This window comes from Phyllostomus discolor, assembly GCF_004126475.2.
Source record: "Phyllostomus discolor isolate MPI-MPIP mPhyDis1 chromosome 15 unlocalized genomic scaffold, mPhyDis1.pri.v3 mPhyDis1_scaffold_43, whole genome shotgun sequence".
Taxonomy (NCBI): Eukaryota; Metazoa; Chordata; class Mammalia; order Chiroptera; family Phyllostomidae; genus Phyllostomus; species Phyllostomus discolor.
Window position 1 is genome coordinate 1 of NW_023397495.1, and position 68159 is coordinate 68159.

At 41.2% G+C, this 68159-nt stretch overlaps 3 long non-coding RNA genes across 3 annotated transcripts; all 3 read left to right on the top strand.

Moving 5' to 3' along the window:
- The first annotated feature begins 1498 nt into the window (after positions 1 to 1498).
- LOC118498639 lies at positions 1499 to 25262 on the top strand. Its single transcript, XR_004901118.1, has 3 exons — positions 1499 to 1511; positions 3794 to 3798; positions 25182 to 25262. It is a non-coding gene; the product is annotated as an uncharacterized LOC118498639 (long non-coding RNA).
- On the top strand, positions 11428 to 24351 carry LOC118498640. Its single transcript, XR_004901119.1, has 3 exons — positions 11428 to 11565; positions 13744 to 13746; positions 24340 to 24351. It is a non-coding gene; the product is annotated as an uncharacterized LOC118498640 (long non-coding RNA).
- Positions 20982 to 21505, top strand: LOC114489783. Its single transcript, XR_004901120.1, has 2 exons — positions 20982 to 21119; positions 21205 to 21505. It is a non-coding gene; the product is annotated as an uncharacterized LOC114489783 (long non-coding RNA).
- Positions 25263 to 68159: the final 42897 nt, after the last annotated feature.

The window sequence follows — 68159 nt, forward strand, 5'->3', positions numbered from 1 at the left end:
ACAGAAGATTCTAGTGTTTTACAAAACAGCAAAATTCAAACAAAGTTTCCCTAAACACAAGAAATCAAACAGCTCTGATTCCACTTATCTACTGCAAAATGGCTGCAAGAGAGGTGACCCAAGAAGAAATCTTTCCTTTATCGTAGACACACCGGTAGCATAACTAAAAACCTCTTGGTACTTCTTGTCCCTTACGTGGGATGAAAGGCACCAAATCCCATCTGTCTGGATGTGCCTGTCTGCAGCAATGGCTCGTAGCCTCTGTCCCTGTCCATCCAACAGATGTGGGAGGAACTCTGTCCAGCAGCATGCTCTTCCCATCTGCCGCAGATGGTAAATAAATTGTCCTGGACACAGTCTTGCCATTATGGTGGAAAAAGGGTTAGCAATTCCCTGTAGTGGAGAGCACCCTATGTTCTTCTCCCAAATGACTTTTATTGGGAATGGTATGTGTAGGTGTATACAGCATACATGTATTGCTCATCAATCAATGTCAAAAAGGCTATATCCATACAGAAATGGGTGTTATGTATAGATAACAATTGAAGGAACATAGAGATTTGTCATAGGTCAGGGTCTTTTAGTCATTCCGGTGCCAGAGGGTCTTTCAGGCATGTTTCATGAGATAAGGAGTTTACTCCTTTTGCCTGGAATTCAAACATCTGGGTTATATCACCAAGGCTATACAAAACAAAGCAGAACAAACTTCAAAGGATACAATGTACATTTGAGGCCTTATATCCATGGGAGCCCTCCTTGTTAGAGCCGGGCCATGTCTGCCACCTGTGTTACCTGGTTTTCCAGGGAGACTTATTAGCCCTTTTCAGAGCTTGCTCTCACAGGGATACAATCTTGGAAACTACACAGGGCTTCTTCAGGAGCAATGAACATGGAGGTTAAGGCCTGTTTTAATCTCAGAGAGCTTCCTCTCCATCTCACCTTCAGTGTGTAGATACATAAGAAACTGCTCATCCCAATGAGTCTGATGTGGTTGAATCTCCATCTAAATACATTAAGCAGGCACATATAATCAAGATCTAGGAAACTGTTCCCCTAATTATCTGCATTGTGTCTGCTAATTTTTCTGTTATTTTAAGCAGATAACAAGGTGTCAAACTTTTACCTGAAAGTCATTCTTGGGTCTGTCCATAGTGTGTTTACATGTGAACTTCACTTTGAGTTTTGGTGCAGTAAGCAGATTGTTCTCCTCAATGTGTGTGGGCACCTTCCACACCACTGAATGGCTGACTGGAACAAATAGTGAAGGAGGGAAAACTAAGCCCGTTTTACCCATGTACTGGATACTGGAGCTGGTGCAGGGGTCTTGTCCTGTCCTGAGCACCCTTGTCCTCAGCATTTAACTCAGGCTGAGTTATGACAGCAGCTCTCCTGTGTCTGCTGCCAGCCACCAGAGCTCATTGCAATTTAGGAGGTTACATTGTCGAGACAATGAGCATTGACTCCTTGTAAATGTAAATGTGCATTTCTGTTTGCTTCTCTGGAGGACCATGGTTCTTCTGTGCAAAGGAGAGCACATGCGAGTTTGTCCTTCATAGGGAATGATCCCATCAGAGAACACTCATGCTTTTATTGGAAACCGTACTGGGCACTCAGTGAACAAGAGGGAGGATCCCATTAATGTCAGGCTACCAATTGCAAAACAGTTTCCTAATATTCCCTGGGTGCTTTTCTTTGATCACCATTGAAAATTGAGGAGCCCTGTGATGACTCAGAGATCCCTGAGGGTGGAATGAGCAGTACTATGTGGCATCAGAGCTCACTGTGACAGTGTCAGCAGACTAAGCTGATTGCATGCTAAGGCTCCAAGTCCTCAGTGATTGGTCTTGCAAATGACTTTTTTCCTTATTGATCTCAGACAATATCCAAATGCAACCTGCTTTCATGTGGGAATATCAATGATGCACATACACTGAAACAAACAAACAAACAAAAGAAGATGTATTTGACTAATCAGATTATTGTGAGCATTTGCCAAGAAGTATGTTTGCTTGATACAGGTGCCAAGGGTAATAATACATGATAATGGCAAAATCGACATAGAAGGTAACTATGCAGTGTCTCCAATGACTTGGTGGCACACGGAACTGACACATGCTTAATAAATCCAGCACAAGTGCACAATCCTGTGGAAATGGGGACTTTATCTTACTCTTTTATGTAGAAACCACCTGCCACATTCTTCAGCCAGTGAAAACCAGAATAAATGTGTGTGCCTGACCCAGGAACTGAGAACTTTGTACCTGCCAGGCTGATGGATTTGAGGACATGGAGTCCTCATGGGAAACATCACACAGCTCCTCCATAACTGACCCCAGAGATGACCAGCTTAGAAAGGGAGCCTGAGTGACAACCAGCAGCACCTGAGTTCTCACATCTGATGCCTTGATCAGTGCAGGAGTGTCAACAATGGTTGAAACAGAAACCCAGATACAAGGGGAGATGGTGGTTCCAGCAGCCCCTGACAGGTGCAGCTGTGGGTCACTGAGCAGTGGCTCTGTTTCTGTGCAGGATGCTGGGATCTGAGGTCTTCAAGGCAGGTGGTGGAAGGGAAGACAAGCATCAGGATGGAGAATCAATAAAGGAAGAAAAGCCAGGATGTCCGTCACAGAGTTGACCTCACTCACCTAACAAGTCCCACTCCAGCCTAGAACTCATGTGGATGCCCATCCCATATGGTAGTTATTGGGAAGAAAGTAGCCTTCAACAGCATTGCCATGAAAATATCAGTGTGTGTGTGTGTGTGTGTGTGTGTGTGTGTGTGTCTGTGTGTGTGTGTAAATGATTGAGCAATAGAAATGTGGTGGGATTAGGGCCTCATGCAGGATCCTCAGATGGGACCTTCAAACAGAGGAATCTGAGGACACCAGAGGCTTTCAAAGGCCCCAAGAACTTCCATACTTAGAAGTGTTGGCAGTGACAGTGAATTGGGCAGCTCCAGGAAAGGGGTTCCCTGGTGGGTCATTCAGCCCTTGTTTGGAGGTTCTCTGCAGAGTCAGTAGGGTTTAATAAGATCAGATTTCTGTGTCTAGAGATGTCAAAGCAGCTTGTGTCATTCTGGAAGCATTCTGAAGTCAGGGTTCTGTCTTTAATTCTTAACTAGTGCCAAGGAGATGTTCATGCCCTCTGAACTAAGACAGGACTCTTACCTGCAGGACTCAGGCTGGGCAGTAGGGGATGTGCAAGACCCACAAGTTCAGTGCTGCTGCCCAGCATCAGGTGGAGATGGAGCTGGGGAGAGATTCCCTCTGAGGGGCTGCATCCTCTTCTTCCCATAAAAAAAAAATCTAAATTTGAGTTGGACATGAGGTGAGTGCAGATACCCAATTCCAGTAGAGCATTTATGAAAGTATAAAGCATGAAGACCACAACCAATAAGGATATTTCTATGGCGTCTTTATATCTGAATTGTAAGAAGCTTGACACAGGGATTGTTTTATTAACTCACCAGGTGGAGAATTTCGTAGACACACTGGCCCAGCAATAAGACATTCATGTACCAATGACAGACTGTCCCAGGTGTCTCTGTGTCACTCAAAGTTGGGGTCACTATGAAAGAGCATGTCGTGCAGGGCCTTGTTTCCCAGGGGAAGAGCTATTTCTTTACAGAACTTAGGGACGTGGAAGGGGACATATATCCTCACACAGGGATTAGGACTGGGTCTATCAGACTCCCACTGAATGTGGTCTCTGTGTCCTCCAACTTTTCTCAGGTGGGGTCAGGGCTTCAGCTATGAAACATTCTCCCTGATGAATATGCAGAGGAAAGAGGTAGACTTGGTTGAATATGAGTGTGTCTGGTCCCTGAGAGTATCATCCATGGCTACACCCTCCCCTACAGAAATCTTGACAGCATAACCCATCACAGTGGACTGGAGCAAAAAAGCCCTCTACCTGGTTGCAGTTGCTATAGGTAAGAGGCTCTCCAGTGTCTGTGTTGATGAGGATACCAAGAACAGCCGAGGGGTATTTCCGCACACTTCTGTCTACTCTCCACAGGTGAGTACTCCCGGGTGAAGCTGGTGCAGTCTGGGGCCGAGGTGAGAAAGCCTGGGGCTTCAGTGAAGGTCTCCTGCAAGGCTACTGGATACACCTTCACAGGCTATTGAATAAGCTGGGTGCAAAAGGCCCCAGGACAAGGGCTTGATTGGATGGGGAGAATCACCCCAATGATAGTGAAAGAAAGTACACACAGGAGTTCCAGGACAGAGTCACCATGACTGCAGACATGTCCACGAGTAGAACATCATGGGGCTAAACAGTCTCAAAGCTAAGGACTCGGCCATGTATTATTGCATGAGAGACACTGTGATGACCCACATGCTGAATGTGTCACAGACCATGAGGGGTGGGGAAGTTTGGCTGGGCAGATGGCATGGCAGGGAGATGGGCCTCCTGACTTCCTCACGCACAGGTGGGATCTGAGAGTAGGATGGATGCTGCCATGGGCATGTCAAAAACTCAGGGAATATTTCAGGAGACCAGGTATACTGTGGGGAAGAGGCAGGGAAGATGCTGCAGAAAGGGCTCCTATTATTTGTTGTCATTTTGCAGGGACCCATTTGGAGCCTCCTGGTTCTCTGAAAGATGTGTTTCATCAAGGCTTCCTCTGGGAAGCCTTGGTCAGGGTTACCTTGGGGATTTGGTCTAGGTGATGCCTAGCAAGTACTAGGACATTCACTTATTTGTGAAAACTGGACTTGTGATTGGGGAAAAGTAAGTCCATGAAAGTAAAGGGGGATTTCTATGTTCTTGTTTCTGCCAGCATCACACAGATGACATTCTGACAGCAAAGTCCACATTCCAGCACAATCTGTGACATCAGAACTTTCCTTCATCCCTCCCTCAGGGTGAGATCCTGTGGATTCTCCTCACCTGAGAAAAAAGCCCCATGAGTGTCCCTGTCTTTGAGCTAGTACTGATGTCATCACATAACAAGGGACATCGTAGGGGCACCCTTGACAGTGGAACATGTACTTTCAGCCTCTACTATCTTCATACGTCAGTGGAAACAATTAGTACATGCCTGGCTCTGCAATCTACACACGTTGTTCTTGTACATTCTGGAGGTCAGTGTGAATGTGTCAGTTCAAACCAGCTTCACTTACCATCAATGGAAATTCACCCCCATGCATGGAGTACCTTTTTTCCATTGAGCACATCGTTACTATGAGTACATCAGGCTCAAGTTCAGATGATGCCCATTATGTGTGGCCATGGTAACAAACTCCCACTGGTCACATGCAGGCATGAATAGAGACTGTGAGAGAGGAGATGGTTCCTATGAAATTTACTGTCAAAGAATCAGGGGGCTCCATTATACTCCCTCCCCTGGTTCCTGATAACAGCTGCATTGAACATACATGTAAACACAGATACTAATAGAGAGCATCAGGTTGAACCCACAATGATGACCAGTTTAACATAATATCAGATCCACCAGCTCCAGTAATGGGAGGTTATTTGAAAGATCTATTCATCCTGTAATCAGTGGATAAAGAATATAATGCTTTTCATATAAATTATTATTTTATTTATACCTGTTATTTTCTGTCAGTAGCTTGTACCAAGGTTCTCCATAATCTAATTTATAAAATTTCAACATACTTACTCCCCAATTTCTAGATAAATATTCACCTAAGCACTTCTACTTATGACCGAGTTTCTTCTGCATCCCAAATGTGTGAACCTACTTTTCCCAGAGTCTAGGAAATGAAAACAAAAGTGAGGCATTGAACATGCTGCATATTCAGCACCAAACAATCACTAAAGAAACATGTTCATGGTCACACTTCCCACTTCTGGGAAGGGTTCCCGCTTCTGTTTCCAAAAAGACAACACAGGCCCTCCATCTCCTCCAACACTGTGTCCACGAGCTCTGGGGTCACAGTCTCTCCTTAGTTCATAGTCTTACTACTTTGTAGAGGAAATAGGACAGATGCAACTTCTGATGACAAGAAGAGAAACCTCCTTGAATTTTAATGCTCCCTGTGATCATGAGCATTGAATTTCCTTGGTGTGCTCATTACTGCTGACTTTCAAAGGCATCTCTTATTTAAACATCTCTCATTTATGAAAATTCACTCTTCTGCATCATGCACAGATCTCATGGACCAGTATAGGCTCAAATGTGGGGAGTAACTGATGACAGACATGTGTCCTTAGATATGTCACACTCTGGGACCATGCCCTTAATGTCTATCCAGCAACAGAGCTCCTTATATAGCAGGAGGACATGCAAATAGGGCTCATCTGCTCATGAAAAGCAGCCCAGCCCTGACCGTGCAGCTCTGAGAGAGGAGCTCAGCCCTGGATTCCCAGGTGTTCCTGGACTCTTGTGAGGACAGAACACAGACCACTCACCATGGAGTTTGGTTTCATCTCAGTTTCCCTTGTTGCTGTTTTAACAGGAAATCTCTAGAGAATGGTAGGCACTGAGTGTGTGAGTGGATACATCTGAGAGATAAAATGGATGGGTAAGAGTTTCCTGACCTGATGTCTTTGTGTTTGCAGGTGTACAGTGTGAAGTGCAGGTGGTGGAGTCTCTTGGGGAGGCCTGGTGAAGCCTGGGGGGGTCTCTGAGACTTTCCTGTGCAGCCTCTGGATTCACCATCAGTAGTAGGTACTGGATGCACTGGGTCTACCAGGCTCCTGGGAAGGGGCTGGAATGGATCTCAGTAACTGTTGGTAGTAGCACATACTACACAAACTCTGTGAAAGGCCAATTCACCATCTCCATAGACAATGCGAAGAACAAGCTCTATGTGAAAATGAATAGCCTGAGACCTGAGGACACGGCCCTGTATTACTGTGGGAGTAATACAGTGAGGGGAAGTCATTGTGACCCCAGATACAAACCTCCCTGAAGGAGACAGGGGGGCTGGGCTGCAGGGGAATCTCCAAACACCAGGGGGCGCTCAGGGCACATTGAGTACCTGGTTCAGTTCTGAACAGCTGCAAATGCACTTTAACTGTTGGATTTCTGGAGGTGTGGGGTTAATTTTCTACACAGCCGTTTCTTTCAGGGATCCTGACTTTCTTCATCATTCTGTGCTGACATCTTATCTATGTAAACTTCAGAGGCTTGTTGTAATAAGAGGACGATATTTTCACACACACAGGAGGCAGAAAGTCACATTTGCTTAATGTTATCCTAATGAATCATAGTGGAATTATTAAATCTGCATGACCCATATCAGCTAAATGCAACCAGACGTCCTGCTGGATGCAACAGTGCACCAGAGCCCCACACAGCTCAGAGTCCAAGCCAGCCAACAGTAGACACATGCATGATGAACAGTGGGCAAAAACGCATATGAGCCCAATGCCAGAGGGAAAGTGCCCTGGGGGAGACAGTATTGACCTGACTCCATGTTCATGATGACCAATAGCAGTTGGCATCATGTAGGTGTAGAGTGACACCCACCCTAACTTGGTACAGGTGTCCAGGATGGCGGTGTCACACCCAAAGAGGGACTATGGCATAGTTTGTCACTTCATTGTGGAGTCTGTTGAGAGCAGGGCAGGTTTTTCAGCAAGCCAGCAATGGCTGCTTTAACTCAGGTAAGGAGTCTGGATCAGTACCTTCTGGTTCATTCGTGACAAGGTTGAAGAGGCTCCTGCTCATAGGATGGGTTTGTGTGGTTCTAATCTTCCACTTGCATGGAACTAGAAAGAATCACCACTTTCTCTATATACGTTCCACCTGTGCAATATAGAGGAGAGAGGGATGAATCTTAACATGTCAGCATCCAACATAAAAACAACAAGATCCTTACTTCTTATTCCATCAAACTCCTAGGACTCATGAGTGAGAACATGAAACAAACAACCATTATGGGTATACCACAAATTCAGCCCCTAGAAAATGAGAATGATTGTTATATGTAAGCAAGAAGAGGAAATAATAATAAATTGTATGGGCATCTTAGCTCAGAATTTAGTCTGAAACCTGTTCACTCTACAAGATGTTCAGCTTTCTCTGAAGGACTTGCTTCCCTTTTCTGCTTCAAAAGACAAGAAGTTTCCACAGGACTATAGGGATCCTCAGTTTGGGGAGATCTGATGGAGTAGCCTTACAACTGGACAGAAACACTATTTGATTCCTTTGGTGTTCCTAGGTGTGACTGTGTCACTCAAAAACTCACACATTAAAATTTGAGACTCATGTTATGGTGTTAGAATGCCTGGCCTCAGGTGAAGAGTTGGTCGCAGGGTGGAGCTCTGATGAATGGAGTCAGGGCCTTCATGAGAGAGGACTGAGGAAGCTGCCCTGCCCCATTTACCCTCTGAGATTAGAGGGAACAGCCATCTAAGAAGCAGATTCTCACCAGTCACCTAAACAATCTGCATCTAGTCTTGCATTTTTCACATCTATATCTGTGAGAAATAGATTTCTTTTGTTGGCCAATGCCCCAGACCACAGTCCTTTGTTACAGCAACCAGAATGATTTAGTACTGTAGTGTAACATGACTACACGGGTTGAATATTTAGAGTTCCACTGCTGTTTGTGTTGTAAAATGTACACCATGTGTTGTCTTCCAGTGATGTCCCAGGGTAGTTTTTCTCTGTTACTTTCTCCCACATATAAAATGTTCTGATCGGGCATTATGGGAAGCTCCTAAACAGATGTAGCAGGAAGGCAGCATTAGATATGAATTTAATCCATGAACCCTTTCAATACTTGACACATCAGCGTAGAATGAGGCCCAGGTTGCACTGAAGACGAAACTCATTATCCTCTCACTTCCCATGTTACAGGGACATGGCTGATGTGTGCTTGAGGACATGCACAGGAGCAACACGCAGGAGCAGCATTGACCAAGGATGTTAAAGGATTCACTTAGGTTTGAACATTTTAACTAAGCATGCCATGTTTTCGAATTTCCCAGATATTGTATATAATAATGACAGCGTGGCATCTGGATCATAGTATCCCCTTGTATATGAATGGTTTTTGGGTGGTGTGCATGTCAGTCACTTGAAGTGACAGTTGGTAAGTCATTTGGGGCAGAAAGGTAGGCCAAGAACAGAGAATGTCCAGGGCAGTTAAGATACTCTAAATGTGTTTGTTCCTTCTTCCCAATTCCTTTCTAAACACTGATGGACTCTCTGTGCACAGATGCACAATGGGCAAGGATTCTGTCTTGAAAGAACAAGAGAGCAGCCCTTGCAGTGACCAGTGACCTCACCTGGGAGACTGATGATGGGTATGAATGTCCCTCTGTGTGTCAACACATGGAAAAGGTTGCAAAGGACATTTATTTTGACGTGAATAGCATAGAACACTATGCACGTGGAATACCTCAGTGAAGTGAATTTTGTTAAACTGATCAGTGGTAGAAATCAACAACAACAATAACTCTATGGCACACAGACTAATCATCCTCTTATAAAATGCCCTCTTCCACAAAAAGGTTGCTTGTCCCTCTGAGTAATGTCTCTCACCCACAGACTTCACTTGTCTGTCCTTACTTAGAGGAGTAAATGCAAATGGGGTGCTCCATGTGCTGATAAACCCAGCCGCACTACTGCCCCTGCACCTGAGAGAGCAGCCCTAGCTCCTGAGTCTCTTCTGTTGGCATTCACTTCAGCATTTAATGCAGAGGAAGCACCATGAAATTTGAACTGAGTTGGGCACCTGTTCTGGTGTTTTTACATTTGACATTATGAATAAATTAGGAAGTGAGTGTGTGAATGTGTGTGTACTCCTAATGAGATACTCGTGTCTACAGTTGTCCAGTGTGAGGTGCAGCTGATGGAGTCTGAGGGGGACCTGAGACAGCTTTCAGGAGTCAGAAATTCCCATACAAGGGCTCTGGATTCAGTTTCAGTAACTATTCTATAACCTGGATTGGCCAGCCTCCAAGAAGGGGACTGGAGTGGACAAGTGTTATAAGAAACAGAGCTAACACACACACACAACAGAATGTGCTGGATCTGTGAATGTCAGTTTCGCCATCTCAAGTAATTATTTCAAAAGCAATGCTTATCTCCCCTAAAGAAAGGGACATAAAGTGGAAAAAATGAACAAATGGCACCTCATTAAATTAAAAAGCTTTGGCATGGCTAAATAAAACAACATTAAAATAAAAAGAGAACCAACCATATGGGAAAGCATGTTTGCTAATGATACCTAAGACAAGGGTTTGACCTACAAAATATATAAAGAATGCACACAACTCTACTCCAGGGAGACAAAAAAGCCCAATTACAAAATTGACAAAAGACTTGAACACACACTTCCTCAAGGAGGACATACACAAGGCCCAGAGACATAGGAAAGATGCTCAGCATTACTAGTAAATGTACCAAACACTGGTATATTTACACAATGTAATATTCCACAGCAGAAAGAAAGAAGGATCTCCTACTCTTTGTGACTGCATGTATGGAAAAAGGAGAGTGTTATACTAAGTGAAATAAGACAGGTAGTGAGAGAAAAATGCTATATGATGTCACCTTTAAATGGAACCTTATAAACAAAAGAAAAAAAAAACAAGCAAAATATAGCCAGAGACATTGAAATTAAGAACACTCTGACAGTAACCAGAGGGGAGGTGGGAAGGTAGAGTGAGGAAAGGATTTTCAGGAACTACAATAAAAGACACACATGGACAAAACCAAAACAAAGTGGAGGCAAGAGAGGGAGATTGGTTTGGTGGGGGCTGGGGGAGTGATGGGTAGAAAACACAGGCAACTGTAATTGAATAAGAATAAAATAATTTAAACTAAAGAAAGCATGCTTATCTACAAATGAACATCTAGAAATATGAGGACACAGCCATGCATGACTGTATGAGACACACAGAGAAGGAAAGTCTGTGTGAGGCAGGACTTACAACTTCCAGCAGGAGGGGCTGTGACCATTGATGGGCACTGAGCATCTCTCAACATGGACAATGGCAGGAGCAGTTACAGGCGGAGGGCTGGGCTGGTTTCCTGTGTGGTTTCTTTTTCCTGTAACAGTTTCCCTCAGGCAAGCTCTCTGGTTTCCTGATTTTGTACTTCCTTCTTAATTCTCTGAGTTAGAAGTGTGTATTGTAAAGACAGACAGCTTTGCTTTATGAACAAGTGGCTGAGTTGTTTGCAGACACTCTTGTGCCCAATTCCAATGAAGAGTCAAACCTTCTGACCCTGTAGTTGAATATAACCAGAGGCTGTGCTGGAGTCAACAGCGGGGCACATCCCCACAGAGCTCATTGTCCAAGCTGGCGAGCTGCAGGACACATGCTTGCTGGGCAGTGTTTGCCAGAGCATATGAACCCAACACCAAGGAACAAAGATGCCCATTGCTGATTGTCATTGACTCGGTTCACAGCCAAAACACCAGAGGTAATGTAGGTTACGCCACACAGAAGCAGATGGGCCCAAAAAGTTGTGTGGATGTCCAGGTTCATGAAAAACAAAAACCAAAGGGACATAGAACATTTATCACATACACAGTTGAAATCTCTGGGAAGAACAGGAAGAGTGCTTCAGCAAGGTAAACATGATTTGATGGAGCCAGGAAAAGAGACTGGTGAGGGTTTTTATTTTGTTGAGGTGTATGTGAGTGGAGTCTGCTTTAGGGGATTGTGTGGTTATGTCTCCCAATGACATATAAACAGGGGACCTAGACTCTTATCAGATTTTTTTTTGTTGGGGGGGCATATGAAGAAGAGGTAGGAATAAAATTTCATTTGACAAGTCATATAAAATAATATAAGTTGTGACTACCTATTTCACTTAACCATAAAAATGAACAAAACATGAGATAATTTCATTATGTGTGAACAATACTCACGAGTACAGAAAATGAAAGAAGAATGATTATAAGAAGGCAATTTGTGTTGATGATGGTGATGTTGATGATTATGATGATGATGGTGGCAATGATTTGATGGTTATATTGATGATGATGATGATGATGATGATGATGATGATGATGACAATGAAGGTAATGGTTATAGTGATGATGAGGATGAGGATGATGACAAACTTGGATTGAGTCAAGTGTCCTGATCCAATGAAAATATGTTTATCTTGACACACCATCACCATGGCTTCTCCAGTGAGGGGTGTCCTCCCTTCCCTGTCAGAGTTGAGATACTGTATAAATGGAGCCCCTGTGAATTATTCAGCTTGGATGATTCATGGTGTGACCAGAAAATCAATGACTTCAAAATTTTCTAAGTCTTCAACTCCCAGACCAGTGACCTCATAACCAAATGTAACAGAGACACTGTGAAAATGTGAGTGGGTAACAAGGAATCACCTTTCCATTTTGCACTTGACATTTTCCTTGTTCCTCTTGATCTTTACCTGCAGAATCAATATTTTTTTTATTTCTAACAAGCTCCTGTTTTCTAAAATGATATAAACTATCTGTATCATGCCTATTTCCTTTTGTATCCTCTCCTACAAAAGTCTTTAAACACATGTGTCTAGTAAACTGTGTTCATGAAAATAAGGCATAGTTCTGTTTGTGACTCTAAGTCAGCATCTTCTCCTTATTCATTTGTGTAGTGTCTGTTCTAGTCCCTAAGTCTGCCGTAACCAATAAACATGGGGAATGGAGGCTGAGCTTTATCTGGGGAGAGCTTCAGGGGGAAGAAAAAAAAAAAACACCTAACAAAAGACCCCTTTTAATACTGATAAAACAGAGTTTGCTAAAATTAAAGAAATATGCCCCAACAAAAATCCATTAAGCCAATAAATACAGAGGAGAAAATGAAGACTATGTTTCCAAATTGCATGTTTGATGGAAGAAAGCATTTATTATATATTAAGTACATTATATGCTGTGTGGAAGATCCCAGCACCCTCTGACCATAGAGATTACCCCAGAAACAAGTCTTAGAAAGGCTCAGAGTGAGGGTTTCCTGTGAAGGTAGAATTTCCCTTTGCAATGAGCCAGTCTTTACTTAGAAGTCTCTTCATTCCCTGTCCCTGAACCACAAAATCACTGACAACACTAGCCTGAAAAAACAAATCAGTTAAGTCACTGCCGTAATCTTTTCAACAAATGTAGATTTCTGAGTTGTAAACATACATAATCACATGATTTTTTCTTTTCTTGTCATTTATTCAGGTAAAAATGTGATTATTTCTGCTCTGATTATTTTGGAGTTTCTGCAATGTGAAAAGGGCTTGTTTAAGAAAAGAGTTTGCACAGGGGGCTTAGGCACCATCACAAAATTTCCAGTGTCTAGAATTCACACACATGCTGGTGTGGCTCAGTGTATTGAGTGCAGGGCTGTGAAATGGGGGATCACTGGTTCGGTTTCCTGTCAGGGCGCATGCCTTGTTTGTGGGCAGAGCCTGCAGTGGGAGGTGTGCAAGAGGCAGCCACACATTGATGTTTCTCTCCCTTTATTTCTCTCTCCCTTTCCCTCCCTCTAAAAATAAATGAAAATCTTAAAAAAAAGTGTTCACAATGCCATAACTGTTCTTGGGAAGAAATTACTGGAAACCAAATGACATCACATTTTAAGAAACAGTACATTGAGAATGACTGATTTATTCCTGATTTTTTCTTCCATGGTAGATATTTCTTGTGTGAAATTGTATTATTTTTTTATTATCCATGGATATACTAGAGTATTTTTTATTCAGAAACTATACACAAATGGTATCCTTTTTGAATCTGATTGAAAAGGAATTTAAAAGTGCCCCTGCCACACCTCATGAACAATTCCTTCTTATACTCAGAACAGTGAGGGTGTCTGTTGCTCTCATTCCAGTGTGTCTCAGAATCCAGGTGAACCTCTATACCTGAATCACAAGTTGAGTGATGTCAAGAGAAACATGTCTTCATAGAAGTTCCTGGAATGGCCCAGGCATTGGAACTCAGTTCTTTCCCACTCATGGGGAAAAGACCGCCCTGCATGCAAACGTCTATGCCAGTTTGAAGTTAAATCCTCCCCTGGGATGCCACAGCTCACAGCTCTCTCCTCACATGGGCTGAGCCTCTGGGGAAGGCAGAGCTGTGGTTTATTGTCCAGAAGATGACACTGCTGGATGTCCTCCAGTGCCTGGTAACAACCCCTCAGTGTGTGTGTCAGTTTCAGACACTAATGTGGGAGGCCCTGCCTGACCATTGAAGGCCTGCAGGGGACCAGTGTGACAATCATGCTTGATGGTCTTGGAACTACAGCATCCACATAAGAGCTTTGGTTCTGCCTCCACCACCCATGACACTCATGTTCCTTCTGTGACTGAGGCCTGGATACTTGGACCAGAACTAACCTGGACAATCCTCTGTGACTCTCATATTACACTTACTCTGGGATTTCCATGTGTCCCATGGATGCCCTGAGTCTCTCAGATGCACTGCAGGCCTTGCTGTGCCCTATGAAATAATGGTGCTTCAGTGGAGATTTCTGTTTATGGATGGTGTGAGGTTTGGTGAAGTAAATCAGGTTTTAAGCATTTACCAGACTGTTAAATTCCATTGTATGTTTCACTTCAGTGTAGTCATTTAATGCAAAGTACAACTACACTGTATATTGGCATCCCTCCATCTGTCACTTTGGCCAATCATGAGATCCCAGCCCCCTTCTCAGCACATCAGTCTCCAGATCCCCTGACCAGGGACTCAGGAGAATGCAGGGATGGCAGGTCCCAAACTGATCTCTATGACAGGAAAGCAGATCCTGTCATCCTCACACATCTCAGAACATCTTCTGACCCAGAGCCACTGCCTCTGTGTCACTGGGAGAGGGAGATTTCAGGATCCAGCACAGTCTATGACATCACATTCTTCTATCAGTCATACATCATGGTGAGATTCTAAGGAGTCTCCTCACCTGAGACCACAGCCTTGCAAGTGTCCCTGTCCCCGGGAATACTGGTCATCATACAGCAGGTAGTAGGGTGAGGAAACCCTTGTCAATGGGAAACCCACATACAGTCTGTTCTACTTCTCTACGACAACTCAATTTAATACCACACACCTGAGGATGCCATTTCTACACATTTATTTCTGTACAATCTGAAGGTTGCACCATGAAGTCCCTTCACTGGACTGAGGTCAAGGTGGTGGAAGGACCACTTTCATTCCAGAGACCCTAGGGCACGTCTGTGGTGGAATATAGGTATCCCCCAAGTTTATATGTTTAACTTCCCATCCCAAAGAGGACAGTATTAAAAATGTTTTTTTTGGGGGGTGCTTAAGTCATGAGAGTGCCCTACGAAAGGGGTTATACCATTTCTCAATGAGCACAGAGAGCTTGCTGATTTTTACACTGCATGAGGACCCAACTAGATATTGTCTGATGTGACCCAGGAAGGATCCCCTCTCTTGAAGACACAATAGTGATGCAATTAAAGGCAAGTCTGACTGCCCACCACTTCAAAGGCCAATACTTGAGATATAGGAGCTGATATGAAGGAGATTGGTTGTATTCAGGTGTCAGCAACCAGGATGATGAGAGACTGTCATCTCAAAGGCCATTAACATCTCAGTACAGGCAGTTTTTTTATAAGGAGGTAGAGTGACAAAATAAACAATGAGATCATGGGGTGAAGCTGTGGCCATGCAGACAGTGCCCATGCTGGTCCCAATAAGGATTGTACTGTCATAATTCTGGAACTGTTGGTGCCAATCAATGTTTCCAGCTGGGTCATCTGTGTCACCTGAAACTGTGGTCAGGGTTGTTTCTTGTATAAGCAGGACTGGTACTGGTTGCGCTTTAAATATGATTACCAAGTAACTGTCAGAATGTGAGTTATTTACAAATTAGCATCCCTTATTCTATTTCCTTGTCAGAGAAAGTAACAGAAGTGTGTGTGTGTGTGTGTGTGTGTGTGTGTGTGTGTGTGTGTGTATATATATATATATATATAGTGTGTGTGTGTGTGTGTGTGTGTGTGTGTTCCAATTCCCCCCTGTTAATTTTTCTTCCATATATATGGGGCTCTTGATGTCCTCTTAATCTTCTGCAGGAATGAAAAGTCTGAGCCTTTTGGAAAGCAAGACCTTGTGAGTTAAAAGGAGGCATATTTTTTTAAGGTGACTGTCTAGCAGATTCTCTTTTACTGTCATGGGAAAAGTAAGTCCTAAAATGCTTCAAAACAATAAAGACCAGCACTATAAAGCAAAAAAAAAAAAAAAATAAAATAAACCTAAAATAAAAATCCCTTCTCTATGGACCTGAGACCCATGGTGTCCATGAATATAGACGCATCTACCAATATCCAGTTCCTTCAAAGAGACAGGCATGATAGTCCAGTGTTTGTTGGCACCAGGTAGCTTGTTGCCTGATTTAGGTGATGCTTGTTTCCATCTGAACTGAGGTGTCAGTGTAAGAACAACAAGAGTTGATGGTCATGCAAACTCCTTGTTCTGTTAGTATGTAGTCTAAGGTAAGTTGATTATCTAAAACAGCTCTGGCTAAAGAGTCCAGAGATTTCTGAATATTACGAAGTGAAATGTCAATTTCATTGACTACAGTGATTTAAGTCTTGGACACATTCTGAAGTACTTACCAATGTGCAGCTGCTCCCCAGCAGGGTGATACAACACATCTAAAGAAATATCCATCATCTTGTATTCCCCTGGGAAGATCTTGAGCCATTTGTGTGCATGTTGATTGACCACTCTGTAGTCCCATCTGCCTGAAAAGTTTTAATGACTTGCTTGTGAATCTCAGGAAGGAGCACGTCTCCTGTCTGTCCCATGAATAAGCTAAAAAACCTTGGAGATGTGGTACATGCTCCCGTGGGACCTGAGAGGATGCTGTTTCCTTTTAGGAGAAAAAAAAGTGTATTGGATTGGCAATTTATAGAACAAGACCTCTTCCAGAAGAAGAATTGAGTATCCATACAAACAGAGAAAGCGGTGTGATAACTTTAATCTCTGATTTGACATTTAATGACTTGAGGTGGGCTTGTTGTTGCATTTGCCTCATTACCCCTTTCACCAGTACTGAATTTTCATAGTCAGTTTGATGCTTTAAACAGACTACATGTGTCCCAAGTATATCTTTGGCTCCTGTGGAGAAATAATGATGTTTTGGAAGGTATCTACAGGAGACTCTGGGCCCTCCCATGGAGGTGAGAACTTCCATTATCCTAGTCACCGTGCCAGTCTTCCATCTGCCTATATGCCCCCTTTTACTCATTTGTCTTCACATGCCTGCTGCCAGGCACCTGAGATTTCAGTCTTGTGGGCCATTGATCCCTGGCCTCTCATTCATGCTGTGATTTTGTCTAACTATCCACTCTCTTTCCAGCTCAAGAATGTGGACTCTGAATCCTTTTACGAAAAAAAAAAATGGTGCCAGATTATTTCTGCAACTGCTTCCTGCTGAAGAGAGATGCCATTTTTCTTCAGAGCCAAGAAATCCTTGCTCTCAGAGGGGTGGTGTGGCCTGGGCAAAGATGAATGTGCAGATGGTGCCTTGGAGTGGTGCTCCCTGAGTAGGAGTGGGGCTTTAATATGGAGGAGTCAAATTGTGTGACTAATCTCAATATTACTGAAGAAGCTAGAAAAAGTAGGATCTAGTTATGTTTATAAGTTAAAAAAAATGAAGGCAATTCACTTAACTAGAGTTTAATGTCCATAACTGTGTGGTACAGAGTCTATTGAAACATAAATTCTCTACATAGATTCACACTCATTTTTTCAAAAAGCCAAATAAAGGATAATTCATTTAAAGCATTGTTTCAATTCTGCCTAATTATTTGCCTAAACATAACAGGAATAGCAATTGACTCTCTTAAATATGTAGGCTCTCTTAAATGTGCTTTGCTGGACTCTTATAAGAAATTGCCAGGATGAGATTTAATTCACCCCATTAAAGGGGGAAGTCAAGCCGCATTGTTGCTATTAGGTTTTACCTGTTACACCTGTAACTTTCAGTGAGTTCCTTAAGTTCTTCAGGTCTTCCAAAATGTCCTGAGCTCTCCCCTGTGATCTCCCAGGAAATCAACCTTCACTCCTTGCCTGGAAATACTGCCATGGATGTTCAGAATAAGCAAGGTACCAGGCCCTTTCTCCAAGTTGCTTTTATTAGCTTCAAAGTCATTCTGCATTCCTTAAAGCTTTTGCTGGCATCCAGAGTCTAGGCAGGTCTCTCTTGGACATGACATTCCATTGAAACTCTTAGTAGATAAAATCACAACTGAGAAATGGCTTTATCTGTCCTATTATGAATAAATCAGTATCCTGCTTGATTAATTTGAACTAGTATATTGTCACAGGGAACAATAATATTCATTCATAAGTCTTTCCAAATTCCAGAAGGATCAAACAGGGGCAATATGTGAATTCCTATATATTTATCATTAAAGTATAATTTACCAAACTACTTTAAGAAAAATGGTAGGTGTCTTATGTCTGAAAAACAACATGATTAACAATTATCATTATGTTCAGCAACAGTTACAAAACTACAGTAGTCTTCAGTTCATGTTGCACCATGATCACTTTTTTCTGTTTATTGGCCAGCATTTCTATAAATCCAGTTATTCCATAGAGTTGTTATCTTTAACTGTTCAAAAATATGATCTGAAAATGTATTCTCAGAAATATGGAATATACAAGAAGGCATAGTCCTTTGCATGGTTGTCTCTGAAGATGTAACATATTTGTGAATGCATCAGGATCAAACTGTGCCTAAGGGAGGCAGTTTCCCATAACCTTGAGTACAGGTCTGACAAACAGTGTTCTCACAGCCCTGAGACTGTGTCTGACAAATGGTTCCCAAAGCCTTGAGTGGGCCTGCATGCACACACTGCAGCTCTGTTGTACAATCTGTTGGCTTCTGGGTGGCTTTGTCTATATTTGAGTATACAAGGGAGTTGGGACGTCATGCCGGGCACACAGAGAGAGGGCAGGAGACACACAGGTGTCACACAGGGACAAGTAGGGAGACACACAGCTAGCAGTGTGTGTGGATTGCCAACCTTTGAATAAAGGCATGTAACACATTTGAACATTTCCACAATTTCCATGTCTAAATCCCATGAACCTATCTGACATTGAATGGTTGCAACACATCATGTGTTAGATGCATGTGTGGGGACAAGGAGAGAGGGTGAGTCATGTCCTAAGAGGATGAAGAACATTTCAAAGATGCAGACGACTCTTTAAAGGTGATGCAAATTGTGTGGTGTCATATTAGTTCCCATCAGTCTCTGACTCAAGGTGTCACAAGGACGATGTTGGGGATGAACAATTATCCATGACACTCATCAGACACAGGACCATGCTGCACAATGTGGACCCTCCTTTCTCAGGAAACACTTTGTCCCCATGAATTGTCTCTGTTCAGTGTCCCTGAGTCAGGTACCCAACACTTCCCTCTGCTCTCACCTGATATGGGAGTAAGACAAATGACAAGACCTTCAACTGGTTCCTCTTATCTGGGGTCATGGTATCTAAATGTCTTTGAAAACTGGGATGCAGAGATTCCAAAGTTCACCTGGAATGCATCTCTGGGCAGCAATGCAGGGACAGGTGAGGGAGAGGTTGGCATGTCAAGACTGAGAGACCCCAAGGCTAGGTCAGATTACACATCACAGGGCAGCCCTGGCCATGGAGGGGGACTCAGTATCCTCCCTCACATTGGGGCAGGGGACAGGATTGAGTTACAGAGCACAGCTGTCCCTTGCGGCAATGGTGTGCTTCTCACTGAAAGAGTTGTTGTCACTGCTTCTCTTCCTAGGAATCCACCTTGCTGTCCTTCATGCTGGTCACTGTAGGTCAGTACCCAGGGCTCCTCACAGCTTCCCCCAGCACTTTCAAGGCATTGGTGCCATCCCCAACACAGATATCACCTTGGTTCCATGTGGCTGCACCAATCCCTCACTCTCAGCTCTCCTATCATCAAAGGAGCAGTTTCCTGAAAACTTTATCACCTACAGAAATCTCAGGTCTGGTCCATGGGTGTCCTCAGTCTGTCAGATGTGCCCCAGTCCTCACTGTGCCCTGTTAAATGATGGGACTGTAGTGGGAATATTCTGTGTATAGAGGGTGAGTGACACTCGGGGAAGTAAACATAGTTTCAATTGTTCACCAGACAGTTAAATCGAATCATGCATTTCCACTCAATTTTTTAATCTAATGAATGATTCTCCTAGTCTGCACTTTGTTTTCACTCCATATGTAACCTTGGCCCATCATGAGTTCCAGTCCTCTTTCCAGGACATCAGCCTCCAGATACTTGCTCCAGGGCCTCAGGTGAATGGGGGAATGAAGGTTCCAAGCTAATTCCCTGTGACTAGGAGTTGGGTTAGATAATTCACACACATCTCAGGACCCCTGGTGGCAGAGTCAGTACCTATGTCTCTGGGAGAATGTGACCCCTGGGTCTCAGAGCCTCAATTGGTCTAGGAACCCTGGGCATCTCCTGAGTCGCTCACCTGAGGGAAACAGCTGCACTGCCCTGGGGGAAGTGATCCTAAAGGAAGGACCCAGCGTGTGTAGCATCTGTGACAGCTGCAGGGCCAGGGCTGGACTCTGGCCAGCAGGCCCTTACCAGAGTGCCCTGTTCCCTGCAGCTGGACTGAGTCACAGAGGCTGCACCTGCACCATCACCTGCAGGCCCTGGACACCTCATCCGGCTGAACGGAAAGGCTCTTCTTCACTTTGTAATAATTACCACATGAAATATTATTTTACATGGAATTGTGATTATCCAGTCTGAAAATAATGAGTCTACTTCATGCCATTCCTAGGACTGGGAAGATGTTTGGGCATAATGTTAATCAGTTTCTTTATCCACAAAATTAAAATAGTGTGGTCCTCTCATCTTGATCAGCATTAATGTTTAAACATAGAAAAATGGGTAGTGTCTTGCCCTGAGTTCAAGGCATCCCATAAAATAACTGCTCTCCCATGCCTAACCAATGCCATTGAGTCCAAAAGAAGAAAAGTGCTCAGAACCCAGAAGGACATAGGGCAGTGACCTCAGTCCTTCCTTACTTATGACAACAGAGCCCTCCCACATGCAAATTTCTCTCCCAGCTGCAGGATACATCCTCCCCTGGGTTGTGGGGGCTCACAGCTCTCTCCTCACACAGGGCAGAAATCTCTGGGGAAGGTAGAACTGTGCTCTAGAAGAAGATGAGACTGCTGGGTCTTCTCCTGTGCCTGGTGACAGCCCCCCCCAGGGTGAGTGTCTTGGGTGTCAGATGTAGGTCTATGGGACAGTGGAGAATGCACAAGACTGACAGGATCTCATATTCCTTGTCCTCAGGTGTCCACTCTGAGGTGCAGCTGCAGGAGTCGGGCCCAGGAGTGGTGAAGCCCTCACAGACCCTCTCCCTCACCTGCACAGTCTCTGGTTACTCCATCACCAGTGGTCATGAATGGAGCTGGATCCGCCAGTTCCCCCAGAGGGGGCTGGAGTGGATCGGGTACATAAGTTATAGTGGAAGTGCTTACTACAGCCCGTCCCTCAAGAGCCGCACCTCCATCTCCAGAGACACGTCCAAGAACCAGTTCTCCCTGCAGCTGACTTCCATGACCACCGAGGATACAGCTGTGTATTACTGTGCGAGAGACACAGTGAGAGGAAATAAATAGGAGCCCAGACACAAACCTCCCAAATGGAGACAGGAGGGCTGGGCTGCAGGGGGGCCTCGGGACACCAGGGGGCGATCACGTAGCAGGCAGCACAGTGGGAAACAGCACTGATCCTGGTCAACAGAATCTGACATCCCAGGACCACTTTTCTGAGTCCCCTCTTCCTAAATCAGAACCTGCTTGTGCTCCTGGGGAGACATCGATCCAGTGACACCCATGGTTCAGACCTCAGGGCTCCTGGCTGTGAGCTCTGAGAATGTGGGCCTGTGGGCTGTATGCAGGTCAGTGAGACTCCCTCTACAAGTCAGGCCAGAGTTGTCTATACTGATTGGATAAGGGTATTCTTGAACTAACCTTCCCCAGGACAAACCAGGACTTCCTCACTATGGACTTTTTAGGTTCCAGGTGCTAGGAGAATAGGAAACAACCAGGATGGGCAGTCTCCAGTCTTCACATCAATTGTATTTGCTTCTGTTCTGTCATCAAAGTAGGTCACTCACTCAGTTAGAATGTGAGTGAGGATCCTGTCCATGTACTAGGAAGAGAGGAGAAAAGAGACCTGTAGTTCATTACCATGAAAAGTGTGTGTGTGTGTGTGTGTGTGTGTGTGTGTGTGTGTGTCTGACTTGTTGAGCAGTACTAGTGCAGCGGAATTAGGACCCCATACAAGGACACTCAGATGGGGCCTTCAAGCAGAAGAACCTGAGGACATCAACTCTCAAACACCCTGATATCGTCTGGACTGGGAGGTGTTGGCTGAGTCGGTTCATCTGGCATGTCCAGCAAAGAGGCTCCCTAGTTGCTTCACAGTCCCTGGTGAAGGGGCTCCCTGCAGAATCACTGGGGTTTAGAAAGACTAAACGTCAGATATGCTTAGATGTCTAAACACATGGTGGCCCAGAGGGAGTATCCTAAAATCATAATGTAACTTTTAATTCTAAACTAGAGGTGCTGGAACTTATGCCCTGTGAGCCCAGAGAGAACCCTTCCCTTTAGGGCATGGACTAGGCAGCAGGGAGCACATGGGGCCAGTTATCTCAGGGCTTCTGCCCCAGGACCAGGTGGAGAGGGGGCATGGGAGGTATTGCTGATGAGGGCCTGAGTCTTCCTTTTTTAATGAAAACATCTAAAATGAGGGGTAGGCATGAGGTGACTGTAAATACCCTATTCTATCAGAGAATGTATTATACTTGATAAGACAAGAGAACCACAGTCAATGGGAGTAATTCAATGACTTCTTTATATCTTAATGTTAAGGAGCTGGAAACAGGGATGACCTTTAAATTTTTTTCAGTGATGCATTCTAGAGACACACTGATTTAGGAATAAGATGTTAGGCATTGAAACCCAGACCTGGTCCAGGCAGACTCTGTTACACTCAAATGTGTTTCTCAATGAGGAGCATGTCCTGTGGGGGTCTATTCATCAGTGGGAGAATCTGTATCTGCACAGAGTTTAGGGGCCTGTCAGGGGACATACATCTGATAACAGTAACTTGGACTTAGTCCCTGAGTTTCCCACTCAGCATGGTCCCTGTGTCCTCGACGTTCTCTTAGGTGAAGTCAAATCTTCAGCTGTGAAACACTCTGCCTCATGACTGTGAAATGATAAGAGATAGACTACATTTAACATTAGTCTCTCTGTGCCCTGAGAACATCACCCACAGCCACTCCCTCCCCTAGAGAAGACCTGATGGCACAGCCCCTCCCCATGGACTGGAGCTGGAGAGCCATCTCCCTGGTGGCTGTGGCTACTGGTATGGGACTCCTTAGCTCCTGGGTCTGGGATGGGGCAAAAGAGTCTCAAGAGGGATTTCCACCCACTCTGTCCTCTTCTCCACAGGTGTCTACTCCCAGCTGCAGCTGGTTCAGCCTGGGGCTGTGGTGAGGAAGCCTGTGGCCTCAGTGGACATCTCGTTCAAGGTTTCTGGTTACATGATCACCAGCTAAGCTGCATTCTGGGTGAAACAATTCCCAAGAGACAGTCTGCAATACATTGTCCAGATCAAGACAAATAGTGAGAAGCCCATGTATGCCCAGGGCTTCTCAGAACAAGTTTTCTCCTGCATGGAAACCTCTGCCAGCATAGCCTATCTGCATGCGAATGGTCTGAAGTCATGGACACAGCCATGCATTACTATACAAGTGACACAGCTTGATGACCCACAACCTCAGTGTGTCACAAACACTGAGAAGTGGGGCAGCTTGGCTGGGCTGAAGGAATGACAGGGTGATGGACCACCTGACTTCCTGAAACACATTCAGGAATCTGGGACCAGAAAAGTTGCTGCCAGAGGCACATCAGATTCATGGAAAGTTTTCAAGAGACCAGATGCACTATGAGAGAGATACACGGAATACACTCCTGAAATAACCCCTGCTATTTTTTTGTGATTATGCAGAGAGCACATTTGGAGCCTCCTTGTCCTCTGAGTGAAGCACTTCATTGAGACACCATCTGGGAATCCTTGGTCAGGATCACATTTGGGGATTCAAATGAGGTGTCTTCCTAGCAAGTTCTAGGGCATTCTCTTATGTTTTAACAATAAAATTGTGCTTGGGGAAAAGTAAGTACATAAGTGAAGGGGAGATTTCTATCTTCTTCCTTCTGACCAAGCATCACAGAGATGACCTTTGGCATCAAAGCCGAGAGTTGGCCGGTATTCCAGGTCCCGACACTGTTCATGACATCACAGCGTTCTTTCTGTCCTTACTCATGGTGTGATAATAAGGACTCCCCTCACCTGAGACAACATCTCTGTGACCGTCCCTGTCCCTGGACCTGTACTAATGTCACATCACAGCAGAGAGCAGGGTGGGGGCATCACTGACAGTAGAAAACCCATATGCAGCCTATACTATGTTCCCATGTCAATTGAAACACTTATCAGACACTAGCCCTGAAATCCACACACATTTGTCCTTGTTCATTCTGTAGGTCAGAGAGAATGTGTCATCTCAAATGAGGTGTATGCACCATCTACGGTAATTCATCTCTATGCAGTGTTCCCTTTCCCATTTTGTACATCGACATAATCAGTACTATGGGTTCAAGTTCAGTGGATGCCCGTCATGCATGGCCATGGTGACAGGCTCCCATGGGTCCCATGCAGACATAAATAGGGACTGTGAGAGAGAGGAGATTGTTCTTATGAAATTAACTATCAAAGAAACAGGGGCCTCGATACAAACCTTCTCCTGCTCCCTGATGAAAGCTACATCAAAGGTCCACATAAACACAGATCCTGATTCTGAGCCATACACTGATCCCACAATGATGAACACTTTAATATAAAGTAAGTCCATGAGCTCCAGTAATGGGAAGTTATTTGAATGCTTTATTAATCCTCTAATCAATGGATAAATAAAAATAATGTTCTTCATGCCATTTATGCTTTTATTTGTATCTGCTATTTTCTATTAGTGTTTTGCATCAAAGTCTTTCATAATCTGACTTCTAAAATCTCAACATACTTACTCCCCACTTTCTAAATAAATCTTCACCTAAGCAAACCTAGTTGTGACTAAGTTTCTTCAGTGTCATAACTGTTTTAACCTGCTTTTAACACAGAGATTGGGAAATAAAAATAAAAATGAGGCAGTGAAGATCCTGCAGTCAGCCCAAAACTGCACTAAAAAAATATCCCAGGTAGCACTGTCTGCTTCTCTGAAGAGTTCACACTTCTGTCTCCCAATAACCCACACAGGTGCTCCACCTCCTCCAACACTGAGTCCACGTTCTCTAGGGTCACACTCTCTCCTTAGTTGGCACTCTGATTGCTGCGTAGAGGAACTAGGGACAGATGGAAATTTCTGTGACCTAAACTGGCACCTCCTGCACTTTTAATGCTCCCTGTGGTTGTAAGCATTTAATTCCTTTGGAAAGTTTATAACTGGTGTATTTCAAAGGCATCTCTCATTTTAAATACCTCTGTTTTATGAAAATTTACTCCCATTGGTCATATACACTTCTCATGGACCTGTTGGGCCAGTGAGGATGGCACAGGATCAAATGTGGGGAGTAATTTTTGACAGACAAACACCTTTAGACATGTCAAACACTGGGACCATGGCATTTATGTCACCATTCAACTCCAGAGCTCCATATATAGCAGGAGGACATGCAAATAGGGCCCCTCTGCTCATGAAAATCAGCCCAGCCCTGATCCTGCAGTTCTGGGACAGGAGCCCAGATTAGGATACTGAGGTGTCCCCAGTTCCTGGTCAGCATAGAACACAGACCTCTCACCATGTAGTTTGGACTCAGTTGGGTTTTTCTTGTTGCTATTTTAAGAGGTGATTTATGGAGAACAAGAGACACTAAGTATGTGAGTTGAAATGACTGAGAGGAAAAGTGGAAATGTGACAGTTTCCAGACAAAGATGACTTTGTGTTTGCAGGTGTCCAGTGTGAGGTGCACCTGGTGGAGTCTGGGGAACTTGGTGAAGCCTGTGGGGTCTCTGATACTCTCCTGTGCAGCCTCTGGATTCACCTTCAGTAACAAGTATATGAACTGGGTCTTCCAGGCTCCAGGGAAGGGGCTGGAGTGGGTCTCACACATCGGTTATCCTAGGGGTGGTAACACATACCAGGCCAATTCTGCAAATGGTCAATTCACCATCTTCAGAGAAAACGCCAAGAATGAGCTTTACCTGAAAATGAACGCCCTCAGAGCAGAGTACACAGCCTTGTATTACTGCATGAGAGGCTCAGTGAGGGAACTCAGGGTGGGACTAGACACACACCTCCAGCAGGGGGCAGGGTGGGACCATTGGAGGGAGGCTGAGCATCCCTGAACACAGGGACAATCCTAGGAGAGTTTGCAGGTGGAGTTTTGCTCTGTTTTCCTGTGTGGCTTCTTCTTCTTGTAACAGTTTCCCTCAGGCAACCTCTCTGCTTTCCTGACTGTATGTTCACCTCTGAATTCTCTGAGTCAGAAATGTCTATTGTAAAGACAGATAAGCAGGATAGCCCTCCAAAATGGGATTGGGTCCCGGTCTGTACCTCTCACCCCTCCTTGTTTTTAGCAGCTCCAGGGACAGCCCAGGTCTTTTATAATAAATCAGCAAAATTTTATTCTCTGCCTGTCCCTGCAGGCTCCATGTATGCCTGCTGCCTTAGTCACCTCAGCATTACTCAGTTAAGCCTCACTATGGTCTATATTGTTAGAAGACAAACTCAAGTATGGGTGCTAGTTGATGTAACGAGAGAATGGGAAGATTCCAATCGCATTATAGCGCTTAACAATACACTCTCCTCCTTACAAGTCCAATGGTTCATCGGCACCCTAATTGCATTCATTGTCTCTGTTATATTTGTCCCAGCTACTGCTGCCATGGCAGCTGCTTCCCTCTTTGACTCAGTTCAAACTGCTCATACAGCTGATGTTCTCTTAAGCAATTCCACCTTAGAGATGTCCCAACAGGCCCAGATTGGTCAAGAGGTCCTTACTCACGTCTCTGCAGTCGAATCAGCCCTCAACTGTATTTGCCAATGCCAGGACATGCTAGTGACTGGTCAGAAGCTGACCTGTGACCCTGATTTCTTCAAACTGTGTGTCACCCTTCTCCAGTGGAACTCCAGCCAATACTCCTAGAGTGATGTTCAACATCGCCTAAGAGGAGCATTTTCCACCAATTTAAAAAGACAAATTAATAAATTGCAACTGGGTTTATGCCAGCAGATATAGAACATTCAAAGCTTAACTAAGCAGGAGATTTTTCAAACATTCCGTGATAATTTCGGCTAGCTAACCCCCCCCCCCAAAAAAAAAATTGGTTTGTTGGACTCCACCTGAGACCTGGATCACTAGAGCTGCTGGTTGTTTAGTGATTCTAATAATGCCCTGTGTACTTCACTGCATTTGCAAATTATTTGCCCAGGATTGTAAAAGAGACCAGCAAGTAGTAAGTCTTGTGGGATCCATCACCACAACAGTCCTAACAAAAAGAAAAAAGGAGGGGAATTGTAGGGGACCGGTTTGTTTTGGTCTGGCAAATGTGACTCAGCCCTGTATGGAAAACCTAGAGGAGTGAAGTGGTTGGCAGGAGCCAGACCCTCAAACCAGGTTTTCCACTGAGAATCAGGCCTAGAAAATGAATACAGACTGCTATGGCTTGCTCTTGGTAAAACTCCCTTGCCCTGATCTGAAATAGTATATATTTATTGCCTATCTTCAAGGTAATTTCCAAAGCTTGTGTGAATTTTCCCAAAGACGGAACTAATCGAGTTGCTACCTTTCCTTCTGCATTTGTTATTTTCATTTCCTTGATTATACCTAAAATGCAGACAACACTCTTCTATGTAATAGATAATAAATCCTTCTTTGATGTAAGACCCAGGAAAAAACAATAAAAAACTTCCCAGGCAAGGGTTGGTGCATTTCCCCCTTGGGAGAGTGGCCAAGGTGTTCTCCACTTGACAGAAGTAGTCATAGGACTCTGAACTTAAGAGAGTACCACACCTTCCCTATTTCCCCACAGGACTGCTGTACTCTGTGCATTTGCTTTCATCTTCAGTCACAACACACAGACTCTGCTGGCCAGAGTCTGCCACAGGAACTCCATTTTGGCCCAGAAAATTCACTGCTGGAATTATACCATAAGAACCCTGAGACACAAATGTACAACGCATTTTCAAACGCTATGTCTGAAAAATATTGTATCCTGAATATACAGGACTTTCCACATGTTGTGGGAGGCCAGAGCCCTCTGATCAGAGGCCCACTGCTCCCGAGAGGATGGATTGAAGAGGGTGCTTTGAGCATCACAGTGACCTTCCCTCTAAGCAAATATTCCCCTCCCAAAGCCACAGCTGCAACCACCATGTACTCGGGTTCTTGTAAAAGTTTGGACCTGTGGGCAACATATTTGGAAAACCATGGAGCCTCTGCCCCAAGCAGCCCCCATCCCGCCCCGTTCTGACTACACCGCCATCTGCTAAGGCCCTGGGCCGTTTTTCTTCCGCCCCCTGACAGAGGCTGCGCGTTTTCAGGGGCAATGGTGATGAGGTTGCCGACCGACTTTTGACCAAACGGACCTCCAACTGCGTTTGAAAAGGAAAATATCTTTCCAATGTACCAAATGACATAAAAATAATTATTTCTTAACCAGTAACTAATTTATGAATCAAAATGGCAATTAACTCAGTGTGAAGAATATTTCAGTTAGACAGAAAACACATTCACCCCCTGTTAGAGAAGGTTATGTGGGAAAGCAAATTACAATTGGTTGTTCAGTAAATATAAAATCAAAGTAAAAGGAATTAGGAGAATTTGAAAGATATTTTAACCAAGCAACAGCAGCTCAATGAATCATGCTTCCCGACTACCAGACAATTCTCACCAATAGGCCAGAAATCCAGTCAACAGGGACACCTCCTTTCGCAAGGACTATACATTCTCACCCTGCAACTCTTCGGAAATCTTTATTCTCCAGCTGATCTCAACACTCTTTTGTATTTGTTTTCTCTAGTTCTTTATCTTTAGAAAAGAAACCTACCAAACAGCCATTTCCAGGAGGCACTCACTCCACTTTGTATGGGTCCTCACATGAGAGCCTTTTCCTGGTGATCCCTTAATGTAATTCAGTTCCTAAGTGACTCACTTCAGAGTCTCAAGAAATAATCTATCTGGCTCAGACAAATCATTAGTCATGTTGGGGTCAACATTTTAAAAACTACTCTATTGTTTATGTGGAAGTCAATGGTAGAGGGAGACAAAGAATTGTACAAGAAAGTCAGTTGAGGCTTTGGGAAATGAAGTGGTTTCTAACATAGAAGGATACGTGTGGAGAAGCAGAGATTGTCATATTGAGTGTGCATCTAGATATGCCCCCTTATCCTTAGATAGTCCACTTCCAAACAAAAAACCACCTTTACATTTTTGTTTATATTTATAACCCCCTTTATATTGGAAGTACATAATAGTAAATAAAAGGTTGTGCTATTAAATAACATAGCCTAGGTTTGATTTCCAAACCCCCTATTTAGTGTATTAACTTTACTCATCTCAGGTTTTTCATTATTCTTGTATCTACCTCATAAATGTTGTCAGGAGGATTAAATGTAATAATATTCATTAAGTCCTTACCACAGTGCCAGTGCCTAGAACATATTAAACACATAAATATTAGAAATAATAATGTTATTATTTAACCAGTGACAGAGGCTTATGACAGTAGTAGTACAAAGCTTTCAAATGCACTGAATACTATAAATCTTTCCTATTTTGAAAGAAAAAAATAAGGTCTCAAGAGGATGATACAGAAGAGGGCCAGTGTGAAGTCTTCTAGTAATTCTACCTCCTAAGCAACAAGGCTTTGTCCACACTGCTGGCCAAATATATTGCTAGAATGCCAAGTGACTTAACTATTACTTTCTAAGGTTAATACAGAGCCCCACAGGAAATAAAGAAAAATAACATTTCATAGTCAAATAGGACTAGAAAATACTTTCCAACCCTTTGGAAAGTTACAATGCACATTATCATATTAAGAATAATAAATATTTTATCAAAATTAGATCAAATTTTCTTTATTTACTAGTCTTATTTGACAACCATCAGCCCTTCTATGCACACCTTTTTTAAATTTCTTGTTTATTATCTCACAAAAATAATATTCTGGCAGAGAATTTTGTGAACACTTCCTTAGGCAGAGATTCCAGAGCAACTGGTCTCTTCCTCCTTTCTACTTTGAAATATATACAAAAACTGAAAAATACCCCCACAGATCACCTGACAGATGCAATGATTTTTGACTCTTAAATCTTGTCCTCAACTGCAAGGTCATCTTTATTATAGCAAGCACAACAATGACACCTCTGTCCCAGAAATATTTCCATGCAATGATCCTCAGAACCTGTGAATATGTTACCTTAAATGACAAATGGAACTTTGCAGATGTCATTTGATTAAGGATAAGGATTCTGAGATGGAAAGATTACCCTGGATTATCAAGGTGGGCCCAATGTAATCCTATGGACCCTTAAAAGTAAAGATCCTTTCCTGGCTGAGATATACAACCATGAAAGAAGAATCACAGAGGTGTACATGACAAGGAATTGATCTGCCTTTATTAACTTTGAAGATGCAGGAAGGGGATCATAAGCCAAGAAATGCAGCAGCTTCTAGAACTGGAAATGGCACTTTGCTTAGAGCCATCAAGAACACAGAGACCTAATCCTCCAACCACAAAGAAATGAATTCTGCCAATAACACACACAAAAATAAACAAATCCTCCTCTACAGCCTACAGAGGTGAAAACTCTCTGATAACACCTTGATTTTAGCTTACTGAGACCTATCTCAAATTTCTACATACAGCTAGATAAAATAAGAAGGTATTGAAGTAAAATAATATTAGAATGTATTGAAGTAAAACAATAGAAGGTATTGAAGGTATTGAAGTAAAATAATAAGATAATAAAATTGTTTAAAGCATTTCACTTTATGATAATTTCTTACAGGAGCAACAGATAGTGGGCACAATCATTATCTTTATAAATAACAGCTTTGATTATTTAATGTATGCCAGACTCATATATATTCATTAGGTATGAACATATATTAATCCAATTATACATTAATCACTCTATTACTCTCCACATCTATGCTAAGAGATATGTGTTACTCTATTCCTTATTTGTGTGGTGGAAACTGAGGCATAGAGTGTAGGAAATGTCCCAGGGTTCAAGTAGTAAGTGGCAGAGCTGAAATTCAAATTCAAGCCATGTATCTGACTCCAGACTCTGATTTGTGAGGGACACCAGCTCAGTGAGGATCATTCTCCAGGAAATAGTAGTTTACATAATATTGACTCTTCTAGTAAAATTAAATTATAAATCTCTATCTTCATATTTATTTTAGACTTCAAAATTTCTATTGCTTTTCAGATGATGCAAATATCAGGACCAAGATAAACATGGATTGTCCTAATTTTATTAGCTTAACTTCAATTTTATACACACAAATTTATGTTTCCAATTCATTATAAACCTTGATTTTCTAAGAAATATTCTCCATACTCTTTCAAAACCCTCATCCATCATTGGCAAAATATTAGACATCTGAGTGTTCTATTTATATAACACTTCTCTACTATAAATTCAGGTAACTTATTAATTAATTAAATGTGAGCCTATTATGTGCTCAGTATTGTAGGTAACAGAAGTATTAAAAGAAGTATATAAGGTGTAGCCTTGGACTTCATAATCGGTACGAGTTTAAGAAAATAAAACATTCACATCAAAATAAATTTCTATTAAATTCTCAACTGGTAGTAATTTCCTCCTTTCCCCACCAGGAACAAGATTATTCTTATAATAGATATGGAACAAGATAGAGAATATTCATTCCATAGTTTAGTATTGAATAAACTAGAAGCCAATTCATTTATTACTATCTGTTTTAGATCACTTTTCTCAACTTTTGAAGTAAAATGTACATAATCTAGGATTGAACATCCAAGTTACATGGTTGGAAACACACACACATACCCACACACAGAAGTGCATAATACAAATATACACATATATGTTCCCTTCATAGGGGAAGAAACCTTTTCTTTCTTTACTACTAAGTTCTCTTTCTGGTCTAATAATTAAATTGACATAAAACAGATTAATAGGAGGAAAACTAATTTCATATGTTCAGGAGCTTATAAAAATATAACACTCAAAGAAGTAACCAAAACAGGCAGCTTTAACACTTTTTATACAAGGAAACAATAAATTTGTGAAAATTGACAAGGAAAATGGGTTTCAGTTTGTAGTAGTAAATTAATGAAGTAGTAACAAGATTTGTTTGTACAGCTTTCTCAGCCCTAAATTCCCCCTCCTGGTACAGGTTAAATACCTTTCACATGAGAGATTTATTTCCTGCTTTCAGGGTTACAGGGGACAGTCAGAATGTCCATCTTGCACTGGCTCTTTTTTAAGTAACTTTAATTCAAAATAATCAATATTAAAGTGGCATATTTTAGGTGGTATATTCTATCTCCCTCTCCTTCCAACCTAACTTCATATAATCTAGCCCTCCTACCCCTAAAGTAGCCCCCAAATATATTCAGGAACCCGATTCATATACTTCATATGTATACACAAATATGCAAAGCATGATTCCTTCCAACTACCTAGGATGGCAAGTCCCAAATTCCCTATAAGGACTAGCCTTCTATAACCATGGAAATAACCCTGAATAAATCTCTGAAGAAACATTGTAATGTCTGTTGAAATATAAAGGACAAATGTGACACAGAAATCCACTAAGCTCTCGCTCTTTGAAGGGACCACATCTGATAGCTATTAAGCCAGCAGAATTCTTCAATTTGTATCTTTTTCAGATTGCCTATCTTGAGCAGCTTGGGTCTGTTTATACACTCCAGGATTTAACCATCAACATTATCTCACCTGCAATTCCAATTTACAATTCAGCCAATTAGTCATAGTCCCTCTCCATAGAGAGCTCACGAAGAAATGAGTCACCCTGTTTACCCAAGACAGAACAGGATAGGAAAAAGGTGTTTTCTGAAAATCTAAAATGGCAAAGGAGTGTATGGAAGCTACACTAACCTCCTACCAGGAATTACAATCTGGAATTACAACTAAATTATAGAGAAATCATCCTGAATGCCCAACTAAACATTAGCTGGTGAGAAGCTGTATAACCAAGGACAGAAAGAAGAAACGACTTCACTACAAGACTGGTATGGAATGCAGAGGCAGCCTGAGAAGGTTGGCTGGGCTCCCATGGATGACAGCTAAACTTCCAGAGGAATATTTCAGCAGCCAGGGCACTCCCCCTGAGCATTATGGGGTCTAAACCCCAAGTTGCTCTCCACAGCCAACAGCACCAGAGCCAGAAAGGAACCCAGATAATATTCAGTTGTGAAAAGCAGCAGTGTTTCCGTCTGCCAGGGAGAGATGACTGGAGATGCAGAGGGCCTCGTAAAGGTCCAACACACAAAATTCCATCTGCAGCCACTTACCCTGGGTTCTGGCAGAGTGGACTAGAGATGCTTGAGGGGAGTCTGGGGTTGGTGGCTCTGGGGAGAGAACTGAAGGAACACTTCCCAGGAGCTCTGTGCTGAGACATTTTCTGTACTGTAGAAGCCATCTTTCTCAGGCAGAGCACCCCTTTCCAAGTTGCATCAGGCTGAGGGGAAACAATAGTCCTGCCCTCAGGAATTAATCTGCCCCACCCTGTGCTGCTTAAGCTGAACTATTGCTTACAGCTTAAAGCTATATCATTGATTAGTTTAAAAACTAAGGTGGAAAATACAAAGAAGCAGGCAAAATGGGAAGACAGAAAAACAGTCCACAAATGAAAGAACAAGAGACTTCTCCAGAACAAGAACTTAGATGAAATGGAGGCAAGCAATTTATCAGGTAGAGAGTTTAGAGTAATGATTATAAGGATACTCAACAACATGAAAAAAGACACAGGAACCATAAAAAAGGACCAGTCAGAAATAAAGAATGCAATAACTGAAATAAATAATTCAATGGAGGAATAAATAGTAGGTTAGATGAGACAGAGGATCAAATCAATGATTTGGATGACAAGGTAGAAAAAAACACCCAGACAGAGCAGCAAAAAGAACACTTTTACACTGGTGTTAGCAATGCAGGCCGGTTCAGCCACTGTGGAAAGCAGTATGGAGATACTTCAAAAGATTAAAATTAGATCTGCTTTTTGATCCAGAGATCCCACTTCTGGGAATATATCTTAAGAATCTCAAAACACTATTTGAAAGAACATAATCACCCCTATATTTACTGCAGTTATTTATAATCAACAGGACATGGAAGCAGCTCAAGTGTCCATCAGTAGATGAGTAGATAAAACAACATTGGGTATTTACACAATGGAATATCACTCAGCTGTAAAAAAAGAAGAGAATTTTACCCTTCGTGACAATATAGATGGATGTGGAGAACATTATGCTAAGTAAGAGAAAGACAAACATGTGATTTCACTCATATGTGGAATCTAATGAACAAACTAAACTGATAAGGAAAATGGGGACAGAGTCATAGATGGAGAGCAGGATGACAGCTAGTGGGGGGATGGAAAGTAGGGGGTGGATTGAGCAAAAAGTAAAAAGGACTCATGGACATGAAAATAGTGTGATGATCGCTGGGGGAGAAGGATATAAGAGGACTCAATGGTAATGGAAAAATACAATAAATATTAAATTAAAATGGAAACATGAAGAAAAGAAAAATGTGCTTTCTGAAGGGGATTTGCAATAAAGATAAAAAAAGAATATTAAGGCTCTAATGTTAACTTCTTTTAAATACCACAAAAGAAAAACATTGAAGACATTGGACCCTCATATCAAGGGATTCCTTTGAGGATCCTTGTTTGTTTCTAATATACCTCCTCTTACTTCACGTTTACATGCCTTCCACATCCATCTCTTATTCTGGAGCTTTACCACCATCCATGAGAAAAATTTCAATTCTCCTAGATCAAAACCCCATTTCCCTAGATTTTTTTTCCTTTTTCTTTTCACTGATTCCTGAAGGCTACATCTGGCAGCTTTGTGTTGTGTTCAGCAAAGTAGAACCTGGTCTATTGTCCTCCAAGCCCTACAGCTAGAAGGAAAGATGAGCCCTGGTTCTTTTGATGATGATGGAAGTAGATGTTCCAATCCAAGTTTGTTCTAATAGTCTAACAAGTATAGAGAGTCCCTATTCCTTTACATACTAACTCTTTCTGCCCCTTCTCCCACTAACCAAACAGCCTTAATTCTAGGTAGTCAGATTAAGAAAGGGATAGGTTCTTTCTCACGTTCTCCAATGTCAACTGGGTTTCCAATAATTCAGTTAAATTCTGACATCAATTCTTGGAGTTAATACATATCCCATAGGTCAAGGACTCTGTTTCAAAAGGTTAATTCCCCTTCAGTCACCTGTCATAAGTTCTAGGATGGAGGACCACTATACTTCTCAACAAATGGCTATACATTTGGGTTCCTATAACCCCATCATCACATTCCATACTTTTCTAGAATGATTCACAGAACTCAGGAAAACACTTTACTTATGTTTACTAATGTATTATAAAGGATAAAAACCAGGAACTGCCAAATGGAAGAGAAACATAGGGCAAGGTATTGGGTGAGTGGGGTGCCTAGTTTCCATTCCCCCATCAGGGACCAAGAAAGATGCTACTCAAACACTACTGCTTATGGGTTTTTATTGATATTTCATTATGTAGACATAATGGATTAAATCATTGGGCATTGGTGATTGCATTCAATCTCTAGCTCTGTTTGCCTCTCCCCCTCTCCAGAGGTTGGGGAATGTACAGTAAGGAGCTGAAAATTTCAGACTTCTAATCATGGCTTGGGCTTTCTGGTCATTGTCCTCACCTACAACATATCTAGAGGCCCAAGTCACCCACCACCTCATAAGCATACAAAAGACTCTTAGGAGATTCCAAAGATTTTAGGAGACCCATGCCAGGAACTAGGTAAAAAGATGCAGTATAAGTATTGTTTATTGTATCACAGTTCTCCATTAACAAGGCACTTGGCACTCACCATGGAAAAGCAAGAGATGATTATTGCATTATTAAGTGGAGTAACCTTGGTTTCATTCTTGTTCCACCCAGATATTTTAATATATAAATAGCTGCATTGATTCCTAAAGAAAGCTCAGTTTCTTACCTAGGAAATATCCTATAATAGATGATATTTGTTTAAATAAGATCTTTTTCTACTACAGGTAAAGATTACAGGTTTTGTTTGCTATAAAAGATGAATTCTTCCTTTGACCATCTTTTCTTTCAGTCCTTTCTACTATGTGTTTATTTTTCCAAGCTCCTTTATTGTAACTTTGAGTGGCAGCCTTCTAGTTACACAAAAACTATACAATAAAACCATGCAAAAGCATTTGGGGAGTCTGGAAATTAGGATCCAAATTTTGTGATCTAAGAACCATTTTCAGAGTACCCTTTTGTTGCATGCACTTTCTTGGCCTAGGAATAGAAATAATGACATGAAAATGGTAGGTCAAGTAACAGTAGCACCAATGTACAAGTAGGAATCCATGTTTATCATTCAACACAGTATTTCTCCTTTAACATGTTTCCTTATAGTTTAATAAATTATTGACATAATAGGACATATTTATAATTAACAAACCTATAAATGTAAATCAAATATTTGACACAAAAGAAAAATAAGGTCAAATGCCAAGATCTGTGGCTTAATAGAAAATTCTAGAACCCACAACTTGATGTGTTCCCTCTCAAAGGGGCTTGTTACTTATTCTGCCTAGATCTGTGATGTGTTTTCCAGAGATACTTTCTTTTTGAGACCTCCTTATAATTCTTTCTTTTCAAGATCTCTTATTCATTTATTTATAAAATCATTCCTAACCTAATTATTAATGGCAGCTAGCTGATTTATAAAATAAAGCCTTATGAAATATTGGACAAATTCTTTGTGAATGACCCTTACTTGTATTTAACACTGAAGTATAAAGATGTCTTTCACATTTTCACTTAATTTTCCTTTTTATTCCTAAAACATTTTTTCTATGAACCACCTTATCATGTGGTTGATTGCATACTGGTATTGTTTTCTAACTCTCTAGATCATAATCCCTTAGGCTGTTTATTTTACAGAGACTCCTATAAAAGTATATATTAATTTAAAGACTGTAAATATTTCCATCTTTTAAAGTTAAAAATAACAACTTTAGACTTACAGAAGAATTACAGAAGTAATGTAGAGTGTTTGAATGGTGATGCAGCCTTTCCTAAGTAACACCTTGCATGACCATCACACAGTTGTCAAAATTAAAAAAAAATCATCATTGACATATTACTCTGAACTAAACTTCAGACTCTATTTGGATTTCACCAGCTTTTCCATTAATGCTCTTTCTCTGCACCAGGATCTAATCTATGATCCTCAGTGCAATTAGTTATCATATTTCCTTAGTCTCTTCCAACCCGTGAGTTTTCCAGTTTTTCGTTGTCTTTATAATTTTGAGATTTCCCAAGAATTCTGGTCAATTATATTATAAAAGCTCTCTTAATTTGGGTTTGTCTTATGATTTCTCATCATTGGATTGAGAGTATGCATTAGTGGCAAGAGTACCACAGAGCAGAAGTGCCTCGCTCAGTGCATCTTTTCTGGAGGTAGCTGATGTTGGCCTGTCGTATTCTACAAACATTAAATTTAATCAGTCGGTTAAGGTAATGTCTGCCATACCCTTGCAATGTAAAGTTTCTGTTTTTCCTTGTAATTAATAAATGTGTTGTCAGAAATATATTCTTCATCCTTAAAAGTTTTGACCATTAACTAGCATCTACTGGTGGATCTTGCCATGGTACTCTAATGGAGATTTCCATTTCCTTCATTTCTTCTACATTTATTAATTAGATATGTTCTGTATGGGGAAAAGAGCCATTCTCCCCCATTAATTTATTCTTGTAGTTACTCTTATACCAATTTGGACCCAGATATTTATATCTTTCTTTAGGGTATAACCTGGGACAATTATTTATTTTGTTGCACATATTATTCCAACATTGTCTATTAGGTACTGCTTTTCTGCTCTTTCAGTATGTCTACATCCTTCTTATGTTGTGGTTCAAGCACTTCCTCATTATCTGGCACTAGAGCAGTCTCCAGATTTTTTTTTTAATTGCTGAGATACAGTTCATTTTTAGATGTATTATGCCACAGACTATTTATCCACTACAAGTGAATGGCGATCTGAGTTATCTTTTATTTGATGTTATGAATAAAAGTGCTGTAACCATTCACACCTAGGTTTTGTGAAAGCATAAGCTTTCATTACTTTTGTATAGGAGTGAGGTTTCTGGATCATCTGGTAGTTGCATGTTTAACTTTATAAGAAATTCTCAAGTTGTCTTCCAAAGTGGTTATATAATTCTGCATTTCCATCAACAAAGTATAAGACCTTAAGAAGCTTTACATATCCATTAGTACTTGGAATTGTCAAGTTTTTTCCTTTGTTTTTGTTTATAATTAGTCATTCTAAAAGGTGTGTAGTGGAACCTCACTGGTTTTAATTTTTATTTCCATAATGACTAATAATGCTGAGAATCTTTTTATATAATAACTTGCCATCCATATACCTTGTTTAGTGAAATGTCTATCTTTGTCCATTTATAAATTTACTTTTTTATTATGGATAATAGTCTATATATTTTGCCTAAAACTTATTTGACAAAAATATGATTTGTAAATATGTGTGGCACATCTTTGGTATTGTCTAATGACTTTTACAAGGCAAAAGTTTTAAATTTCTGTGAAGTCCAATTTATTAATGTTTTATTTTATGTATTATGCTTTCAGTATTATATCTAAAAATACTTTCTCTAACCTAAGGACATCCACATTTTCTGTTTTTTTTTTCCTATAAATTTTATGGTTTAATGTTTTACATTTAATTCTAGGTTCCATTATGAATTTATTTGTGCAAATAACATGAAGTATATGCTAAGGTTCATATTTTCATAAACAGAAGTCCAATGGTTCCAGCACTATTGTTTAACAGGCAATCTCTTCTCTATTTAGTAGACATGACAAATTCACAAAAAAATGATTGACCATGTTTTGGGAATGGGTACATTTCTAGACTCTACAATTCTCTTTTCTTCATTTATTTGCCTGTCCTTTCTCCAGCACCATACAGTCATTTATTTTGTTTTTAATGTTTTTTTTAACTTTCAATTAAAGTTTACATAAAATATTACATTATTTTTAGTGATTAGACATTATATAACTTACTAAGTGATCATCCTGGTTAAATGTCATACCCATCTGACACCATACATAATTATTGGAATATTATTGACTATTTTCCCAATGCTGTACTACACATCCCAAAACTATTGAAAAAAAACTACTAATCTGTATTTCTCAAACCCTTCCCTTTTTTCACCCATCCTCCTAACCCCCTTACCATCTGGCAACTATCAAAATATTCTCTGTATCAATGAGTCTTTTTCTCTTCTGCTTCATTTATTTTATTTTTTAGATTTAATGATTGATAGATATGTACTTATTGTCATTTCATTGTTCATATTTTTATCTTTTTATTCCTTCTTCTTAAAGAAGACCTTTTAACATTTTGTATAATACTGGTTTTGTAGTGATCTAATCCTTTAGCTTTTTCTTGTCTCAGGAGCTCTTTATATGTCCTTTGATTCTAAATGATAGCTTTGCTGGTATAGTAATCTTGGCTATAGGTTCTTGCTTTTCACCACTTTGAATATTTCATGCCAATCTTTTCTGGCCTTCAAAGTTTCTGTTGTGACATCAGCTGACAGTCTTATGTGAGCTCCCTTGTAGGTAACTACCTGGTTTTCCCTTGCGGCTTTTAAGATTCTCTCTTTGTCTTTAACCTTAACCTTGGTGTTTTAATTATGCTGTGTGTTGGTGTGGGCCTTTTTGAGTTCATGTTGTTTGGGACTCTCTGTGTTTTTTGCACTTGTATGTCTATTTCCCCTACAAGGTTAGGGAAATGTTCTGTCATTATTTTTACAAGAAAATTTTGAATTTCTTGCTCTCTCTTCTCTTTATGCCTACCTCCCCACCCCCCACCATGACCTGAATGCTGTTATCCTTGAAGTTGTCCCCAAGTCTCCTTACACTATCCTCATTTCTTTGGATTTTTTTTTTCTTTTTGCTGTTCTGATTAGGTGTTTTTTGCTCCCTAAATTACTGTTTTGATTCTAGAATTCATCTGCTCTGCAGTTGATCCCCTGAAATTATTCTTCATTTCAGGTAATTCATCCTTCATTTCTTAATTGTTATTTGTATGGTTTCCATGGCCTTTTTTATACTGTTGAAGTTCTCTCTAAGTTCATCTACTCTTCATCTAAGTACATTGAGTATCCTTATAACCAGTGTTTTGAACTCTGCATCTAGTAGATTGCTTGTCTCTATTTTATTTAGATATTTTTCTGGAATTTTATTCTGTCCTTTCATTTGGGAGACATTTCTTTGTCTACTCATTATGGCAGCCTCCCTGTGTCTGTTTCCATGTATTACAGAAAGCTGGTATGTCTCCTTGGCTTGGTATAGTGGCCTAATACAGTAGGTATCTTGTAGTGTCCAGTAGCACAGCCTTCCCATTTATCTGAGCTGGGCTCTCCAGGTGCCCCCTTAACCCCTGTGTAGGTTGTGTACACCCTCTTGTTGTAGTTCAGCCTTGAGTTCTGTTGGCATGCCAATAGGAGGAACTTACCACCAGGCCTATCAGATACAAGGTTTGTCTTGGACCACCATGGAAGATCAACTGTGTTGGGGCCCGCCCCATGGAGCAGAGCTTACTTCAGCTGGCCTCTGATGCCTGCTGAGTCTTCCCTTTGAGTGTGTCACTTTTGGAGGTGGTTGGGTGGTGCTTCAACATGGAATAAAGCTTTCTACCCAGTGAGCTGCTGCTGGGGTGTCCCAGCAAGTAAAGGCCAAGGTCTGCCACTGTGCTCTTCTTGGTGCCAGCCAGTATGAGCTACAAAGAGATCTGCAGATGGCTGCTACTGTGCTGGACCTAGAGGTGCCCAATAGAAGCCAAGTTCTGCAACAAGGCTGGCCACCACTAGTGCCAGGCTTGGGCAACTTAGTAAGAGGTATGAGACACACAGAAGCCAGATGCTGGTGGACTGAGAGATTTTAGGAATGTCTGAAGCATGAGCCAAGACAGGTCATTTGTATGTAAGAGCCACTGGAGACAGCTTGGGTGGTTTCACAGGTTTGTGGACTGAGGTCTCAGGGAGATGCCTCAACAGGACTGGGAATACAGTGTTAGTCAGAGTGATGGAGACCCAGTTTGGCACCTATTTGTTGTCTCTCTGTGGGAAGGGCTTATCAAAGAAACAATGACCTCTGCCAGCACATCAGATCTTGCCCTGATGCCAGATAGTTTAGTTCCTCTCCATATATCTCTGTGCCTTTCAAGCTGCTGCCCCATTGTGGGAACTCAGAGTAAGTTTGAATAAGTTTGTACATGGACCCTTTAAGAGGAACACCTGGGATTCTACCTTCATATCAGTCAGCAACAATCTCCATATTTTTACATCTAGAAGTTGTGGAGCCTTCTCTTTCTGGCACTGGAAGCCTAGGTTTGGGCAGCTGGTTAGGGGGTGGAACCCCCTGCTCCTCATGGGGAAACCTGTGCAGTGGAGATATCTCCTGATTTTTATCTGCCACACCCATCAGACTGTTTCATGTCTCTGCCCCTTCTAACCAGCATCAATGTGGCTTCTTCTTTATACCCTCAGTTGTAGGACTGCCATTCAGCTAGATTTCAGATGTTTCTGTATGATGGCTTTTCTGTAGTTTAGTTGTATTGTTGACATGTTTGTGAGAGGATGCAAGTACTGCATTTACCTATGCAGCCATCTTGACCAGAAGGCTAGAGCTCACACTGTTTTAATTAATGAGTTTTTTTAGTAAGTCAGTCTTAAAATAGTTTTTGTAAGTTTTTAGTATAGTTTATTTCTTCAATCACATCATATTTTAATGGGACACACAGGTATTTCACTTGGTATCAAGTATAAGTGGTTGATGTAACAGTTTAGTATTATGTCCAAAGGGATGTTTACCAATCTCTCCATTCCTTTGGGATAATTCTGCCAATAGTGGACAGGTGCATTCTATTCCTCTTTGTGTTGCTCTGTATGCCTGTAGAGCAACACAGGAAGTGGCTTAACAGGTTAATAAAGCATTATCACAGTTGTCATATATATTTTGGGAATTATGTCAAATGACATATGTCAAATATGTACATATGACAAATATATTTTCATATGTATGTATGCATGTAATTTCTGAGTTTTCATTTCATGTCTGCAAGAGTGATAAGACATTTTGTAAAAGGTAACATAGAAATCAGAACACTGAACAATCTTAAGCAGGTTAAAATAATTTAAGCCTGGTTTATGTAAGTAAAAAATTAAAAAAGAAACATTTTTGTTGTTTTATTCACATGTGTATAATTAAGCCAACTTACTTGGTTTACATACACATATATAGCATATTTTCATTGCAAACAAAATGTGTATTTTTTAAAGATTTTATTTATTTATTTTTGGAGAGAGGGGAAGGGAGGGAGAAAGAGGAGATAAATGTGGATGTGTGGTTGCCCCTTGCACACTCCCGACTGGAGACCAGACCCAAAACCCAGGCATGTGCCCTGACTGGGAATCGAATCGGTGATCCTTTGGTTCACAGGCTAGCACTCAATCCACTGAGCCACATCAGGCAGGGCAGAATGTTTATGTTTATGTGAAGAAAGGTTGAAAACAAATATTGTTGGGAAAGGAAATACTCCATGGCTTTTTTTATGAGTTTCTACACTGAATTGGATAATGATACTCCCTTAGGTAGTAAACATGACTCCAGATACTATGTTTCATCTTCCTTTTTTACAATAATTTGATTTATCACCAACCATATAAAAAGCCATTATGAAGACCTTATAACTTGATTAAATCTGACTCTATCCTCATCTACTCTTTTATTCATACCAAGGCAATTCCAAGTGCATTAGACAGGAAGTTAATCACAGTGACTCATGGCAATTTTAGAAAAAGAAAAATCATACAACCACTGTGAATTAGATGTATTCTATGAGTTAATTCCATCACTAAATAAGTATAATGCTTGAAGAATCCATATGAGGGCATTAAGAACAGTTGTTTCTTCAGTATCAGTTTGAATCATCAATAGAGGAAAGTAATCTAAAGGAACCACAGATGCTAAATGCATGTTCATAATAAAAACATGAGAGATGGAGAGAAAAAAAGGAGAAAGAAAGAATAAAGGAAGGAAGGAAGGAAGGGAGGGAGGGAGGAAGGAAGGAACCAGAAGAAAACTCTTTGTGCTTTACATCAGAGACAGAAGTTTGCAAATTTGTGAGTGAAGGAGGGAGATTAGGAGGTTTGTGGAAAATTGAGAAAAAGATAGGCAATGAAAGATTGTTAGAACTTTTGCTAAGGTTTACTAATTGGATCCCCTGTGACATTCTACAGGACTTTTAATAAAGCTCTGACATGCTTTTAAATCATTCTTATTTGCCACACTGGTATTTATTGAACTGAAGTTTCAAGAAGAGATTGGACCATCAAGATCATTGGTTTCAAACTAGTTACTGCTATGCAATTATTACATTTTTATCTTCTTACATTATTTTCTTACTATTTTATGGAAATTGTTCCCTAGCAATATCTATGTCATAAACTGTTTGAAAAAAATGGATTGTAATATTCATATTCTCTGGTATAAAAATAAGCAAAAATAATTTATTTTTGTATATTATAAATAAATTGAAGCAGCCCTTGATTCACAACTCTAGAATATTAGGTGGTCTCAGGCCTCATTTTAAGAACTTTGTGTCCTGAAAATGTAACTGTGATTCTTTAAAAAAGTTATCTATTTATTATTTGAAATAATAACCTCATGCAAATATGCTTTTGCCCCACACAGTCACATTTGGTTTATACTACAACCCTGTGATACAAACTGAAGAATGATATGTATTATTTCCATTTTACATTTCAAACAATGAGACTCAAATACTGATCACCTGGAAGACCTAGATTAATGCTTAAATGTTTGCAGCCATGCTTATGGTATTGCTAATATACCATACTGCTTATATTTCAATAACAAATCATCATTACTTTAGCTCTTTGAAATTAAAAATCTAGTGCAATTTATTATTATTAATACAAAAATTTTATTATTTATATGTGTTGAAAATCAATTTTAGATCATTTGGAACAATAGAGTAACAGAATATATTACGTATCAAAATTGTATCTATGTATACTCCTTAAAATTAAAAATTGAGTGCAATTTACTATTATTAATACATTAGTTTAATACATCTTATTATTATATATATTAAAATCAATTTGATATTACTTAGGACAATAGAGTAACAAAATATATTGCATATTAAAATTTTACCCATGTATCCTCTTTGAAATTAAAAATCAAATGCAATTTATTATTATTGCATTACTATTAATACAAAATGTTTATTAGTACATATATTGAAAATCAATTTTAGATTGTTTGAAACAAAGGAGTAATAGAATAAATTACTTATTAAAACTGTATCTGTGTTTTTACCTTCATACATACAAAATCATTGTATCTCATAATTAGTTACCCAATTTCAAATTTATCCCGTCTTAGCAAGAAATAAATATATGAACACATATCTATCAACAATGAGATGAACAAGAATTAATACAATAAAATAACAAATTTATAAGCAATAACAGATTCTACCTAATTATATTCACAAAATAATTGATATACAGGTTGAACATTAGACTTAACTACAACAACCATTTTTCCTTAGTTCAAGATAAATGTTCCCTATGAAAAGAATACAGCAGCAAGAACTAAGACATGTCAGAAGGCAACAGGCAGGAAGTTCAGTCATAAAAGGCAGCTCAGAGTTTACCATCAATAAAAGATGCGGCTTGTTCTTCAGCAAGGACACTCTCAGAGTGACATTTGCATGTGCAAGGCTCTCACCTGCCCCAAGTAGGAAGAAATACTTTGTTCCTTTATCAGTAGAGACCCACGGTCATTTTCTTTCCCTCTGTATCCTTTTTTTTTTTTTAACATATCCTCCAGATTTGATTGTCACATAAGAAAACAAACAAAAAAAAATGAAGATTAGAACTGGATCACTTGGCCCTTCCTCTTCTCATCTCCTCCCAGTTCAAAATGCTTGCATCTCTTAATAGCCAGCAGTCTCTTAGATCTGCAGTTGGGCTCAATACATTCAAGCCTCAGCATAATCTGTAGTTTTAGCCTTTTTTTTTTAAAGAAAATCAGCTCAGTCTGCCCACGATAGCCATTGCTTTCTGTCATAACACTACTTTCCCTGCACGTACAGAGAATCCTTGCCCTTCTTGTCCTGTTACCTTGTGAGGCTGGTGCTTGCCTGCCACACTTCTTACTGAAAGTCCCATAAATTTCAGGAATGTTCACCATGTTTGTGAGAGTGCTAAGGCATGGAAAGTTCCCTCTGCATCCTTAATACAGTTGTGAGAGAGTTACCACAAAAAAGGCTTCCTTCACCATCCCATCACTTTTTTAACTAAAAGTTTAAATTAAAAAAATAATAATAATAACTTTTTTTAACTTTCCAGAAGAGTCCATCACAGTCAGATTTGGTCAAACATCACCAAAGACCTCACTGTGTAACTGATGCCAGCAACAGCCTCTGCATGAAATGGATGAGAGGATAATCACTGGAAATGATTTCTATAATTCCATGCTTGTATTTTATCAGTTGAATGTAGGGCTTGGGTTTTATATATGTAAAGGACAAGTAGAAGGAACATGAAAAAGTAACAGGAAAATGGGGAGAAAATATTCCTCAGAAAATATTTTATCAGGGAAAAAGAAAAAAAGCAACATTTTTGACTTTCCAACTGGAACCCAAACTTACAGGTCATCATAGGACTAGACTCTCTCACTTAAAAGAAAGTAGTCACAAAAATGCAAATGAAATGTATTTCTCTTAATTGCTTCCTTGGAGCTCTTCAATGGAATTTTAATTCAATGCACAGCTGGTTTTGTTTTCTGCTACGCGTTCTTACTATGGACTATCGGAGTCATTGTTTCCGGTCTTTACCTCAGGTTAATGGAATAGATCTGTTTTAAGATCCTGGAGAGAATCTGGCAGAATGAGAAAGAAATTATACTCTACTCAGTTTCATATTTCCCAACAAGTAGGTATCCTAATGGACCTTTAAATAAAGAAAAAATGTAGCCCTGGCTGGCGTAGCTTAGTGGATTGAGCGCAGGCTGGGAACCAAAGTGCCCCAGGTTCAATTCCCAGCCAGGGTACATTCCTGGGTTGCAGGCCAGAACCCCCAGCAACCACACATTTCTCTCTCCATCTCCCTCCCTCTCCCTCTCTCTCTCTCTCTCTCCCTCTCTCTCTCTCTCTCTCTCTCTCTCTCTCTCCCCCCCCTCTCTAAAAATAAATAAATAAAATCCTAAAAAAATGTCCATGCCACCCAAAGCAATCTACAGATTCAATGCAATCTGTATTAAAATGCCAATGAATATTTCACAGATATAGAACAAATATTTCAACAATTTATATGAAACCATAAATGATCCAAATAGCTGCAGCAATTTTGAAAAAGAAGAACAAAGTAGGAGTGATCACAATACTTGATGTCAAACTATATTACAAGGCTACTATAATCAGAAGAGTCTGGTACTGGCATAAGAACAGACACCTAGATCAATGGAACTTAATAGAGAGCCCAGAGATAAACCCATGTCAATATAGTCAGTTAATATATTTGACAAAAGGGGACAGGAACATAAAATGAAATAAAAATAGCCTCTTCAATAAATGGTTTTGGGAGATCTGGACAGCCACATGCAAAAAAAAAAAAAAAAAAAAGAAAGAAAGGAAAAGAAACTACACCATCACATTGCATCATACACCAAAATAAACTCAACATGGATAAAAGACTTCAGTATAAGTTGTGACACCATAAAAGTAGAGGAAAAAGGCAGGAAATTTTCAGATATCTCACAAAGCAATATTTTCACTGATATATCCCTAGAGCAAGGGATATAAAGGAAAGAATAAACAAATGGGACTACATCAAACTAAAAAGCTTCTGCACAGCTAAAGAAAACATCAACAAAATGGAAAGAGAACTAACTGTATGGGAAACATATTTGCCAATGATACTTCAGACAAGGTCAGACAGTGCTGCAATATATAAAGAACTCACATGACTCCACACCAAGAAGACAAACAATCCGATTTAAAAATGGACAAAGGACCTGAACAGATACTTCTCCAAGGAAGATACACAGAGGGCCCATAGACACATGGGAAAATGCTCAGCATCACTAGCCATCAGAGAGATGCAAACTAAAACCACAGTGAGATACCAATTCACACTGATCAGAATGGCCATCATAAACAAATCAACAAACAAGTGCTGGTGAGGTCGTGGAGAAAAGGAGACCCTAGTGTACTGTTGGGAATGCAGACTGGTGCAGTCACTGTGAAAGACAGTATGGAATTTCCTTAAAAAACTAAAGATGAGACTGCCTTTTGACCCCCCAATTCCACTGCTGGGATTATACCCTAAGAACTCTGAACCACCAATTCAAAGAACCTATCTACCCCAATGTTCATAGCAGCATTATTTACAACAGCCAAGTGCTGGAACAACCTCAGTGCCCATCAGTAAATGAGTGGATCAAAAAACTGTGGTACATTTATACAATGGAATACTATGCAGCAGAAAGAATGAAGGAGCTCCTACCCTTCACAACAGCATGGATGGAAATGGATAGCATTATGCTAAGTGATATAGGCCAGATGGTGAAAGATAAATGCCATATGATTGCACCTATAAGTGGAACCTAGTCAACAAAACCAACAAATTAGCAAAATAGAACCAGAAACATGGAAATAAAGAACAAACTGACAGTGACTAGAGGGAAGGGGACAAGGGATATGGGGGAAAGAAGGGGAAGGGGCAAGAAAAGGAACATGAATAGAGGACTCATGGGCATGGACAATGAGAGGGAGGGATTGACTGTTGGAGTGGGGACAGGATAGGATAGAGCAATGGGGGAAAAGGCAGGGCAACTGTAAATGAACAACAATAAGAAATAATAAATTTTAAAATCCTGAATAAAATGCCAGCAAACAAAATCTAAAATCAAGTTTACAGAATGCATAATAATCAAAAGGGTAGAGATATTCTTGGACAATAGTGCCTTAATACCATTAAGTTCACTGTCCAGTTAGATTAAGGAGAAAGACATCCTGTGATTAGATCTATAGATGATTTAAAAGGACTTTGTATTAGTCAGTTATTGCTGTGAAAATAATGAGTAACAAAACCTCCTTATACCTCAGAGGATTACAACATTAAATATTTTTCTTTTTCTCACTCACCAGTCTGTGGGTTAGCAGGGGAGGTTGTGCTTCAGGCTGCAGGATGAGTTCAGAGCTGCTCCATATGTCTCTTTTCTGGAACCAGCAACTACCCAGGGCATGTCTTCCTTATGGTAGATGCAGATACACAAGATGGATGAGCAGAAATGTAAGGCTTTGGGCTAAGAATGGACACACTGCCACTTTTGATCAATTTCCATTGTTCAAAACTAGTCATATGGTCAAGTCCAATATCAACGTGCAGGCAAAGTATACTCCCCTCCCACCCCTACCCTCCAGAAATCATGATAGAGGAAGGATAAGAAAAACTGTGAGCAAGTAATAAAACATAACACAGCCTTGGAAAAACTTCAACAATCTTTCTTAAGTTCATTAAAATGAAATAAAAATTAAGGGATGCTTCCTTAACATGATGATGTATTTTATATCTCAGCTCAAAAGCCAGTATCATACTTAATGAAAAAACTTAAAGGAATTCCCATTAAACTCAGGGACAAAGCAAGTATGTCCTCTATGTCCACTACCATGTAGCAGAGTAGTGGAGATATAAGCTAAGAATTGTAACCATTTAGATGTATAAGAATTGAGAATGAATTCAATTATATCTTTATGTAGATTATATAATACTACACCAAGAAAACAGAATTAGTACTAAAAATAACAACTAACAAGTTATATAGGGTAGCAGTATATAAAAGTAACTTAAAGACATATCTACAAAAAATACAAACAGCAACTATTTAAAGGCTATAATGTCATTTAAAAGATAAATACTTAATAGAAAATATGCCAAAACTGTACTAGAAAGTCTATAAAACACCCCTGTGCTTTTCTCATACAGGGTAACTCAACGCCATAGAGATGGCGATTCTCCCCAAGTAACATATAAATGTAATGTAATTCCAATTAAAATAAAAATTTTACCTAGAGCTATGAACTAGTTCATATGGAATATAAACATACAATATGTAGGAAAATTTTGAAAAATACAAGCAATAAGGGAGGACTAGCCCTAACAAATATTAAATCAGACTATAAAGACTATATGAAAAAAATATGCTGTGGTACTAGCAAATGAACAGAGAAAGTGAAAGAGAATATAGGTCCAGAAATAGACCCAGGGACATATGGGAATTGTTACATGGATCCTAAGATCACCTGGGAGAAGATGAACTTTTAAATAAATGATGTTGAGTGATTGGATATACTCAGGAAAAGACAAAACTGGATTCAGAGACCACATCATACATCAAAGCAATCTCCAAATAAACCAGAAACGTAAATTTAAAGAATACTATAAAAATATTAAGCAAATTCATGAAGGAGTTAACATAGGTATGGGGAAGCTTTCTATGAGGAGACTCAACCCCACATCACCTGCTTTAGACTAAAATTTGCATGTTAAAACCTAATTCCCTGTGTCAGGGTATTTGGAGGTAGGGCCTTTAGGAAGTGCTTAGGTCAGGATGGTGGAGTCCTCATAAATAGGATTAGTGTCTTATAAAAGAGCCCCCTAGAGCTTCCTAGCCCTTTCCACCGTGAGAGCACACAGTAAGAAGATGGCCATCTGTGACCCAAAGAGCAAGCCTTCACCAGACACCTACTCTACTGAAGCCTTGATCTTGGACTTCCCAGCCTCCAGCACTATGAGAAATAAATGTTTCTTATTTATAAGGCACCCAGCCTTTCAGTAATTATGTTATAGTAGCCCGAACAGTCTAAGACATCACCATCCTTATAGTCATCATTAGTCAAGAGCAGCAGCCCCTTGGGTTCCTCATGAACTTGCCTCAATTGGCACCTTGTCACAACCAACCACAGGTAATAGCTTCATTGTGTTGTCCCTGAGTGCCAGAGAATACAAGCATCCCATTTCCCATTGGCAAGCAGCTCGGCACCACGCTCAAATCCAAAGGCATGACCAAAGTAATCCAGAACTTGTATGTTTGAATGATGGTGGCATTCAGAGACCTCCCCCTGTGCTTTCTCATCAGGCTTCAGTTAAAGAAGGGACACACACCAGTAATCTGAACAGGGAAAATTTAACATGAAAAATTATTGACAAACAGGGAGTTAACCAGAAGAGATAAGAGGGAACCTTAAAATATTGTTGGACTGAGAGTACCCGAATAAGAAACAATTTGGAAAGAAGGGCCCTCTCTCCAAAGCTAAGACTCAAACTGCATTAGGGAGGGAGTAGGTGCAGGACAGAGGATGACAGAGATGATTGTTCTGTTATACTGAGTGGCAGCTGGTTCATAGCTGCGGGGTTGAAGTTGGCAAACAGGTCACTTCCCACAGCAGTACCAGTAGACAGGGGCCGGCAAGCAGGAAACCGACAGCTATGACGGCCAGGGTGCCAGCAAAACTAGCTGGAGAGTGAGCACCACTGAGTGTTCTGCATGCTCATCAGGGGCAGCTGCCCCATAGGAGGAGCAAGAAGAGAGGACACACCGTTACCAGAGAAGCCTGTTTTCTGCAGTGTTCCTCTAGTGCCCTCTACTGTCAAAGCTTGCTGGTGCCACCTGGCAAAGCAAGCATGTTTTCAGCATCCACCTCCAGTACATCACAAAGCAGGGCAGACACAACAGATTTTGAGCAGGACAACAGTAAACTGATAGCTGCCACGTCTCTGGGGAAAAGGCTGATTCCTGTTCTTGAACAAAATGAGAAAAAAATGAGGCTGGAAAGCTGTTAAATGATAGAATGCAAGGAAGCACTCAAAACAAAATGGGGTCAAACCAAGGGAGGAAAGAGCAGACTTGAAGGGGACTTCCATTAGCCAAAACTGGAATAACTGGAGAATGAAAAGAATAATGGCTGTAATAGATAATAACAAACTGAATTTTTTAAATTTCATGAGTATTTATTTAGTTATACTGTAAGAGAAGGGAGAGCATAAAAGATCTTCACAGATGAATACCACCAATAATAAATGTAGAAAAAACAATAGAGTTATAAGTCATTTTGCAACCCACAATGAAATATTGATTCAGGAAATGATCACTAGCGAATGTTAAAATCATTGCACAAAAGGTTGCCAGAATAGGCTGTTTATCTGGTCTCAGAATACTACCCCACATATTACTAATTCCGAAAGAAAAATATGCTTTAAATTAGAGAGATTGGTAGTCACCATCTTCATCCAATAATGAAACTTGGCTTCACTAATAAGACTGCTAGATACATGCCTCCTAATGTGATGCAATTCACCTATAAAATCTTTTTGTAAAATAAAATTTTTAACAGAATCAAATTATAGTAAAACAAACAAATCTAGAATTTGATCTACTCTAGTATAACACTAGTCCAAACTTTCCAAAAAGCAGGGCTGCCAGATAAAATACAGGACCCAGTTAAATTTGAATTTTAGGCGAACAACAAATCATCTTTTAGTATAATATAAGCATAGGGCATATTGTACTAAAAGAAATGAAAAGGAAGTTAGCAGAATTCACAGGAGAAATTAAGGATTTAAAATACATAATTATATAATAAAAAGCCACATTTGAGACTATAAAAACACAAAGATACAGTAACATAGAGGGCAAGATTTATAGAAGTCTTATTAAAAACAAAAATAGAAAACAGCAAAAAGAAAAATCATTAGAAAGGAGAAAATACAGAACTCAAACATTATTTCCAGCATATGCATAATAGGTATTACTAGGTTAAGAGAAAAAAAAATAAAGAGTGTTTCAAAATTATTTTAAAACTTTCTTAAAATAAATGAAAAGTTGAATTTGCTGATTAAAGCTGCAAAATATTTTCCAGAAAAATCATTTTGCAGAATGAGTAACACAAAGTTGTTTCCTAGAGGAGGAAGAGAATGATGATAATAATAATAATACTTCACCGAGCAGATATTTTTAAAATCAAGGAGCAAAAAAAAACAAGTCATCTTCTAAGGCTGGAAGAAAAAGGGTGGGTTTATTCTGACCTTCTCTTTGTCCATAGAAACATTTAATGACAGAGGAAGGTGGACAAATTTTCCAGAATCTTGACAACAAGAAAAAATATAAGCCAAAAAGATTAAGCCAAATGCCCGCCCATTTGTTTTATGTTTATGGCAAAATAAGGCATTCTCAATTTTGTTCAGATTCTGGGAATCATTAGGTATTACTGAGTATTTCTTTAAAAAATTTTTAATAAAAAATCTATTTCAAAAATATTGCATTAAAACAAAGAATTCAAAGGAAGTGAATACATGTTTTAAGTACACTGATAACAATCATTGAATACATTTAAATATAACAAATATTATACCTATTAAGAAAATGAGTATATGGACTTTAACAATGTAAAAGTTATTATTAATTTTAAAAAGTTTGTTAGTAGAGAGTATGATTTCCTAATATCCTTACCTTTAAGAAGATCTAAAGGCTGCTGAAAAAATTGATGAATCAAATGTAATGCTTGCTTTATTTTAAAAACCAGCACAAAAAACAATGGAACTTCTGGTAAAGATAGTGGCAAAGGTAAACCCTCACCTGCTCACACAACCACACCAAAATTACAGCTCAAATATAGAACAACCAGCACTCAGAACTGTCAGAATTTGAGTGATTGGAAGTTCAACAACTACAGAATTAGAGAAACCACATCCATCCAGAATGATAGGAGGGGTGGATAATTGGAACAAGTTAGTCCCATATTAATGTGTTGGATAAAATTTGGGGGGGATACCTCAGGATCAAAGAGTCCCAGCCCCACACCAGCTCCCTCAGCCAAGGGTTCCAGGCCTAGGAAGATAAGTCCCCATATCTCTCTGGCTGCAAAATCCAGCAGGGATTAAGCCACTGGAAGATACTTCTGGAATTTCAGGCAGTTCTCCTTAAAGAACCCATGCACAGATTTACTCAGATTCACTCCTCTGAGCTCTAGTATTGCAGTAGCAGCCTAAAAGACACCAATGGCATATAGGGAGCAACTGAAGTGTTTTGTGTCAAGGCAGGATGGTGGGTGGAGTGGGGGTTGGGGTGGGGACAGCTTTCTCCCAGATAGAAAGGCGACAAAGGCCATTATCACTTTTCTGAGCCCTCCTGACACAGAGCCTTGGAACCAGCAAGTGGGTGCCTAATCTGAGACTCCATCAACCTGGCTAACACTGTTTGCTCCACCCTAGAGATCAGACCCCCTGAGGCTCTGTCCCACCCAAGTAACAGCTATTAACAGCAACTTTCCACATGAATGGCTGGTCTTGGCTCAAGCTTCACAACTTCTTAAATCCTCTCAAACAAGCAACAGCTTGTCTCAGCAAATCCCAAACCTCCATACTTTTTGCTAAGTGTGCTTTTTGCTTCTAGCACTAGAAGCCCCCAGTCTAGATTCATAACTTGGCTTCACCTAGGAACCTCCAAGCCCAGCCCAATTAGCAGCCATCTGAAGATTGCTTTATAAATCATTCAGGGTGGTCCCAGACAGAACACAAGTGAGAGCTGACTTTGGCCTGCACCGCCCAGGAAACCCCAGAGCCTGTGCAGTGAGTGGACAGTTACATTCCACCACACATTAATGTGGGACTGGCCCCTTCAGCATCTCCACCCCTCATACCAGTCTAGATGCATGTGGTTTCTTTAATTCCGTAGTTGTTGAACTTCCAATCAACTCAATTTCTGATGTTTCTGAGTGCTGGTTGTTCTATATTTTAGTTGTAATTTTTATGTAGTTGTACAAAGAGGTGAGACATGTTTATCTATGCCTCCATCTTGACCAGAAGTTCAGTAGAGTTTCAACAATGGTGCAAAGATGATTTATTAGAGGAAGGATAGTCTTTTCACCTAAAGGTGCTGGAACAATGGAATATCATGAAAGAAGAAAGAAAAAGAAAGAAAGAAAGAAAAAAGAAAGAAAGAAAGAAAGAGAAGAGAGAAGAAAAAAAGAGAGAGAGAGAAAGAAAGAAGAGAGAGAAAAGAAAGAAAATGAAAGGTAAAACTCAATCCATATCTCACACCAAATACAAAACTATCTAAAAATGGATTGTATGCCCAAATGTAAAACCTGAAACTTCTAGAAGAAAATACATGAAGAAACTTTCACAGAATCAGGTGAAGCAAAGATTTCTATTGTAAAATATGATATCAAAAGCACAATCCACAATGAAAAAATTCATTAATTGGACTGTATCAAAATTACAAACTTCTGTTATTAAAAAATACTTGAGAATAAAAAACTTAAAACTTTTTAAAATTACAATTTACATTCAATATTTTTATTAATGTCAGGTGTACAGCATAATGGTAGACAATCATATGCTTTTTTTTTTTTATTTCAATCATTGTTCAAGTACTTCATATGCTTTCATAAGTGTAAACCTTGATATTTCTAGTATCTACCTGTCACCATATACATGTATTATTCATTACATTTCCTATGTTGTACTTTACGTGATTATTTTGTAACTATAAATCTTTAATTCTCAATCTCTCCACCTAAAAAGACATTTTTAAAGGGTCCCTTGGAGTATTATTTGCATCAAGTTTTCAAAGTTGTAATTTAATAACATTAAAAAGGAGAGGTAGGGTTTAATATACCACAAAGTCTCTAATCTCCTAACCCTTGCAGACAGGGAGGCTAAGCTAGACACCCTATATGTCTTATTTAGCACACTTAGCTCATACCAGGTGGCTCAATTATGTGTTCATATACCACCTACTGCACATTACTAACACAACTTTTAAAGTCTGTATGACCCACATCTGCTCAAATCTATTTCAATTGCAAGGAATGGAAAATCTAACCAAAAATAAATTAATTAGAAAGGAAATTTGGGGGCCAATGAAGTCCAGGGGTTAGCTCTAACTTCATTTAGTGATGTCATCAGAACCTGCTCTTTCTCCATCTCCTAGTACCCACATAAGACACAATGAGTCAGAGTCCCTAGAAGTTACACTGTAGACTGTTATTTAAAAAAGAACAGCAAACCTTCCCAGATGCCATACAGAGCTTATTGGGTAATTGCTTTATCTGAGTATAGCTTATCTTTGCAAGCTAATTACAAGCTTCTTACAGGCATGGGCAACTTCTTTTGCATCTTAATCACATCTAAAATTGGCTAGATGGACATTAAACAGGTGTTCTGTAAAGTTTTGTGGATCTGAGGATGCTGTAAGTCTCATTTATGTTGGCATCAAAGACCATTTAAAAAAATTTGATACCACTTTGGAAAATCTGGGCTAATGAAAGTACAGTTGTATTTTGTATTCAAAGTTTTTGAGAAACTATACCAAAATAATATTAGTGAATAAATTTGAGTTGGTAAAGAGAAAAAGCTTCACACAGTATTCCAAAAAGCTCTGTTCTTAGCCCTACATTATTCAAACATTTTTTGAATTTGACTAAAGATGTAAATGATAAATATCATACCTGTAGCTAACAAAACTAGGACATGACAAATAATAACAATGTATTTCACAGTACTCTTAAATAGCTTGTCCCACCAAACATTACCACTGGTTCACCTAGGCTGTATTTCTAGTTTCACATCATCCCTACTTTTTTGTATATATATTATTGGCTCCACTTTTCCCTTGAGCATTAGGTTTTGACTGCCAGCTTGTCTAGACTTACATCCTTACAACTCCAGATCTAGTGGGTAGGGAAGCTTTCCTTTTTCAATTACTCAGAAAAAAACAAAGTACTGTCCTGACTTCCATTGAACAAAACCAGATTCATGCCTGTTCTTAACTATCACTGACAGAGGCCAACTTAACATGGTACTCCAGTTGGCCAACCCTAAGTTCCATGTTCACCACTTGGAAGCTGGGGATGGTATCAGCCACATCCAAGGCATACCAGAATGGATTCAGAATGAGAGAGAGTTGTTCCCCAAGAAAATTTTGTTGGTGAGCTGCTAAACAACAACCTAATAAGCCAAGGTCTATGCTCTCTAGGATCTTAACTTCTACTCAATAAAACAACAATGTTAACACATATTTTCAGCATGATAAGGAAAATGTTGTGATCAAGGTTTAAAGTACAGGTGGCAAATACAAGGCTCGTGGGCCGAATACTGCCCTCCACCTTGTTTTATCCAGCCCGCACCTTGTTTCTATCCAGCTGATGTGGACCCCAGCCTGCGGGGTCCATGTGTTATGGCTGCAACAAACAAATTCACACAGACTAAACAATCCTATGGAGCCCTGGCTGGCATAGCTCGTGGATTGAGCGCAGGCTGCGAACCAAGCATCGCAGGTTCAATTCCCATCAGGGCACATGCCTGGGTTGCAGGCTATGGCCCCCGCAACTGCACATTGATGTTTCTCTCTCTCTCTCCTCCTCTCTCTCTCTCATCTCTCCTCTCCTCTCTCTCTCTCTCTCTCCCTCCCTTCTCTCTCTAAAATAAATAAATAAAAATCTTAAAAAAAAAAGAAGTCCTATGGAGAAAAAGGGATGGCATGGCCATCCTCTGAGTGACCCTTGCCTAGACAAGCTTTTATTGCTTTTCTGGGCACATTACATTGAGGATGGTCCTCATTTACCATACACAGGTTCACTTTAGGTGATTACCTTTTACAGAAAAATGAAGGAGAAGATGTTGCTAATTACATCAAAGAAGAAGGATATTTGCAAATGCAAAGGGAAAAGTGGTTGAACTGATTACACGTGTCCTTGGGAGGTTTAGCATAGGTTTTAGGAAGTTACTTTAAAGATATGAAGTAAACATTTGCTGCCTCAATCCAGGGTGAGGGAGTTTTAGCAAAAGCATGCCTCAAAACAGCCTAGGTAAAATGCAGGCCTTGTTCCCCATGGAAAAACCTATTGTGGGTGTGGGTCCTGGGTGTTGAACCTCACTCCCCAATGGCCTTTCCAAGTAGGGGCTGGGCTACATTCTCCATGCCACACAAACAGTTCCCTATACCTGGTAGCAGCGCCAAAACCCTCACTTAACTGTTAAGGAGTAGTTACATTTATACAGTCCTAAAATTATATTCAGCCCCTTGAAGGCAACTGTGAGGCTGATGTGGCCCCTGGTGAAAATGAGTTTGACACCCCTGGTTTATAGGGTACAGGGGCAAGTAAATTCAATCTGGGGTTCAGGATCACAGCTAAGGTAGTTCACAGAAGATGATACCTAAGTTTTAAAAGATTCATAAGTCTTTATGATGTATAGAAAAGGACTTTGGACTGATATAAGAATGTTCCTAACTTCCAGTCAAGATGGTGGCATAGGCAGAAATGGCTCATCTCTCGCACAACCACATCAAATTACAACTAAAATATAGGACAACCATCACTCAGAACAGTCAGAAATCAAGTTGAATGGAAGTTCAACAACACAGAATTAAAGAAACTACATCCATCCACACTGGTAAGAGGGGTGGAGATGTGGAACAAGCTGGTCCCACATCCACATGTGGTAGATGAAAATTTGGGAGGGATACCTCAGGATTGAAGAGTCCCAACCCCACACAAGTTCCCTCAGCCAAGGGTTCCAGAGCTAAGAAGATAGGTCCCCACAACTTCTGGTTGCAAAAAACCAGCAGGGATTGAGTCAGTGGAAGAAACTTCTAGAGTCTCAAGCAGTAGTCTGAAAGAACCCACACACACACATAATACGGACTCACTCCCTATCAGTTCCAGCACCAGGATAGCAACTTGAAAGGTACCAGCAGCATACAGGGAGACATTGAAGTGTCTGTGATCAAGGTGAGCACAGGTCATTGTCCCTTTTCTGAACACTCTTCTCACAGAGCCACACAGCCAGCAGGCTGGTGCCATACCTGAGACTTCATCAACCTGGCTAGCACTGTTTGTCCCACCCTAGAGAAACCCAGAAACACCATCCCACTCCAGCTACGAGCCAACCCAATTGCTTTCCCATATGAATGACTAGTCTTGGCTCATGCTTCACAACTTTGTAAACCTTATCAAATAAGCAACAACAAGCCTCACTGACCCTCAGACAACATACCTCTTGCTAAGTGGCCCTGGGCCTGGCACTAGCCACAGCCAGCCTAGATTCGCAGCTTGGCATCACCTGGGAATCTCCAAGCCTGGCACAAGTAGCAGCAATCTCAGATTGCTTTATAGCTCATGCGGGGTGGTCCCAGGCAGAACACAGGTTGGGGCTGACCTTAGCCTACACAGCCTGGGATACCATAGAGCCTGTGTACCCAATGCACAGCTACAGACCATGTCAGAGCACCACCACACTTCCCCTGCAAAGCTGATCCTCCATGGAAGGTAGAGGCTGATGTTCAGTGGTCACAGCAAGTCCTTGCAGCTGACTGACTTGGGTAAATCCCTCCCCTTGACCTGCCAACAACAATCAAGGCTCAACTACAAGAGGAGAATGTACCCAACTAACACAGAGGGCACATCTCAAGTACCTAGCTTGGATGATAGGGGTGGCTGTGCTGCTGGACCCTACAGGACACCAACTACATTAGGCCACACTACCAAGAAAGGAAGTCATAGCAGCTCTACCTAATACATAGAAACAAACACAGGGAAGCTGCAAAAATGATGAGACAAAGAAATATGACCCAAATGAAAAAACAAATCAACACTCCAGAAAAAACCTACATGAAATGGAAATAAGCAATCTATCAGATGCAGAGTTTTAAACATTAGCTATAAAAATGCTCAAGGAACTTAGTTAGTATGCCCTCAACAGCATAAAAAAGATAGTCAGAAATGAAGTATACACTAATTGAAATAAAGAACAATTTACAGAGAACAATAGTAGAATGGATGAAGCTGAGAATCAAATCAATGATTTGGAACATAAGGAAGCAAAAAACAACCAATTGACACAGGAAGAAGAAAAAATAATCCAAAAAAGAAATGAGGATAGTGTAAGCAGCCTCTGGGACAACTTCAAGTGATCCAACATTCACATCATAGGGGTGCCAGAAGGAGAAGAGAAAGAGCAAGAAATTGGAAATCTCTTTGAAAAAATAATGAAAGAAAAATTCCCTGATTTGAAGAAGGAAATAGACACACAAGTCCAAGAAGCACAGAGAGTCTCAAACAAGATGGATGCAAAGAGGCCCCCTCCAAGACACATCATAATTAAAATGCTAAAGGTTAAAGATAAAGAGAGAATCTTAAAAGCAGCAAGAAAAAAGCAGTTACTTACCTACAGGGGCATTCCCATAAGACTGTCAGCTGATTTCTCAAAAGAAACTTTGCAGGCTAGAAATGGTTGGCAAGAAATATTCAAAGTCGTGAAAAGCAGGGACCAACAGCCAAGACTGCTCTACCCAGCAAAGCTATCATTTAGAATTGAAGGGCTAATAAAGAACTTCCCAGATTAAAACATAAGTAAAGGAGTTCATTGTCATGAAACCATTTTTATATGAAATGTTAAAGGGACTTATTTTTTAAAAAAGATCAAATCTATGAACAATAAAATGGAATAAATATATATCGACAGTTGAATCTAAAAAAGAAAATAAGCAAACAAGAACAGAGACAGAATCATGAAACAGAGTATTTTGATGGCTGCCAGGTCGGAAGGGGGTATGAAGGAATGGGTTGAAGAGGTGAGGGGATTAAGAACTACAATAGGTAGTTACATAATAGCCATGTAAAGTACAATTTAGGAAATGCAGTAGCCAAAGAAATTATATGCATGACCCATGAACATGGACCATTGTTCATGGTGTAGGGGTTGCCTGAGGGAGTGGTACGTCCCAGGTGGAGGGGAGCAATGGGGAAAAATTGGGGCAACTGTAATAGCATTAAGCAATAAAATATAATTTTTTAAAAAAGAAGGATATTCCCAAGCATCCTGGACTTGTAAGCCTTGGTTCCCTTGAAGTTAGGAATCTAACATGGCCCTTGGCACCTATCAGAGACTCTATAATTGCTTGATGAATTTATTATATCCCTTCAATATCTCTTCAACAAAAATTATGTTGGAATTAGTAAGGTCAACATTTAACCTCATTATTCAGAGAAGGAAAATGAGATAGAGAGGTTGGTCATCAGAACCACAGTGTCAGCCAACAGTGGTGCCACAGTAACCCTCTCAGAGCAGAGATACACTCAAACCAAACACTCCAGACATGAAGAAAGCACAAATCTTAGCCTCGTGTTATTACAACAGGAGAGAAATAAAGTAAAAGTTTTGGTGTGAATGGCAATTCTTATAAAGCCCCAAACAGCAAATTTTCTTCTAACATTTCAGATGTCAAGTGGTAAAATCTATTTTACAATCTCCTTGAATAAATAAGGACTGGGAAAATAATTGAGGAAGAAACATGTTTGTTTGTGTGGGTTGCTAGGCAACATCACACTGCCAGAGACTCCTTGTGAAGGTGGAATCTGCAGGGCCAACTTGTTCTTCAGCTTGTGTCACTTCATTGGTTTACACTGGAAATAAAGCAAAACAGGAAATGAACAGGCAATTCTAATAATATAGAAGTCAGCCGAATGAAGAAAACTAAGTATTAAATCAGATTGGACTGTTTAAAGTTGCCTTTTAAAATAGTTTTTCTGAATGTCCATAGTAGTACTGAGGCTAAAAGGTGAACTTTGTATTCATGTCCCCAGAAGAACCTGCCCCATAGATGAAATAAAGTCAAATAGAACCCATGCTGTTATCTGTCCTATCGGGTATTTCAGCCCTGTAGATTATTGAAATCTGTAATATGGCATGTGATTGTGGCAACCACATGAAGAAAAAATATGCTTGTACATCTCACTTAACTATTAAGGGAAATTTTAGATGACATAATAGAATTTTAAGAAGAATATTAAAGAAAGGAATTCTGTGGATAGGAAAGAAATTTACAACCTCAAGGACTGCTTCAGCAAAAGCTGGGAGCTCTGAAGGGGGACAAAAACTGTGTCGAGGTAAAAGCAACAGAACAGAACACTAGTAAGCCAGAAAAAAATGAGTAGTATTGCATGGGAAACATACTGGCTGGCTGGTGTAAGGTTTATGAAGACTAAGGACTGAAATTAGTAGTGAATGTCCTGAAATGTAAGGTTTAGGACACAATGGACCAAATTACATTACACAAATACTGCTGTGAATTTTTTAAATCACATGTCTTGCAATGATTTATAATTAAAATTTTGGGTAAGCACACAATTAATTCTGAATTATGCATGTGTGGACACATTTTCAATCAACCTGAACACTTTTCAGGAAAGGGTATAGTCTTGGGAAGAATCTTTCAGATTTTGTTTTAAATAATTGACACTGTATTTTTTTTTAAAAGGCCTATTACTATTAATTACAAAAAGGAATCTGTACTTCTTTTTTTTTAATATATTTTATTGATTATGCTATTACAGTTGTCCCATTTCCCCCTTCACTCCCCTCCACCCTGTACCCCCTCTCCCACCCACGTTCCCCCCCTTTAGTCCATGTCCATGTGTCATACTTATGAGTTCTTTAGCTTCTACATTTCCCGTACTATTCTTGCCCTCCCCCTATCTATTTTCAACCTACATTCTATGCTACTTATTCTCTATACCTTTTTCCCCCCTCTCTCCTCCTCCCACCCCTACTGCTAGCCCCCCATGTGCCCTCCATTTCTGTGGTTCTGTTCCTATTCTAGTTGTTTACTTAGTTTCTTTTGGTTTTGCCTTTAGGTGTGGTTGTTAATATTTGTGAGTTTGCTGTCCTTTTACTATACATGTCTTTATCTTCTTTTCTTAGATAAGTCCCTTTAGCATTTCATAAAGTAAGGGCTTGGTGGTGATGAACTCCTTAATTTGACCTTATCTGAAAAGCACTTTATCTTCTCTTCCATTCTAAATGAGAGCTTTGCTGGATAGAGCAATCTGGGATGTAGGTCCTTGTCTTTCATGACTTGGAATATTTCTTTCCAGCCCCTTCTTGCCTGTAAGGTCTCTTTGGAGAAATCAGCTGACAGTCTGATGGGAACTCCTTTGTAGGTTACTGTCTCCTTATCTCTTGCTGCTTCTAGGATTCTCTCCTTCGTTTTTACCTTGGCTAATGTAATTATGATGTGCCTTGGTGTGTTTCTCTTCTTGGGTCCAACTTCTTTGGGGCTCTCTGCACTCCGTGGATTTCTTGGAAGACTGTTCCCTTTGCCAGTTTGGGGAAGTTTCTCCTTTATTATTTGTTCAAATAACTTTTCCACTTGTTGGTCCTCCCCTTCTGGTACCCCTATAATTCAGATGTTGGAGCGTTTAAAGGTGTCCTTGATGGTCTTAAGCTTTTCTTCGATTTTTTGAATTCTTATTTCATCATGCTTTCCTGCTTGGTTGATTCTATCTTCCTTCTGGTCCACTGTGTTGTTTTGAGACTCAGATTCCTTCCTTTCACAATTGGCTCTCCTCCATATGTCTTCCTGCATCTCTTTTATGGTAATCTGCATTTTTTTCATGTAATTTGCATCCAAAATCAACCAGTTCCGTGAGCTTCCTGATCACCAGTGTTTTGAACTGTGCATCTGATAGATTGGCTATTTCTTGGTCACTCAAAAGGATGAGTCCTGGGGAGTGATCTGTTCTGCTGGAAACATATCTTATGTCTTTCCCTGTCTCTCCTATTATTTTATTTATTTATTATTTATTTATTTATTTATTTATTTATTCTCCGGTCTGGTCGCTCTTATTACGTTGGGGGGCGGAGCCTTAGGTGTTCACCGGGGCTGGGCGCCCCAGTCGCTAGATTGTGACGTTATATGTGGGGGCAGGGGCGGGAACGGAGACAGGAGGGATCAATGGCGACCATTCCGTTCTCCTGGAGTCAGACACTTCTCTGGGCTTTTGGGCCTTGAGCTCTGTCCTGGTCCACAATCGCTGCCCCACTGATTCCCCCAGCCGCTGCTTGCGTACTCAGGGATCACCGCTGCACCGCTGCGCTCCTGCACCCCGGATTGCTGTCACGCCGATTTTGCGCCAAATTTCCCCCGACCTACGCGCGCCAGCAACCCGCGCCAGCCCCGCGCCCGCTCGGCTTGTCGTCCCCTACCAGTCTGGATGTACGGGTCTACTTTAATTTCTTGGCTGTCCAACTTCCATTTAGATAAATCCTCTGACAGTTCTGATATTATGACTGCAAATCATTGTTGTAAATTATTGTTGTTCTGTTCTTGGTTGTGCGAGGAGGTATGGTGTGTCCACCTATTCCTCCATCTTGCCGGAAGTACGGAATCTGTACTTCTTAACACACACCTGGGCTCTCTCCTCCCATGCCAGCAGGCTGGTCTTCTCAATCCCCTTCGGAGGTTGAAAGCCTTAATTAATGACTTGATACTAAATTATATTCTGCTATCTATTGTTATTTAGGCTAAGTATGTGTATCTCTCCAATGAGATTATGACCCCTCAAAGGATCTGTCCACATAGTACTTTGTTCCGTTTAGTATATTCTAACTAAAATAATAATGTTATTTACTGTGTAGTAAAAGTGCACAATTTGAACCCAATGGATAGATAAAATTAAATTACTTTGTATTTTCTGTTATTCCTTGATATTGTTGTTTCCCATCAGGATTCTCTTCCATGGGTCTCTGGACTACTAGCAAAAAATAGTAAGAACAAACAAGAAATCAACACACTAAGCAGTAATCTGCTGTCTTCTAAAGATAGAACTATGGAAAATAAAAAAAAATATTTGGAAACAAATACCACAAATCTGAAAATAGCATTTTGAGCTGCAACTCTGTCATAGCTTCATAGGGGCTAAAATTCTTTCCAGGGCCGCTGGATCCAAGAGGAACAGTGCTGGCACGTGGGAGCTGCATGAAGAGCGCTACATGAAGAATTAGGAAAACCCAGGCTCTGTCAAAGTTTTTAGTTGTGTGACTCAATATTATGGCACCTCACTAGATTCATTCATTCCCTCCACAAATACTCAGGGAATGCAAGCTCCTGACCGGCTGGGCTTTTTGCCTGTTTCCTTGATTGCATTCTCTCCTAGTGTTGTGCCTGGAGTATAGTAGTTGCCCAAGAAATGTCTGTTGTAGAATGCTCTATGTGTGTGAGCATGGAGCCTCTGTCCTCAAAAAGATCATAGTCTGCCTGGGACAAAGACTTCCAATTGTGCAGTTTAAAACAGATGAAAATTTTTATCATAACTAAGATCTAAGAGCTAATAATAGCTAACACTTAAGTATTTACCTTGTGCCAGACAGCATTCTGCATGTCTTGCCTGCATTAATTCACTTAGTCCTCACAACAACCCTTTGACCTGAACACTATTTCCATTTTTTAGGCACAGGAAGAAATATGGTTTTCCCAAGGTCACACAGCTAGGACATGGTAGAGCAGGATCTGAAACCCAGGGTCCTGGATTAGCCACAGTGTAGACACAAGCCAAAGAGTAAGTGTGACTCAAGGACCACTGAAGTTTCTTCTGTCTATCCAGGTAATGGCATCACTGGTGATAAGCACTAGGAATACTGGGTAAATGTTTCATGAAAGCCCATCCATTTGGGGACATATTGGTGCTTCTCAAACTCAGGGTGCCCCAAAACCCAAAAAGAAGATTCATCCTGAAATCCTGGAGATTCTGAATCAATAATAACTTGGAGTGCGGACCCAGAATCTGTATTTTTAATGAGTGCCGCAAGTGATGCTGATAATCTTTTAATAGTTTTAATAGCTGGAGAATAGCTCTAGTGCAGTGTTTTGGCTCAGATTCTGTGCTCCTCATTTCAGACCTGGCACTCCTCTGGCCATGTGTCTGTTTCCGAGTCCATTGACTGTGCAGTCCCAGGGGTGCTTGCAGGGCCTCAGCAACTTCGGCAAATCTCTGGATTGCAGGCATCATAACCCTGAACCAGGACAGTTATTCTGGTTTGTTTGTCGGTCTCCTTTTGATGGCAGGAGCTGTTTCATATTCTGCTCTATATGCACTAGAAAGGTCTTCAGAATGAACTGATGGATAGCATGAGTCATGCCTGTGCTCCAAACCCACCAACACGGCCTTAAACAAAAGATGGGTACCTAAATAGATAAATGGCAGGATCAAGTGATAGGTAGCCATGATTACCTAAATAAAAAGCAGCATATTATGAGCACATAGGGAAGCAACAAAAGATGTTGCAAGTGCATGTTTAGGGTGGGATATCATGCTAGAAAAGTGGATGGGAAGTTGTCACGGGCTGAATTGTATCCCCATCAAGAGTTCATATATTGAAGTTCTAACCCCAAGTCCCTCAGAATGAGACTGCATTTGGAAACAGGGTTCTTCAAAGGCATTCAAGTTAGGCCCCAGCCAGTGTGGCTCAGTTGGTCGGGCCTCATCCCAAAAACCAAAAGATGGCTGGTTTGACTCCAGTTCAGGGCACCTGCCTGAGTTGCCAGTTCTGGCTGCTTATAGAAGGCAACCAATCAATGTTTCTCTCTCACATTGATGTTTCTCTCCCCCTCTTTATTCCCCGTTCACTAAAAATAAATAAATAAAAGGTTAAAATGAAGCCATTAGGATAGGCCCTAGTCCAATATGACTGGTGTCTTTATATGAAGGGGAGACTAAGACAGTGACACAGAGAAGAGACTGTGTGGACAGCGGAAGAGAACTGCCATCTACAAGCCTAGGAAAGAGGCTTCAGAAGAAATCAACCCTGCCAACACCTTGATCTCAAACTTCCAGCCTGAGGGAACTAGTTTCTGTTGTTTAAGCCACCCAGTCTGTGCCTTTGTTATGGCAGTACTAGCAAACAAGTGCAGGAGCAGATTATGAAAATTTGTGAAGCCAAACTATGGAAGTTAAATTTTATCTTGTAAGCTCTCAGAAGCCCCCAGAGGTGCCTAAGCGTCAATGTGCCATGAGCAGCTTTGGTTCTGGAATATATAATCTGGAAACAGTGGAGCCCAGGAAGTGGAGAATGGAGGTGGAATGGATACACATGTTGTTTCAATGTGGAACAGAACAAGACATGAGATAAGGGCCTTGGACTAAATCAGTAACAAGGAGAATGAGAAAACAGAGGTCCTATCAGAGAGACATTTGTGGGGCATAAGTAATGAGATTTGGGGAAGAGGAGGTGCAGGATGAGACGAGAAGAGATTCTCATGAAGTGTAACTTGGAAAGTGAGGAGGACAACAATGCCTCAGATCTCAACTGGGGATACAGGAAGTGGAGCAGGCTTAATAGAGCAGGGGAAAATATAACTAGTTTGGGGCAAGTTAAGTTTCAGATAACTGCAGAGCATAGAATTGGATGTGCTCAGTGGAGTGATAATAAAGTTCTGAACCTGGGGCCCGATAGGAGATTCTGTTACTCAGGTGCCAGCGCAGGCCCCTGCAGGGGTGTCGGGGAGAGGGAGGGGGAAGAGCTCAATCTGGGAACGCCAGCGATCTGAGAGTCCCAAGGCAGAATCCACGGGGTCCCACTAGGGTGGAGAGGAGTTAACCAAAGACTGAAGAAACAACCCAAAATGCAACAAAAGACAGGAGAGTAGGGCCGTCAGAAGCCAAGAAAGTTAACGTTGGTAGTTGGTAGTTTTCAAAGGAAGAAAAGCTTTCGTACCTCAGCAGAGGGTGAATTTCACTAGTTCACACCATCCCACAAAATTCCCTTCTCTCTCTCTCTCTCTCCTCTCTTCCTTCTCTCTCTCTCCACACACACACACACACACACACACACACACACACACTTGGGTAAATCAAGGCAGAAGTGACTGGCAGTTAACGGGGACCCAAACAAGATCTCGGGGTCGCGCAGACTGTGACTGCTCTAAGTTCCCTTTTCCCAAAGGCGGGCCGGCAGGCGAGTGGACGGGTCAGCGACACGGTCCCCGCCCGAACCCTTTCACCCGAATGGAATGTGGGCGCGCGTTGAACTCCTGCTCCGTTCCGTTCGGAACGCCGGCCCGGGCGCCGCTGGCCCGACGCGCCTGCCGCGGGGGCGGCTCCCTCGCACCTCCCCCCGCAGTGCGCCCCGGCGGCTAGGCCTGGCGAGGCGAGGGGGAGGCGGGCCGAGGGGGCTGGCGAGGGACGCGGGACTGCGGGGAGGTCGGGGGCGGGGAGCAGCAGGCGGCGGGCCCCGGAAGAAAAGAACATGGCTCCTGCGGCGGGCAGCGCCGAGCGGTGCTCGGGGCAAAGGCGCGCGGGGCACCAGTGACCGCGATGGTGAACTCGAGCCGCGTGCAGCCGCAGCTGCCCGGGGACGCCAAGCAGCCGCCGGCGCCCGGAGCAGCGGGCCCAGGCCGGCCGGCGGCCGGCGGTGCGGCCCCGGGTGGCCTCCGCGAGCAGAGGGGCCTGGAGATCGAGATGGAGCGCATCCGGCAGGCGGCCGCGCGGGACCCCCCGGCCGGAGCCTCCGCTTCCCCGTCTCCTCCTCTCTCGTCGTGCTCGCGGCAGGCGTGGAGCCGTGACAACCCGGGCTTCGAGGCCGAGGAGGAGGAGGAGGAAGAGGAGGTGGAAGGGGAAGAAGGGGGAATGGTGGTGGAGATGGACGTGGAGTGGCGCCCGGGCAGCCGGAGGTCGGCCGCCTCCTCGGCCGTGAGCTCCACGGGCGCCCGGGGCCGGGGGTTGGGGGGCTACCACGGCGCCGGCCACCCGAGCGGGAGGCGACGCCGGCGAGAGGACCAGAGCCCGCCGAGCCCCAGCCCGGCCGGCGGTGGGGACCCGCTGCATCGCCACCTCCCCCTGGACGGTCAGCTGCCCCGAGTGGCCTGGGCTGAGAGGCTGGTTCGCGGGCTGCGAGGTAAGAGCACGATTCCGCAGCGGCTGATGCTCGAACCTGAACCACGGGCTCCAGCCGAGCCATCGCCGCTGCGGTTTG